General features: G+C 43.1%; 3 protein-coding genes across 4 annotated transcripts; 1 reads left to right on the top strand and 2 right to left on the bottom strand.

The window, feature by feature from the left end:
* Positions 1–27,454: 27,454 nt before the first annotated feature.
* LOC308083679 (protein kish-A-like) lies at positions 27,455–27,673 on the bottom strand (the record flags this gene model as incomplete). Its single annotated transcript, XM_080425994.1, has 1 exon — positions 27,455–27,673. One exon carries the CDS (start codon positions 27,671–27,673, stop codon positions 27,455–27,457), a length of 219 nt encoding a protein of 72 aa, XP_080282120.1.
* A 1,391-nt stretch (positions 27,674–29,064) lies between these two features.
* Positions 29,065–29,943, bottom strand: LOC308083614 (cobalamin trafficking protein CblD-like; the record flags this gene model as incomplete). Its single annotated transcript, XM_080425929.1, has 1 exon — positions 29,065–29,943. The coding sequence occupies one exon, from the start codon at positions 29,941–29,943 to the stop codon at positions 29,065–29,067; it is 879 nt and encodes a 292-aa protein (XP_080282055.1).
* Positions 29,944–46,315: 16,372 nt separating this feature from the next.
* Positions 46,316–46,928, top strand: LOC308082782 (ubiquitin-conjugating enzyme E2 K-like; the record flags this gene model as incomplete). 2 transcript variants are annotated; one of them, XM_080424793.1, is made up of 2 exons in its annotated part: positions 46,316–46,541; positions 46,725–46,928. In XM_080424793.1, the coding sequence occupies 2 exons, from the start codon at positions 46,326–46,328 to the stop codon at positions 46,926–46,928; spliced, it is 420 nt and encodes a 139-aa protein (XP_080280919.1). The 2 variants fall into 2 exon arrangements, with proteins under 2 accessions (XP_080280919.1, XP_080280918.1); XM_080424792.1 differs by having other exon boundaries at positions 46,326–46,388; positions 46,542–46,928.
* Positions 46,929–72,089: the final 25,161 nt, after the last annotated feature.

Raw genomic sequence — 72,089 nt, 5'->3', positions numbered from 1 at the left:
CCTTTGTTCTCTGTTCTCTGTTTTTGTTAAATTACTGAAGGTAAGAGACCCAAAATGTTGGGTGGAGGGATAGTCTCGATACGATGGCAAACGAACGGCTGAATGTGTTGCGTGTTTGCTGACTGATTCAGTAAGTGAAACACCTGCCTGTGTTTTAGTTTAGTGAGTGACCACGCAACACAGGCAGAGCTCCAGCCAAGCACTGAACATACTGGTGAACAAATCATTTGAACAAAACCTTTTAGTGAACTGGTTCTAATGATTCATTATACTGGAAGAAAGTACAGAGGAAGATGAAGAGAACCTGATGTGCTACATTCTAGACACTCTGAGTACAGAGGAAGAGGAATTTCCACATGCCTGTGATTGTCCTCTTTTTGCACAATTCATCCAACACACATCTTCTGTGGCTCCACTAAATTGCTGCACATCACCAGAAATCTCAGGGTAAACTATTGAAGGCTGTGATTGATCCTGAAGGCTGTGATAAATATTATCTCACGAGATGGATCAGTTAAGAATGCACCCCAACAGATCTCAATCTCCAACACACAACAATATAACAACCATTATGTGGTATCTTGATTGTAATGTCTGTATTGTTTCTCGTTTTTGGGGAACTACTGATGGAAAGTAACTTTCACTAAATCCGGCATATTTACACTTGCTCATGTACAGTATTGCACATGTCTTGTGTTCATCAATGTGCACTGTCCTGACTAAATAAATACATTAACTACACCACTCATCATTGTATTGACTGTGTTTACAGGGATGTGGCGTTCTGGATTTGATGTGAGGCCTTATTTTTTAAATATTGTGCAGAGATTAGTTTATATTATCCTGCTCACAGTATATTTCTGTATGCATGAAATAAATGAAATTACTCGGAATATTACCAGTTCAGATTTACGAGCTCACCATAATGAATAAGGTGTATTACATTGTACCGTTGCCATTATAACATAGCACTCATTTTGAGGTGGACGGCTCTCCTGTTGCTAAAAAAATTAAATGTCCATTAATGTTAATTGTCTGGCAAATGCAGTTTTGAGATAGTTGCTGCACATGCACTTTCAATAAAGTTTGCAGGCAGTGTAATTCTTAGAGCAGGGATGTCAATCTAGTAGATCACTTTTAATATTTTTATGAGATTTTTTTGTTGATTTGATGCTGTAAGAAGATATATGCACCAGCCCAGTGTAATATTTGGTTTCAATATATTTTGAAGCCTTTTTTATACCTCGATGTCTGTAAAATCATATTATTGTAAATGTCCTTTCTTTTTACAGTATACAGGGCGCCATTGAAAAAGAAAACCCGGCCTCAATGGATTTCCCTGAAATAAAGGCAGATTTGTCATGAAGTGAAATTAACCCCACTGACCTTGTGTTGCCTTTCATAACTCTTTTATGACTTCCAGTGACAAGTTGAATAATATGTGTCTGATTAAGCTGCTGGTTTCATAGCTATCCAATTATCCAATTCATAGCTCTCTCATATCACTCCCACTGCTTTGCCATCCACTCCTGTGTTTGGACAGGCTTTGGAAAGGGGCGGCCATAGCCAAATGAGCGAGCCTGCCTATAAAGTAGAAGGTCCGAGGTTTGATTTGTCGAGGTGCACCTGAGCAAGACACTTAATCCCTAACTGCCCTTATTATTGCTCTCCCATGGTGCTGTCTGCTAGATAACAATTAATATAGTCACCATGGAGAATGGCTTATCTTTTTGTCCTGTCATTGGAACGTTTCTGAAAAAAAAGGTGGATCTCTCTCTCTCTCTCTCTCTCTCTCTCTCTCTCTCTCTCTCTCTCTCTCTCTCTCTCTCTCTCTCTCTCTCTCTCTCTCTCTCTGTCTCTCAGTTCCTCCTCTCTCAGGTCTTTATTAGACCAAGATTTGCTATGCCAGTCCTCACTTGCATCTCCAGAAGGAGCCTGCAGGCCACCTCCTGCTTCCCTAACCCACCCCAGTATCCCCACCAGAGACCGCCTCCTCTAAACCTCAATTCCACAACAGATACCACAAACACCAGTAACCTGCTGAAGGCCTTAAATTGAAGAGGAATTGGGTTTTCTAACAAGGCCCCCAAGCAGGGGCTGTTGATGGTTGACAAGCACAGGAGAAACTACGGACATTTAACGGCTCTGTGAGTTACACACTCAAAGGGGAGGAGGCTGTGAGAGAGAAAGAAAAACAAATTGTTAAGCTGAACCTGTAAAGCTCTTTGCACTGACATGCCCTTCAACACAGATAAGCCACACAATACCATGCCATCCAAAATACATCCTGTCTTAAAAGAAAAAACGTATACTATGTTGTCAACCAGACTAAAACTCTAAAAGCCCTATAGTATTCTCTAGAGGTCATGCTCAGTACTCAAATCAAATTATACTCAAATGACTCAACAGATTCAACTACTAAGTGAAAATTGAGTACTTGCCTAAAATACGTAAAGTACTTTTTAATGTCAATGCATTGCTGTATTAAAAATTTGAAGTAAGAAACATTCAAGATTTTTCAGAAATTGTAAAAAAAAAAAAAAGTAAAAATGTGTTGAAATAGCAGATCTACAAGCTCACAACACATAGCAATGCAACACATTGTGAGCTTGTAGATCTGCTTTTTCACTTCCTAATGTAGTTGAGTCAAAACTCAGAAGTACAATATTTGTCTTTGAAATGTAGTGGAGTGAAGTCAGTCAGTATTAAAAAATACAAATATTCAAGGAATGTACAGATACTCAAATTTGTGTGTTAAGTAGTCTAGTACATTGTTCTTCGTTAGGCTAATGTCACCACTGGTCACCATGCTACTCATTACACCCCATGTGACACAAGTGGTTTGAACATACCACAAATATTGCATGTTTAGATCCTGCACTCTCTGTGGCAGGACTCCATCCTTCTGGTTATAGCAGTAAACCACCAGTGGTGGAAGGAACTCACATAAATATACTTAAAGTACCAAAAGTAAAAATGTAATCCTTTCTGAGCTAGCAGATCGACTATTTTCAAATAGCCAAAGTATATAATTTTATAGGGCTGAAGTAGTTAATGTATGTTTTGTAATAATAATAAAAATCTAGTAACTAAAGTTGTCGAATAATTGTAGTGGAGCATACTGTAAGTACGTTATTGCCTCTGAGTATCGCAAATAGGAAATACTCATAAAGTACTCATAAAGTACTCGTAAAGTACATTGTTTACTTCAGTACTGTATTTACCTAGTTACTTTCCACCACTGGCTCACGCAAATTAAAAACCTCCCACGTTCCTGGCAGAATGTGAATAGGTTCTGCTTTATATTTTGACAATAAAAGAAGATCATCCATCATCGTTTAATCCATTAAGCCCTATACACTTCATCATACGACAAATCTCAAGCTCACATTGTGTCATGAGTTGATAGGCTATTTTCTCTATTTTTGACGATGTTATAAAACATGACCAAAATATTGCGACACCAGTATAGGCCTATTTGCATGCCATAAAAAATATGTAATACTACTGTAAACCTGTGTTACGTGCATAATAAACAGCAGAGGCTGTCATTTACTCATGGCAGAAATTTCAATCTAGCCTCACGTCTGTGGACTTTTCATTTCCTTTCAAGTTCATCCTCGTGTGATTTGGCTTGGCACACACGCACAAGCACACAGACACGCACACGCACACGCACACGCACACGCACACGCACACGCACACGCACACGCACACGCACACGCACACGCACACACACACTGAAAAGACATGGTTTGGACTTTTTTAGGTTTGTTTTTATATATATATATATATATATATATATATATATATATATATATATATATATATATATATATATGTATATACACACACACACACACACACACACACACGCACACTCAGTATCTACTCCTATAAAGGGGGAATTGCTACTTCCGCGGCTGACGCCCACAGCAATTCCATAGCAATTCCATTCATTTGCACCTCTCGCTCTCGCCTGCTGACGCCATACCCACAGCATTGATTTCGACTAAACACAACAACTACATCGGACCTCTCAACACAAAACCAGCCACAACGTGCACGCTGAATTTACGGGTGGCGTAGGGCACCTCTCATTACTTACTTACTTATGCCTGACACCCTTTCCAGGGTATAGGCCGTCGACAAGGGACCTCCAGAGTTCTCGGTCACTGGCATTCTTTTCTATCTGCGACCAGGTGCCTCCCAGCCTCTTGGTGTCTGCCTGGAGATCCCTCCGCCAGGTGTTTTTGGGCCGACCTCTGTTTCTCTTCCCCTGGGGGTTCCATGTCAGAGCCTGTTTGGTCGTATTTGACACTGGCTTGCGTAGTGTGTGCCCGATCCATCTCCATCTTCTTCGTCCGATTTCATCTGCTGCTGGGAGTTGTTTGGTCTTCGTCCATAGGTCTATATTGCTGATCTTGTCTGGCCAGTGTATTTTCAGGATTCTTCTGAGACATTTATTGATGAAGGTTTGCACTTTATTTGTTGTGGTCTTTGTTGTTCTCCATGTCTCTGCCCCATAAAGCAGGACTGATTTTACGTTAGAGTTAAATATTCTTATTTTTGTTTGTTGTTGTATCTCTCTAGAGCTCCAGATGTTCTTGAGGAGTAGGAATGCTGTTCTTGCCTTACCTATCCTAGCTTTCACATCTGCATCCGTACCACCCTGGTTGCTGATGATACTCCCCAAGTAGGTGAAGGACTCTACTTCTTCCAACGTGTTGTCCCCTAGAAGGATTGGCTCTGTGCTGGTGTTATTTATCTTCATGAGTTGTGTTTTTCCCTTGTGGATGGAGAGTCCTACTTGTGAGGAAGTCTCTGCCAGTATTTTGGTTTTTTCTTGCATTTGGTGGTGACTGTGAGAGAGTAGTGCCAGGTCGTCGGCAAAGTCCAAGTCGTCTAGCTGTGTCCATAACGTCCACTGAATTCCGTTCTCTCATTGCTCACTACATATTTTCCACCTCGCAACATAATTAATTCCACTCACCACATTACGAGCACAACGGAAGGGGAAACAGTTTCGCACCGTTTACCGTGCGCACCACCGAACGCCAACGGCCACAGCCGAAACAACACGAAGCAGCGGCCATTGAAATCAGCCGTCTTCGCTCGCAAAAGTATGTAAGGGATAATGCATGGGGACGTAGTCATTATTCACATTTAAAGCCCTTCAGGGCGATTAACCACCATTATCCCGCTTATTACACGGCTACTTAATAAATACATACATAAATTTACCCAAAAGTAACAACAAAACCAAGTATTTCCTTGCTTACGGCAATCGGAAAACAAATGACACAATGAAAAAAAATACGCCCCAAAACACAGTCGCCCCGGGCCAAATCCGGCGGTATTACAGGCAAATCGCCAGTATATACACTGGGGGGCGACTGTGTTTTGGGGCGACTTTTTTTTTCATTTCCTCATTTGTTTTCCGAGGCGATTGCATCGTCTATTTCTCACTTCAAATGTTTTCCAAAACATTCTTGAGAGCAACGTTTAGTTGTAAATGACATTGGTTGTTTGTTTACATGGCTGTCATGTTGGATAAAGCATAAAACCAAACAGCGCAGGTTCAATCTCTCTGCATCGCCACAACAACAACAACAGAAGCACGTCCTTCGCTTCACCCCCCCCCCCCCCCCTCCTCCCCCCTCTTGCTTACCTTTCTGTTCGAACCACGCCGTTGCTTTCCACACTCACGCTAATGGCTTTAAAATAGGACTGGATGTAAAAGTGCGTGTGTGCGTATATGCGCGTGTGTGCGAAAAAAAAGGCTGGTGTGTTTCCACAGCTTACTGTGTGTGTGTGTGTGTGTGTGTGTGTGTGTGTGTGTAAGCACCGCAGGTTACATCTCCGCACAGACATCCTTCCACTATGATCGTCACCCAGCCAGCAACAACAACAAAACAATCTTATGGCCTACCTTTCCTTGAGGTCAACTGTGAAGAATAACATTGCAAAAATAGTTCCAATCCAGTGCGTAACACACAAACAAAAACACCTAATTTTGAGCCACGAGCGCTGTGAAGAAAAAGTCCAGGCTTTTAATGTGTGTGCGACGTGTGTGTGTGTGTGTGTGTGTGTGTGTGTGTGTGTGTGTGTGTGTGTGTTGTTGTCACGTGACCACTACTAGCCAACCTACATTCAGTGTTGCCAGATTGTGCGCGAGAAACAAGCTACCAACCATGTTTATGCACAAACAACAGACAAAGACGGCGACGCGACCGAACGTGTGCGGTGTGGGTGGGGGGGGGGGGGGAGACGACGTAGGCCTAATAATAGAGCCCCGTGCGCGGCTAGCGGGCCGGCCGCCCGTAGGCCGGACGGACCTACAGTGTCTATCAACCTTTTTTGTGCCAAGGCACACCTGGCATAGCCAAAAAATCCCAGGGCACACCTAGATATACGGTATTTGTAATTATATATATATATATACGGTATATCTATATACACACACTAGGGGTGTGCCGATTTTCACATTTCACGAAACGATACGATATGATATTGGGCACACAACTTCGATACGATTCCGATACGATACGCTCTTTTTCATCATGAAAATATATGGGGGAGAAAAAAAGCAAATGCAAACAAATATTTCTGTTTTTGCATTATTCAGACATGCAAACTTTTAGCTTTTCAGCTTCCACTAGCCGTTTTGAATCCAAATAGGGCAATAGTGTGTTTTTTTTTTTTTTAAATGATTTTTTTTCAAACCTCCTTCAAACGGCGCGACACACCTCAGCAGTAGCCCCGGCCCAAAATTGGGACGTTTGCCAGGGTTGATATACACTGCTCTAGTATAATATAAAATGGAACATAGACGGTGTTTACACTAGATTGGTGGATCAATGTTTCTAATCTCAATGTGTGTCATCAACGGCCACGGCTTGCGCTGTCGCCTGCTCTGCTGTAGTATACATTGGGATTTACAAGCGCCCTGTGCCACTAGATCATCCTGTGGACTTATTGCTTTTGTCAGTCTTTTCAGAGAAAAGGTTCAGACAGCAGATCAATAGGTTTGTCTGGTATCAAAGACTCGGTGGATAAAGAGAATGTCTCTCAGTGCAGAGAGTCACGGATCTGCAGCATAAACCTCTCATTGCTTTTCAGGCAGCTCAACTGTCTGAGAAAAGCTGTGTCAACGTCTTTTTATTTCAATGTCTTTACAGTCTAGAATCCATACAGTACAGAGAGGTCTAGAGGCCCTTCAATGACACTGTCTATCTAAATTCTGTGATTACTTCCACTCAGCAACAATCTCAGTGAGACGGATTTTCACTCAGGTGTACAGGTACAGGTGAATTGGGGAGGGACTGAATACATGTGCCGGCTGTGTTTTGTGACGTAAAGCCTTGCCAGGCTTGTTTGTATACGTACTGTCCTGAGCATGGTGTGATTCACAATCACAACAAGGCAGCAGGCCCCCCGCCAGCCCCAACCACATCCCCTTTTCCTGGCTTGTAGCCATAACACACACCAAGTGCATTGGTTTTGCGCACGATAAATGCAACAGCATTCCTGTCTCTTAAAACGCACGTCCACATTATAAAATATATAATGAACTGCTGTTAATAACAACCACTGTTTTTCTGTCAATACAAACACAACAAAAAATAAACCAGTAGATGTAAAGGCTGACTCTCTATTTCCCTTTTCAATACAGTTATTTGGGGATTTGTAGCAGAACATGAACGGCATTTTCATTGCTATACAATGTCCAAATAATCCTATACAATTTGTCAAGTGTTGAACTCCGATATTAGTGGCTTTAGCAACTTCAACCTGGAATAGGGCCGCAAATGCCAAGTGCCAAACCTTTCTTTAGGTGTATATCATATACGTATATCATATATATGTCGTTAAAGTTAAATTTCTGGGCAACGTTATTGCTCTATGGAGAGCAGTGCCAAATTGTTTAGCCTCTCCTGGCACATGGTATAGATTTTGTACAAGATTACATTTCTTACAGGGCGGGCCCACTTGCCTGCTGCCAGAGACTGGTTATCTTGACATTACTAGCGGGTAAGTTAGCCACACAACCTTGACTTGACCTGACCATGCTATGGCATATCAGTCAGATCAAACCTGTTTTAAAATGGGCTAATACATTATGTGAAAAGATGTTATTGAACATCACCCTGTCATCATGTTTGGAACTAATATATCATCCAGCATTTAAGGTTCATGGTTCAAGCATGTTTATTGTCATATAACAATACATAATACAGCTAGTAGTAACATTACAGGCAATGAAAGATAAGATAACATATTGAAGAAAATTAGTAATTTTAATCAGAGTAACACTGTTGTCTTTATGTATTGTCTTACTTTTATGTATTGATTATTGTGAGTCATTAACATCTTCTTTCCTTGTGTTTTATGAGAGCAACCTATTGTGAAGCAGCTGGGATGAAGCTGACTGTATTTCCATTTTATCCTTGAATGCGTGTAAGGTACAGTGTGCAAGATTCCATTAAATACAAGACAAAACTTTTTTACATGAAGGTATTGATGGACATTATTGTTTTAATCTTGAGCCAATGCTTTGATAATCATGCTCAGTATTGTTTGAATGAACATAAAGACTGTTTCTCATCAACACTGCTCACATTAAGAAGCTGCTTTTCAGCATGGTGTACGTGATGATGAGTTCTGGGCTTTATTATTTGCTCTTATTTCACTCCCAAGAGTGAGAAACATGAATTTTAATATAAAATGTAGTATGAGTAAAAAAGCTGGAGCAAACTGTACCCCACTGAGTTGAAAACAATCCTTTGTTTGTTTTATACACCACAGAATGAGAATCTAATTTCCTACTACTCCTGAAATCGAACTTTTAAATATATCATAATGAATAATATGTTTCGCTTATTATGTGGCAGCCGAAGCAGCAGTGCAACATTAATAACAACATACAGTTGTGACGGTTCCCTGTATAGTATGATAATGTGTCACTCTTAGGTTATATGGTTTGCTTTGTATTCATTTGGTTTCTCACGGTTCCTATAGGACTTGGGGAGCAGTGAGATGTTGGCAATCAGCCAAATTGGTGTGCACCTGGGCCCGGGTGTCCACGCCCTATAAAAGCCTGCCTCCCCAGTAATCTTTCTTTCCTTCAGTTCATTTGCTTTAGCTCCTCACCCAACCTACACCTCCTTGTTTCCACCTGATGTTCACACATTCAACACTCACACACTACACAATCCACTCATGCATACACGCATTACACTACTGACTTTACTGATTTCCACACCTCATCTGTTCATTTATGATCGATTTGTTCCTTTTGGTTATTTAATAAAACACTATATTCTTTGTAAACTGCGTCTCCCCTGTATTTTTGTTGTGTTCCCTGGTCCCCCTAGGCCAGGGTCATAACACAGTATACAATGCAATCCACACACGAGATACAGTATGTTACAAGTTATTAGATGCAGACATTAAAATATGAAACAATAGCTGTCAAAAGTCTCCCTAAGTCCTACTTGACAGAAGATCTGCAAAGATCCCCCACACCTGCACCAAGTTGCTCATACCTGCTGAATCACGGTGGCTGAATAATGTCCTCGCTCAGTTACAGTAAGTAGCCAACCATACTCTCTTCTCCTGCAATCTCCTATGTCCGCGTGACGTGACTTTCATCAGCAGCATGCCTCCCAGATTTTGTGACCATGCATTACCTATGCACGGACAAGTAGCTACACACTGACTGCACATGTGCTAGGAAAGCAAAACAGACATTCTGTTTGAGGAGAGGTTGTATAAATCATCGTTAAAAGATAAGAGGAGAGAAATTCAGTTGGAAGAGATGAAAGTGTGTGCAGGCAGAAGTGGAAGTATCAATGAGAAAGGTTTTTTTTATTTGTAGTTTGCATGTGTGGAAAGCACACAGGTCTGCTGAAACCAAATTTTTTGTTTACAGACTCTATAGAAGCTACACGGACACAAAATATAATCAGGCCTTTAGGGAACTGAATAGCACTTGCTGAGCGTACAGTGATTTGTCTTCCTCTGGCTCTAATTAAATTTATTCTGTAATACAAAAGAGAAAGCCCATCAACAAATAACAACAAAATAAATTAGAGAGGGTTGAACGCGCACAAAACACAACAAACAAACTGGCTTTGGGGCAGATTGTGTTCAGATGAAGTGGATAAGAAGTAGAATAACTTTGCATCTTGAAAATGTGCAAATGAAGAGATTTTGTTGTAGGCCTACTGGGTTTTTCCACGCCGTGCATCAGTGTTTGTCCTTGTCCCAAACAACATAGTAATATTATGAGCTTTTTCACATGTCAGAACTGCATGTGCGTGAGGGAAAACCTAACAATAATAGTAGAAACGTGATGTAAAACATAATTCTCTGCTTTGTTTTCTTTGTTTCATTCATATAATAATATCAAGTAATAAAAGTCAAGTGCAAAAGTTCACTAATGCCACAGTGAAGCAGTTCTTATGAGGGAACTAATCTCCGTTAGAACTACGACTGACCCCACCCAAAGAGCACAAAATGGTCATATATTGGTCCGATAATAATGCCAGCCCTGCATGTAATCAAAATGTGGGAGATGGGACCATTATTGAAGACTTTTTCATCAACATAACAGCGAACAATGAAATCTGTTGTAGAAAATAGTCATCTGTGAAGCTGCACTTGAACTGCAGTCCTTTTAAAACACTGCATCTCTGTTTCTTAAATGTTCAGCCTCTACAGCTCAGCCACTAGTGACAGAAAGCTCATCACAGCGCATGCTGACAATTCAGAATTCAAGAGTCCCTGAGAGAGAGCCACCGCTGAGCAGAGCATGATGGGATTGGTTTGTTCCCACTCTCAGTCTGTCTGGTGGACGTGAGAATTGGACAGTAGACTCTATTAGGCTGAAGCAACCAATGACAGTAAATGAGGAGAGACTCAGAGTATCACCATGCTCTGTCAGCAGTAGGCCAGGTCAGCAGCTATATAGAACTATACCGTATAGGAGGAGAGAGAGAGGGAGGGAAGTCCTTATATCTGCATGCCAGTTAGTGAGTGAGTGTGTGTGTGTGTGTGTGTGTGTGTGTGTGTGTGTGTGTGTGTGTGTGTGTGTGTGTGTGTGTGTGTGTGTGTGTGTGTGTGTGTGTGTCTGTTATTTTAAACTGCACAGTTTATGGAATGATTAAATCATTGTATTGCAAGTCAGAAACAAGCACACCAACAAAAGCAGCTAGGATAATATCCTTTTCAAAGCTCCCAATAGTGTTTTATTTTCCATCATGTCCAATCAGGGGTTTAATGGAATTGTTTATGTTTCACTGCTCAGTTCATATGCTAATCAGTTCTCATTCTGCTTGCCTGCCTGGTGAATCAGGAAGAACAGTTGTTCTCAATCAGGGCTTCCTGTAGTGTGGAGTACAGCGTGTTTACATCCAATCAGCTTGACAAATGAAATAACCTTATTATCTTGAACGCAAGGACATGAATGGAATAGAGCAACAATAGTCAGAGTGAGACCTCTTAGAAGTTTGTTTTGTTTTGTGCAGCTGGAGAGCTAAGAAGTCCCACTTTTTAGTTTCCCTGCCTGAACTAACTGCTGCTGTTGATTAATCTTTTTAACCCTGCAGCGGAGACCTTTGCCCACAGAAAGGTGAAGAATAGAATAAGCAGGTACCCCAATACAAAGAATTAAGGTTATTGGTCAAATCTCTCTTTTAGATGCACTGTAGTCACATGCACACACATTTCTTCGTTCAGAGTGGTAAAGGTCACCCTCAGTACGGCATCTTTGGGGCAGTTTTCTGATCCAATGCCATGCTTAAGGGCACTTTGGCAGAGTTGCTTGGCACTGTACACAGTAATACCAGCCACTCTCCAGCTCTGCATCAGTGTTGATGATCAAATGCCAAGAGGCGGTTCGTAGACCAGATGTTAGGGCCAAACCTCACCAGTAACCAGTATTTTATTTCATTGTGATAACCCACTTGCCACTTGTTACTTGCTACTTGTTGCTATTTATTCTGTTGACCAGATTGAGTTGGAGGCGACTGCAGTCGCACTATGGGGTCTGGAGGGCTCTTGCCCACTTTATGATTCACTTTTAATTCTCTTCCGATTAAACTCTTGCTATCATTTGTTTTAGCATCAGCCCCTGTTTTAAGTGCCTTCAGTGCTAAATTGTGTTTTATTTCCATGTCGTGACAGAGATATGCTGAGTTACAGGCCATGAAAGAATCTCACAGCTGTAATTCATCCATGTGCGAATACTGCATGCATGCGTGTGTGTGTGTGTGTGTGTGTGTGTGTGTGTGTGTGTGTGTGTGTGTGTGTGTGTGTGTGTGTGTGTGTGTGTGTGTGTGTGTGTGTGTGTGTGTGTGTGTGTGTGTGTGTGTGTGTGTGTGTGTGTGTGTGTGTGTGCGTGCGTGCGTGCGTGCGTGCGTGCGTGCGTGCGTGCGTGTGTGCATGTGTGTCGGGATGGAGGTCGAATCAAGTTCAACAGCTTAACTCTGAGAGAGAGAGAGAGAGAGAGAGAGAGAGAGAGAGAGAGAGAGAGAGAGAGAGAGAGAGAGAGAGAGTTGATATCTGGGACCTTTAGCTAGCCTGACTATAGACCCCGCCCACTCTCTGAGTGGACTGCCCGTGAACCTAGGATTTATTTTGTACAAAAAGTACCGTCCAATGAGAGTCGGAGGTGGGGGTGGGTCTAACGACAAGCCAATCAGCGAATATCTGCTAAAGCAAGCTGTGCAATGACGTCAGATGTAGGCGTATCCGTGGATCTCTTGTGATTGGTTTAGGGAAATTCGAATCCCCTCCCCCTTGTAATCGCCGACACTGCAGCCAATTTCAGACTGAAGCTCCACGCAGCTTCAGGCTGATAATCAGGCTAACCCTTAGCCCTATCTTGGCTCAAAGTTGCTAAAACCACTTTGCATTGCGCAAGGGGCGTTTCTGTGCAAAAGTTGCTATCTTCGGACACCAGCCTTATCCCTAAAACACCTGTGCTACCCGTTACATTATGCATAGGTGTGTTTTGGGCATTACAATAATAAAACCAATCACCATGCCAGATGCCATTGCCTTTAAGAGAAGACTGCGCAAGACATTATCCCCAATGCGATCTTACGCTCTCTGCCCATGGAAGAGAGACGTTGCCATGGAATAAACTTATATATTTGATACACAGAATTATCACTCACACATTGCTGGTTATAGAGAACTTTAAATTACAGCAATCTGCTTGTGTTTTGGATTAATTTCACAAAATGGTCTGGTGTGGTTATAGCAAACGCAGATCAAACTACACTGTGTTAGTCTTTGATAAGCTTAACTGGCAACTTCTGATAAAAAAAACACAGACACACTTTTGTGGATTACAGTAAAATTGTAATGACAATCACATTGGCACTGAGGCACTTATAACGTTGGACACTATACACCCGACGTTTTCTTTATACGCTAGCCTCTAGCCTTTGATTGCCTTTCAATAAAACCATATTTGATAGACATAAGTATCACCTACATGTTACTGATTATAGAGAATTATATTATTGTAATCCTTTCTATATTTATTTATTTGCGCAATGGATTAATGAAACTGAACGGAGCGAATGCCTCACGCACGACATGCAGCACCAATCGTCTTCTTTGAATAGACCATCATCAATGTTGTGCTGTTGTGTGCTCGGCCTGACTCTCGACATGTCCAGTGCAGGCACACTCTACCAAATATATTTGGCATAGCGGTGTTTTTAGAATCCGCTATGCGATTTCCCAAACGTGTGTGGGCAAGATAGCAAGTTTAGGGATAATGCAAACAACACGCCCACGGCCACACCTCCAGGCGCAAATACCGGAGTTGGCATGATGTATAGCGGGTAGTGCGGCCGTAAGATACCGTTTAGGGACAGTGCCAGCTGCCTTGTGCGTACTTCGAGTAAGGCTTCGCCCAAGATAGGGCCCCTTGTCTTTAATCTTCCCTCTCTTCTGCCCTCAAGTGTCCCCTCAAGACACTTAAACCATTAACTGTTTTTATTTGCAATCTAAACCGGTACTGACATTATAACCCAGTGTTTTTCTTATCATGTTCTTAAGTTGTTAAATGCTTTACTTGTTCCTTCACCTTTAATCCTTACTCTCTCCTCTTCCTTCACCAGGCTTTGATTGCTCCTTACCGTGCTTCTAGAATTACAAATGGCCTCTGACAAGATACTGGCAGGCATGTCAATGGCTGTTGAACAGGACCAAACTGAGCTTGATCAGTGGCTGTTTCATGCCTTTGTTAGCAGAATGTATGTGATGTTATCAGAGAGTGCAGCTCTCTCCAACAATCCAACAATGTGCTGAGTGACAGGAGAGGTTCAAGCATTATTATAAGCTACTCTTCATACACTGGACGCTGTCAGGTCCTCTGACTACATCCAACCACACACATACAGCAGAAAGAAAGAAAGAAAAGAGTGTGTCTCTCACAATGTAACCTAATTAGATTGACTCGCTAGTGTTGCTCTAGGGCGAGAGAGATAGAACAGAAACAGAGAGAGAGAGGAGAGTAAACGAGAAGAGAGCTAATGGCACAAAGAGTTGAGAGAAGAGGAGAGAGGAGAAGAAAGGGAAAGCGAGAACACAGTAAACCATCCTTTATTCCTTACTCCCCCCCTCTCTCTCTCTCTCTCTCTCTCTGTCTCTCTCTCTCGCTCTCTCTCTCTCTCTCTCTCTCTCCATTCACAGGAAATTGCTCTGAGACTCCTAAAGCTCCTCCAGCAGTGTGTTCTCACCTGGGAGCTGGCCCCAGTCTACCATCTACGCCTCACACACTTACAGCTTTACGTGTGTTGCCATCAGCTCGGCCAATTAAGACCCACCCCACCCACCATACCCCCAACCTCCCCCGCACCCAATCCCCCCTACCTCAGTCTGATGCTTGGTTAGTGGAATGAAAATAAAGTAGTCGAGGAAAGAATTTCCATTCTGCGTCCACGGTTTCTGACATGTGATTAATCCACAGGTTAAACATTTATGCCTCCAAAGCCCCCTTATTCACACACAAACGCACGCACGCACATACACACACAAAAGGGGCAGTCGGGTTTTCGTCGAAATGGAGTTAATGAAGAACCCTGTCAGCCAGTCTGTTCAACACAGGTCTTGAAAACCAATATAACTCCTCTAATTATGAACAAAACGTATAAGCTACTATATCACCCCTCTAATTATGTACAAAGCTGTGTGATAAGATAACACAATGTGTGAATTAACCCTGGGAATACTAAAAGACTGCAGTCAAGCACCGGCATGTTGTTGACAAGAGGCAGTGAGCCTAGCATGTATTTTTTAATGGTACCTCCAGAGACCTGAGAGAGAGCCTCTGCTTTTCACCCAGAGTGGGGCTAACGCTGCCATATAGCTCACCATATATATTGTACTGTATTGTATGTACTGTACACATACATATATAGAGTTGTGTAAGGTTAGACTTATTGACTCCATATGATGCACAGCCTGCCCTCTGAGGAACAGCTGATACAGTGGGGAAAAGGCAAGTTATGAATTAAGGAAGTATATGCCGTAGGAGCAACCTAGTCGACAGAGAAACCCTTTCTGCAAACCACAAGATATGTTGAATATTGACATTTCTTTAATTCCCACCTTATGTAAACCCAATGATATGGAGTCATCAGCGCGGGCATCACGCTGCTCTGTGCCAGAAGAGAGAGAGACAGACAGAGAGAGCTCATTTGTAGCCATAAATGAGAGAGAGAGGTAGACTATCTCCATAATGCTTTGATAAAGCTGTTAATTATTGTACAGTACAGTTAGCCTAGATGATGACATCATCAGCTTCAATACCCCGCTGTCCAGTCTTGTCTTCATGAGAGAGTAACATCACGTGATATCATGTGGAGAGAGGAGAGGAGAGGAGAGGAGAGGAGAGGAGAGGAGAGGAGAGGAGAGGAGAGGAGAGGAGGAGTGAGTCCTTCCACCACCACGCCCCCTCCCACTCCCTTAGGTCTGGTGATCCCAACCTCCTGGTGGTCCCCAAGACAAAGTGCCGAACCTGAGGGTGACAGACAGGGGCCTTCTCAGTTGCTGCCCCCTCCCTGTGGAACTCACTCCCACCTCACATCAAAGCTGCCCCCAGCCCCCACCCTCCTCGTTTAAAACCACCTGCAAACCCCACCTCTTCAGACTTGCATTACCCACCTAATTCCAATCCCCCTTTTACCCTTTAAGTTTAACTATTTTGTTTTGCTTAGTGTTTTACCCTGTTTAAAGGGAAATTTTGCCCCGCGATTTTACCGTTTCGATGATGTGATGATATCCTAGGATGTATGGTACAGTAGAAAATTTGCATAACTCCATCCTGAGTCCGCCACAGCTAAAAACGTGCGCCTATGGCTAAATCACATATTTGAATAGCTTTTTTTTTTGTAAGATCTGACGGGATTCGCACATGGTCATTATAATAATAAATTATAATGCATAAACACCGGACCGCTCATGGTCATTATAATAATAAATGGAGAGAGAGAGAGAGAGCAACAATTACAGTCTATGAAACAAGGCGTGCTCATTTATGGCAAAATAACGTCATTAGACAGTGGTGGAAAAAGTACTCAAATGTTTTACTTAAGTAGAAGTATCAATAGGCTATTGCACTGTATAGCAATTCTGTTACAAGTAAAAGTCAGGTCATCAAAATTTGCTGGAGTAAAAGTACAAAAGTATTGGCATCAACATATACTAGTAGAAAGTATAGGCTAGTCATTATGCAGAATGTCACGTTTTTCAAGGTATCATATTCAATTCATTATGTAAAAATGTATCAAAAATCTTTTGAAAATAGCAGATCTACAAGCTCACCACGCGTTGCGTCGCATCACAAGGTGTTGTGAGCTTGTAGATCGGCTATTTTCAAATAGCCAAAGTTTAAATAGGGTTGAAGTGGTTAATGCATGTTATTTTTGTAATTGCTGCTGTGCCGCTTTTTGACCCGTTTACAAATGTTGTATGGTAAAGTCTACCACAAGTTTCCACATGTGTCTTTAGTAAAGACCTCATGATAAAATTAAAGATCGGTTATTGTAGGCTACATTAGTTTTCTGACGGCTTGTGCCGAATTTAACAGATGAGCGTTGACCTAGCCATGGTTCACATGATGCTGTCATGGTATGACAGTCATGTTTCAGGGCTAGACCTGCTGCTGATCAGAAACATTTAATAATGTAATGATTGCTAAGTATTTGATTTGAACATGCACATATATCAAATAAATGTAAATATAAAATCTGATATAAAATTGAAACTTGCAGCTGATCAATGCGTTTCTGCGTTTACATGTGGACAGGGGTTTCTTTTTAAAAACGGAGGACTAAATAAAATATCTGTTTAGAAAAAGATCCATATACGTGTAGCCTAGGCCTTAATCTAGAGGCACAAAAGAGCTGACTAAGTAAACACACACACACACACACACACACACACACACACACACACACACACACACACACACACACACACACACACACACACACACACACACACACATTAAAATGAATCCCAAATTAAAGATAGAATGTAAACAAACGAAACAAAACAAAAACATTAATTTACACAACACTGATGTTAGTGCTGTCAAACAAGTCTGAAGCTATCTATGAAATCTATGAAAAAGATAAATCAATATTATACAATATGTATAGGGGTCCCTGCTTCATCTCTCTCTCAGCTAAGGGGCCCTTGGCCAAAAAAATAATAAAAAAATAGAAACATTGAATCAGAATCAGAATCAGTTTTATTGTCACATCACAGGTTTACAAGGTAAAAAAGTGGGTGAAATTCTTTTTTGTACATCGTTCCCATCGCAACGTTAGTTTCCATAGAAAGAAGAGGGGGGGGGGAGAAGAAGAGGGTGGGGGGCAAGTGGGAAGGAGATCAAAACAAGAGAGCAACAGAAGGCCAGACAAGTTATCTACATATTTACAAATTACCTGAGATAATAAAAAATAAAAAATAAACTAAACTAAGGTGCCTGAGCATAGCAGCAATGTATTGTATACTGTGCATGTTATACTTATACTGTGCATGATAGACAATGGACGTTAAGGTGCTTAGAGGAAAAGGAGCACAATAATAAAAATAAAATAAAAAGTCAGTGCGTTATACAAGGGATTAAGGTGCAAAAGGTCAGTGCGTGTCCACCTAGAGTGGACTGACCCTAGTATAATCCGCAGGTAGCTCCATGAGGGAGTGCAACAAAAAGTCATTTGTACCTGGTGCAGTCCACAGGTGTGTCCGAGGGGGGGCTAAAGTCCAAGTCATTGTCCCTGGTATAATCCACAGGTGTGTTCAGGAAGAGCCAGAAAAAGTCTGCGCCGCCTGTTGTCAGGCTGCTGAACAAGGCCTATGCCTCATTCAGGCTTATGCCCCATTCAGCATTCTGACAGCAGCCGGATTGAAACTACACCAGTACCTGGTGGTGGAACTCTTGATACTGCGGTAGAGCCCCTTGCCCGGTCGCGGTCGTTGTAGGGGGTTGAACAGTCTGTGACTTGGGTGGTGCTTGTCCTTGATGATGCGCTAGGCTTTGACCACGCACCGCTTTTTGTACAGTTCCTGGAGCGCTGGGAGCTCGAGTCCCATTATCCGCTCTGCCGATCGCACTACTCGTTGTAGGCTGATCTTTTCTCGGGCAGTGCAGTTCCCGTACCAGGCCGTGACACAGCCTGTTAGGATGCCTTCAACAGAACTGTTACGATACGATACGATACGATACGATACAACTTTATTGTCAGTTTTCACTGAAATTTGCTTTGTGTCCAAGACGTCACCGTTTCAAGATACAGACAGGACATACACAATACATTACAGGACACACATCACAGTAGCAGACAAAAACAAGAACAATAGAACATCCTCTTGGCTTACCGATATTGGTTTAAAAGCAGAACAGACTGGTGTACAAAAGAGTTCTTTAGCCTGTTTTTCTTATATTCTGGGACTCCAAACCGCTTCCTGGAGGGCAACAGTCGATATTCATCATTTAAAACATGTAAGGGGTCAGAGGAGATGCTCTTCACCAGTCTAAGCATGCTATTGATCTGGGCTTCTTTAAAGGAACGTAACACAGCCTCAACTGGCCTACCAACAATTTTAGCGCAGATCTTAATTTGGCTATACAGTTTGTTCTTATATACCACTGGTAGGCTGTTGAACCAGGCCGTGCTACAGTACAACATCACAGTTTGAACAACAGACGTGTAGAAAAGAGACAAGATCTGACTGCTAGCACCAAACGATCTAAGTCGGCGTAGGGAGTACATACGCTGCTGTATCCTCTTACAAATATAATCAATATGAGATGACCATGATAAGGTGGCATCTATCATCACCCCCAGATATTTGTAAGATGGGACTTGTTCAATAGCTGAACCATGGATTGTCACCGGTGGTGTCTTATCACCGGGAGCAGGACCAAATATAATTTCCTCCGTTTTCTTAGTGTTGACAATCAGATTATTTTTGTCACACCATTCCACAAGCCGGTCAACGCTACACTGGTACTGTTTCGGGTCATCACTGTCAGTCATCAGAGCTATTAGAGTAGAATCATCTGAATATTTCAGAAGAAACTGATTTGACTCGCAGGTGTTACAGTCTGCCGTGTAAAGAGTAAACAGGACAGGTGAGCTAATGCAACCTTGGGGTGCACCAACTCTGGTCCTGATGGGAGAGGAGAGTATCTTGTTTACCTTTACATACTGGATTCTGTCAGTGAGGAACTTAAAATAAAACTGAATAACAAAAGGATTAATGTGTAACTGAACCATTTTAGTGAGGAGCAAGTCCGGCTGTATTGTGTTGAAAGCAGAGGAAAAATCAAGGAAAAGTCCTCTAGCATAGGATTTTGGTTTGTCAAGATGTTTGGCGATGAAGTGAACCAGTGTGACAACTGCATCCTCTGTACTACGACCCTGCTTGTAAGCAAATTGAAATGGATCCTGTGAGTTAAATATGGCATTATTGAGATGATGAACCATAATTTTTTCCAGAGCTTTCATGATAACAGATGTGAGTGCTATTGGTCTATAATCATTGTGTTCTTTAGGGTTTGGCTTTTTTGGCAGTGGTTTAATGTGAGCAGTCAACCAAGCCTGTGGTATGGTATGTGGATTGTCAACAATGTGCTGAAAAATGGGCTGCCAGACAGGGGCCAATTCTGTGGCAAAATCCTTCAGAATAAGGGGGCTTATTAGGTCGGGACCAGGTTTTTTTTTTGCGTTTAAACGCTGAAATATGCGCCTGATTTCCTCCTCACTGACAATGATTCTATCCCCACTAGAGGGCACCAACGCATCAATTAAATCTACACCTTTATCTAGACCATCGTTTGCAGACTCAAAGCGAGAGAAAAAGCTGTTTAAATCATTTGCAAACACCAGTTCATTGTCCGTCACAATTGGCTTATTGGAAGGAGACATACCGGTCATACTTTTCATAGTGTCCCAGAGTCTTTTAGTGTTATTTGCTTGAAATGAGTCCTCTAGACGCTTCCTATGAGCCTGTTTCGCCTCCCTAATTTTCTTCTTTAGGTTCTTGTCCAAACTCTTAAGTTTGGCCAAGTCCTTGTTCTTAAAGGCAGCTTTCCTATCGTTAATCTCGTTTTTAATGTCTCTGGTCACATACATTTTGTTATTGGGATAGATCTTAATTTTCTTCGTAGGAATAGCCATCTGCACACAGAAGTTGATGTAATCGCTGGTTACAGTGGTAGTTTCATCTACGGAGCTGCTGTGGAATGTGTCCCAGTCTGTACAGTCAAAGCAGGCTCCCAGCCTCTCCCTGCTTTCAAGTGACCATTTCCTTATTTCCCTCTCCTCTGGCTTGCTAGCTTTAAGTTTTGTTTTATAGGTAGGGATCAGGTACACCACGTTGTGGTCAGAGTTGGCTATGGGGGGTCTAATTTTGGATTCATATGCCGTTTTAATGTTCACATAGCATTTGTCAAGGATCTTGTCTTTCCTGGTGGGACTTTTTACAAACTGGTTAAAACCAGGCAGAGTGCTGTCCAAGTAACAGTGATTCAGATCCCCCAGAACAATAGCAGGTGCACCTGGATATCTCTGCTGCTGGTTATGGACACAGTTCGCGATGGTTGCGGCCGCATGTGCAGCATTAGCACTGGGCGGCACATACACCACGCACAACAGGATGCTTCCAAATTCCCTCGGTAAATAAAAGGGTCTCAGACTTACGCAAAGGATCTCCACATTCTTATTGCAGATCGTTTCTCTTACAGTAAACTGTCGACACCAGAGGTCATTTACATACGCGATGATCCCTCCCCCTATGGACTTTCCCGAGTTAGTGTCTCTGTCAGCTCGCACGAGAGTAAATCCATTGATCTCAAACAGGGAGTCGGGCGCATCAGGTTTGAGCCAGCTCTCCGTGAAGCATAATAAAGATGCCTCACGGAATTCGTGACAGTACCTCGCATAGGCTCGGACCTCGTCCACCTTGTTCTTCAGGGAGCGCAGGTTACTGAGGATGATAGCAGGGAGCGGCGGTCTTGTGTGTCTTCGCCGAAGTCGATTGCGAATCCCTCCTCTCTTTCCCCGTTTCCTATGCTTGGCTGGCCGTCTCAGCTCGGGTGGGATGTTGCCCAAAATCACCGGTGGTAAACGGTGTTGGTTTCTGTCCTCTTGGGTTGATAGCTCCAACAGGAATTCCCGGCTATAGGAGAGGCTCATTCCCCTGCCGAAGTCGGCGTTCGGGTTTGTTGTTGTTTGTATGACAGCTGAGAACTGTGCTCCCCAAAGGGCACCGATCCCCACCAAAATCAGTACAAACCACTGACAGTTCATTTTCGTTCCCATTTAGTCATCCTAACATGCGATGACAAAAGTCAGACAAACAATATAAAACACACTTAACAAACAATCTTGAGCGGATTCGACATGGACACGGTTCGCAGCTGAGCAGCGCCCCCGGAAGTCCTGTTGTAGTACAGCCTGAGGATGCGATGTCCTACTCCGAGCTTCTTCAGGCGGCGGAGCCAGTACAGTCGCTGCTGAGCCTTTTTCCTCACGTGTGTGGAGTGCGTCTCCCATTTGAGGTCCTCCTCGATGTGTACTCCGAGGAACTTGAACTCGCTGACCCTTTCCACTGCAGCACCGTCGATGAGGATGGGCGCATGGTCTCTCCGCGGCCTCCTGAAGTCCACGATCAGTTCTTTGGTCTTGTCAAAGGTTAAGAGAGAGGTTGTTCTCCCGGCACCAGCGTGCCAGTGATTTGATCTCCTCTCTGTAGTCAGACTCGTCGTTGTTGACGATTCGGCCTATCACTGTCGTGTCGTCCGCGTACTTTATGATGGTGTTGGAGACATGTGTGGCTATGCAGTCATACGTGTACAGGGAGTAGAGGAGAGGGCTCAGCACGCATCCCTGGGGTGCTCCGGTGTTGAGGGTCAGGGGGTCGGATGTGATGCTGCCCATTCTCACCACCTGATGTCGGTTGGACAAGAAGTCCTGTATCCAGTCGCACATGCTTGGGTGTAGCCCTAGGTCTCTGAGTTGGAGCTGATCTCAAACCGGCCGTAGAAAGTGTTCAGTTCGTTGGGGAGGGAGGCAGGCGGGTTCACCTCGCTTCTGGTTCTTGTTTTGCAGTCTGTCAAGGTGTGTACCGCCTGCCATGTGCTCCTGATGTCGCCATTGCTGAGTTTGTCTTGCATCTTTTTTGTGTAGGCCTTTTTCGCCTTCCTGATGGCGCTGTTTAGGGCCGCGCGCGTCGTGTTGCGCGTTTCCACGTCGCCAGATTTGAAACCAGCATCCCGTTCAGGTAGCAGCTGGATGGCGTCGTGGTCAGAGCTTCCTAGCGGTGGGCGGCGGAGAGCTTTGTTGTATCCATCCTTGAAGGGCGTGTAGCAGTGGTCAAGAATATTGTCACCACGGGTACTGCAGGCGACATGCTGGTGGAATTTGGGAAAGACCTTTTTTAAGTCTGTCCGGTTGAAGTCGCCTAGGCAGATGACTGCGCAGTCCGGGTGGCGATTTTCTTGTGCACTGATCGCCTGGTGTAATTCCCTCATAGCTGTGTCCTTATTAGCTCCAGGATGAATGTAAACAACGGCTACTGAAAGCCCCTGCTAGAGAGTTTATGATTAGCTAGTGGCCCAGCAGAACATAATATAATGACTAAAGCTGTTACCAATGCATTCTATGTGAGACTGTTACACCTTATGTACAAGTACCTAAGAGTACAATTATTTTCTTCTGGTTCCTCACACATCGTAGCAGCAATAAAAAATAAGTAATAACAATGGTAAGGAAGGAAAACATATGAACACGAACACGCACACGAACACGAACACGCACGCACGCACGCACGCACGCACGCACGCACGCACGCACGCACGCACGCACGCACGCACACGCACACGCACACGCACACACACACACACACACACACACACACACAGAACACACAGAACACACTAATAACTAGAAAAAGTGCTCCTCGGAGCACAGGTCTCCGCCAGGTCAGGTAGGTTATTGTGGCCTCCTGGTGGCGCTATAATAGGCCAATGTGAAAAGGGTGGCATTTCTTCTTAGGCCTTTCAATGGGACACTGCATTCATGATTTGAGGCATTTTGTTCCAAAAATGTGTTTTGCTAAATTAGACCTGCTGGTGGCGCTATAACAGGCCAATGTGAATGTGAAAAGGGGGGCATTTCTTCCTCGGCCTAGTGGGAATCTGCATGCAAAATTTCACGGAAATTGCACACTGCGTTCATGTTTTGAGGCATTTTGTTCAAAACTGACCAATCCTGCAAACTTTGGAAGCCACTGTAAGCCAAATAGGATGGAATATGAAATATCGGACAGATCCATCAGAATCACATGACTATGGAGATGCAGTGTACCAATTTGCGTGTTTTTTGGACAGAATCTGAAGGAATAATCTCCACAAATGTATTTTACATAAGTCGGCCTCCTGGTGGCGCTGTAAAAAGCAGATGTGAAAAATGCAGTCCAGATGTTTTTCCTTGGTCTCTAGGGAGTGTGTGTGCAAAGTTTCACGCAGATCGGTGCAGTTATAGTTAAAAATGAAAATCGGCCAGTTATAGCGCCACCATGAGGCTGATTTGAAAATTTTCAAGTGGCATTTCTTCCTCGGCCTAGTGGGAATGTGCGTGTGCAATTTTATGGAAATGGCAAGCTGCGTTCATGATTGGAGGCAGTTTGTTCAAAACGGACCAATCCTGCAAACTTTGGAAGCCAACCTTAGCCAATGAGGATGCAATATGGGAAATCGGACAGATCCGGGTTGATCACATGACTATAGAGATACTGTGTACCGATTTGCATGACGTTTGGTTAAAAGCTGTAGGTATAATGGGAAAAAATGGGTTTTGCACAAATCGGCCTCCTGGTGGCGCTATGTCCTGGCCCATGTGAAAAATGTGGGGCAGAGGTTCTGAATTGGCATCCAAGGAGTGGGTGTGCACAGTTTCGCAGCGACCGGGCCAACGGTGCCGGAGATTAGCTGGTAACACACGGACAGGACACACACACACACACACAGACGGACGGACGGACGGAGGGTAAAACATACTCTCTCGCCATGCCTTTCGGCCTGGCGGAGACAATAACAGGAGACATCTATACAGTCGCACTTCATCTTCTTTATCAGTAGTATTGGGTAGAACAGTATTGGTAGTATTGGGTAGAACAGTCTAACATAATAATATAACTTCTAGAGAAGGAAAAGTTTGTTTGTACTGTAGGTCCTATAGCACTTAAGGTGCTTGAAGATGCTGTATTCTTACTCCTATCTAAACATTTACACGCATGTCTGTGTGGAAACGCTCTCATTCAGTATGAATTGAGGTGCTTGAACTCCAGTATCTATATTCTGGGATGAACATTAGTCACAAATAAAGCAGATTTAGAAGCTCATGAGCGGCTATTTTTGGCGAAGACATTTGGTGTAGACAGAAAAAAGCGGTTTGAGTGCATTGCCAACTCAGGTCCAGTTTACTAAGAGTATGGGTTAAGTGGTTAAACCGCTTAACCCTGGTGCTGTGCGTGTCAGTGAAACTGGAACCGGAATCAGTGCTCAACCTGTGGGGGGGGGAAAAAAATCTTGTGGGGTGTACTGTAGCCTCGCTTCACATTAGTCCACTTCATTTGATCACTGAAGAAAGAAAAACATCATCCAGGAAGTATGGTGTTCCTCTGCAGTGACAGGGGCCTGCTGTAGACTGGTGAATGTGTAAACAAATTGTTCAGGCTACGCTGTAGCTGCACGTTAACTACATTTCTAATGTGGTGATTTTATCTCTGTAAAATGTTATCAAAAGTCATGTGATATTTTCCCCTGCAACCCTCCTCTGATTGTCTCCAAACCTGCCGTGATTCAGTTATACAGTTTTATGCCGTGGTACTCGGGAGTGTTCACAAAACATGCATGCAAGCCGTATATACGTCGAGGGCTGAATTAACCGTGGAGAATAAACACAACTCTCTCTCTGTGTCCCTCTAAGCCATCTTTATACAGTGTTAACATACATAACATAATACATAACATAATACATAACATAAGCAAAGGGACCCCTGGATGTAGACATCGTGCATTTTGTGCTGTACAGTACAAATCAAACATCCCATCACTGAAAACTGAATATTTTCAGGACAAGGAACTTCAGAAAAGAAGTTCCTGTGATGTTTCTGCGGCGATGGCAAAACGGTGAGAAGTTAGAATCAGAGGGAGTGTTTTGCTAGTGTGTTTGTTAAGTGCTTCCCGCAGCTATAGCGAGCTGTGTGCTGGGGAAAGAGGCAACACGATGGAAGGAGGGAGGGGGAACAGAATGAGAGTATGGGAGTGAGAGAGGGAGAGAGGGAGAGGGGGGCCTTTGATGAGGGCCCGGGAGTGTCTCTAATGAGAATCCATGCAAAGGGGAACATATTTTGTCTCCTGGTCATGAAGCAGAGCAAGGCTGCACTGTTATTAATGAGCCTAAGACACAACCCACAGCCTTAATTAAAACTCACCATGCTGCTTCATTCACCTCCTGAAACACCGGCAGTCCAGCAGGACAGCTGAAAAAAAAGAAAGAAAAAAGGAGAGCATAATGGTGAGAGGGAGAGCGTGCTACCAAATGTTTCTTTTGGCACTGCATGGCATTCACAAATTAAATGATTTTGTTAACATTGTATACACCATGTTGTTGTTGAAAATGCTGATAGCAAAAGCATTATGCAGTTGTGGTGTTTTTGAGAGGCTCCTTTAGAATTTGTGATGACTCATTTCAGCAGCTGTTTGTGGAAAGCTAGCAAACGGCTGTTCTGTTTTGTAGGATTATATCATTATTATTCCTTAGAATGAAATTCATCATGAATTACTTTAATGGTTGATTAAAGTACAACTAAATGGACCGTCTGGCATGTGATTATAAGAACAACCCATTGACTTTGACATCGATTCAATCAGAAAGAACACTAATAGGAAACTGCAGCCAAATTTTCCAAAACAAAAACAATGCTGAAAGTTATAATAAAATCTTGAACCTGCACTTTATGAAGTTATAAATCCATGACATTCTGCCAACTGATCTCCGCCAGTCTGCACTTATAAACGATCCGATGTGAACAGCCCCTGGGTCCGTCACAAAGCATTTACAGTAGAAATTTGAATTTAATATTAATTATATTCATTATATTAATTCAATAATTGATTGATTAATTAATTAGAATCATTTATTGACAAAAATGCAAATACTTAAGAACATGTGTTTGTTTCTATCAAAAGGATAAAACACAATTGTGGCCTTTGCGTAAACATTTTTGGGGAAGGGGGGGGGGGGGGTGGATTCATACATTTTATGGCACTTTGATTTAGCCTGCTCTTAGTTTGAAACTTGAGTCATGTTGCAGAGTGCACAGAATAGTCAGGGTTATACTAGGTTTTGGAGGTCAAGACTGAACATACATGGTTCCCTACATTTATTTATTCAAGGCAGAAATTATATACATTTATTTGTATTTATTTCATTATTTTAATAGTTCAATAGGGCTACAAATTGAATCATGCAAGGAGCAGATGCAGAAAGAAAAACAAAAGGCTTCCATGGACAGCAACTCCTTCACAGACCGGACGATGATGACCTGAAGATGTCAAAGATCCACATGGGAAGCATGCTGTTATTGGACCGTGTCTTGTTACACCATCTATAGTGACAGCTGCTGACGTTTCTGATGAAGGAAGGAAGACCTTTATTAATCCTGTGGGGAATTCAGTTTCAGATTCACCCAGCTGGTCGTCCCCGGACCACCAGCTGGGTGGTGTTGAGAAACAGTGGGTTAAGTGTCTTGCTCAGGGAAGACTTTGGCGCGTATCGCTGGGGAATGTCCATCTTCTTGTCTTGCTCTTTGTAGTTCTGGTTCTCTCTCCTCCCTCCTCTGTGGGTGGCTACTGTAGAAACAGTATGGTGAACGCCATGATGAGACAACAGCAGGCCACCCACGGACTCTTCCGCTCACCTATTCTGGCACATTTCCAGAACACCCTTAGAAGCCCAGACGTATTGTTGTCCAGCAGGCTGGGGGCCATTGCTCTGAAGTAGGCACAGGTGCATATGAGCAGAAGAACCACTGTTAGCAGGGACTGGAAGTTGAAAATGGCTGACATCTTGGTTGGTGTTCAAAGCCACGTCACATTCCGCCCTGCCTGGAACCAACCTAATGCAATGTAAATAGCAGAATAAAATGTGTGTTTGGGAGAATAGACGTGGCAGCAATCACTTCGGGGTGTCAGGGTTAGAACTCTGTTTTCGGTTTGAGTTGGTGAGGCAGTGATGCCGTCTAAACCCTTGCTTTTATCTGTGAAGCAAGGAAATGCGGTCCAGACCGCTACTATAGCGGTGAGATGGACAGCTGAGGGTGTACGGTCCGATACAGCTATGAATGATCAGCGGGCCTTAGGCTGATGACTGAATGATGGTGATCCGGGCTGATGAGTAAATCATCGGCAGTCTATATACAGCTGGTGACAAACGCAATTAACTTCTGTTCGGCTGACATTTTTTATCCTTTCATTTAAGCTTAGGCATGACATCACCTGTGATGTAAATATCCATATCTGGGCATTGTGGTGTAAGAGTGACATCACCAGTGATATTGACGTTCATATTTGGGCAGATTAAATTACATTTGCCATTGTTCAATGTAATGATTCTGGAGTAAGGCCTTGTACCCATGCAGCGTGAAGGGAAACAGATCATGTGCACATCTTTCTGTTTTCCATTTCTCTCAATGTCACTCACTCTCTGTCTCCTTTCCTTGTACACACATGCTAAATCAACACCAAACAATTTTCTAGCTGACTGCGTAGTGTTTGATTGTGTGCTTATGTGTGTTTGTGTTTATGAGGTGTAGGTGCGTGTGTATGAGCGACACAGCCTTCTGCTCTGTGTCTAAGCTCCATTGTGATTGGCAGATTAGCATGTTATATTTGACACCGGTAAACAATCCATTAAATACAGGAGACTGTTCAATCAATCAGGACCCAAAGCCATGCTAGTAAAGCTCTGGTGTGGAACACATGGAGGTCAGGTGTGCGTGCGTGCGTGCGTGCGTGCGTGCGTGCGTGCGTGCGTGCGTGCGTGCGTGCGTGCGTGCGTGCGTGCGTGCGTGCGTGCGTGCGTGTGGGGCAATTCAAATTATTCCTAGTTAACACTGGCAATGATGCCATATTTCCCCCCCAGATGTCCATGCAGAATGTAGTAGTAATAGCAGTTTTTCCTAGGACGATCGGGAGAGAGATCACTCTCCGAGTACATCACTGCATATATACCCATAATTCCTCACAGAGTTCAGCATCAGATGGCTAAGATAAATATAAGAATTTACAAAACTACTTCTGTAAAGCCATCCCTACCCATTGCACAGAGACCAACACATTTTGTTCTCATATCCCTACCCATTGCACAGAGACCAACACATTTTGTTCACATAGATTGAAAAGGGGCTAATTACACACATGGTTCTGAGAAACTACTGGCTTTACCTCAGTGTTCATGTTCAGTTCCCCTGCAGCTTCTTCATGACAACGCTGTTGGCAGGTGCGTCTGTGAACATTGTGCCCACAAACACATGTGTTCCCCACAGAGCGTGCCGAATCACTTTGCAGCAGCCCAGGTCCTCTATCTGAAAGCCCAGGTGACGATAACAGTCGTCTGTCTCCAACAGCGGGTTGTTGGTGTAAGAGCCGAAGAACGCTAGGCCTGACGACGGATCAATGAAGTCAGCCCAGAAACCTTCTGTCCGCAGTGCATAGCAGATCTCCTTGGCTCCAGCAATAAACTTGTCCAGCATCTCTTCCCGCTCTTTGTCTACATCTTCAGTCCAAGCGACCATGTCGTTTTGAGCTTTTTGGGTTACCGTGACAACCATCATTCCACTGGATGAGGCCTCAGGAAACCTCGATTCGAATTCTTCCTTTAGCAGCTCAGGACAGGACTGTATAGCACACTCCACGTCAGAGTCACCAAAGTACTGTTCTGCTCTGTTGACGGCCTGCTGCGAGGCAGGAATCTCTTCACCCTGGATCTCTGCAGTGAATTGGGTTAGCACAAGCTCATGCCTCTCGCTGTTGGAGGGGGCAGACAGCACGTCGGGGATCATCCGGTGGGCAGAGTTCTTCTGTTCTGCTATTCCTTCCAGGTGGCAGTCGAAACCCACGTTACCGGGCAGCTGGAACCTCAGGTCCTGAGGCCCAAATGGTCCCATGGCCTTGTCGGGCCACACCGTCCTGGGTCCCACGTCAGGTGGGACGAGGGACACATGGGGCTCATCAGAACCAGAGGAGAAACCCGCTGCAGAGAAGGCTCTGGCGCCGGCAACACGACGCACCAGTACGTAGGTCACCATACGAGCTCTGCTGCAGAGCACACTGGACATCCTGTCTATGTTATGTTATCCTGGCCAATGTATGTTAAATACAGTCTATTGTTTTCTATGTATAGGCTACCTCAGATAAATGTTTAGTTTTAAATTGACCAAGCTAGCACAGATTCTGCAGAGGCAAATATGCGACAGTCCAAACGGGGAAATTATAGCAGCACTGCTGTCCAGATACACTAATAAAAAGGTATCCAATGTTTTCATTTAGTGAGCGACGCATGAGATATAATGAATAGCCTATATGGAAACAGGATGACATCACTGTTAAGTCATAAATAGAGAAGAACAAGGCGAAAGAACCATGACGACATCAATGATAAGACATAAAGAGGGGGTGCCATGACATCTGATAGTATGGTTTTTACCATGTCGCGTCTAAGTTGTCCATTCAGTACAACGCTGTGTCCATGATGAAGATGTCGAGATTAGCCAAAGAATGTTTATGCTTATCGTTCGTACTCTTCTCCTAACACTTACCGGCTGGAGAAGATATGAGCCAGATGTTGAACATACGTGACTTATATAATAAGTAGTATACATCTCTTTGGATTTATGTGTGTAGGTTTGTGAATGCCCTGGGCCCGTTAACTTACAATAGAACTTTCTAGAAGGACGTCTTCGTCTCCAGTTGTCTACTCCAGTTGTCTACGTCTTAAAGTGTTATCTAAACCATAATAAACAATAATAAACACTACTTCTTATCAACGCCACACTGCCTGGCATGCACCGTGGCGGGTGTTTGTTCATCACTGTGATGAGTGGCTGAGATGCACGTGTTGTGTATTAACAAACACTCATTAACTGAGCACAGGGGAGGTGGTGGAGAAGGTAGGCATGCCAATAAATATATGACATTTATTCCCTTTACTAGAAAGTTTACAAAACAAAAAGAACATTTACCCAAACAAGAACCGATAAAAATGTATTTAATCAGGCCCACGATTCAGCCTGTGCCACATCTGGGGATTACAAATTAAAATCATTAGTGCTTTTCCACGTCTTTATCGACAACACTCCGTTTCACAGGCCATGTGCAGGTAGTTTATTTCCACTTTTAATTACATTCTGCATGCTAATGTAGGAAAATAAACCAAACATTTACCGGGAGGGACATCTTTTTCATTTCACGCTGTGATGCACTGCTGTGTTTATGAAGCAAGTGTGTGTGACTGACAGTGCATTAAACAAGGATGATGTGTGTCACTTTACCACCAGGGCTTAATTAACTATCTAAATCTATTCAGAAAACACAACAGGGTCTAATAACAGCATGCTTGTATGCCAAATCTGGAGCCGAATGGAACTCCATATTCAGGACAGCTGAGCCCTCCATAATGGATGGAGATTGTGGTTAGGACATCTTTACAACAGCTTATTGTGTGCTTCAATTAAAGTTAGGGTGTGTTTATCTTTATGATGCGTTTGTAGGCAAGAATAATTATATGTCTCATGAAAATGAGTTATACCTACCCATAACCACATTATTGCAAGGTCCCTTTTCACCATTATGCCACACTTGAGCAGTGGACCAGGCCAGTGTCCAGGGTGGTCTAAGACTGGTGCTCAAGTTCAGTGGTGGACAGTAACTAAGTATATTTACTTGAGAACTGTACTTACAGGTAAGTACATGTTTTGAGTATCTATATATTTAAGACAAATATTTACTTTTGATTCCACTCCATTTCTAGGAAGTACTTTATGAATTAACCACTGAGCCATATTTCAAATAGTGAAAAAGCCTGATCTACAAGCTTACAATGCGTTGTGAGTTTGTAGTTATTTTCCATATCATTGATATTTTTTTGAAAATGTCAAATGCCAAAATTCAGCAATGCATTGTTAAAAACAAAACATACATTGTAATTTGAACTTTTGAATACTTCTATGTTTTTAAAGGCATGTACAGTACATGTCATGTACTTTAACTTATGTACAAATTTGACTGCGCTACTTATACTTGTATTTGAGTCATATTTGACCGGGAGCATAAATACTTTGACTCAAGTACTGGAGTTGAGTACTTTGTCCACCACCGGTGTCCGAGGTGGTCTGAAGCTGCATGGAGGTCACGTTGATGAAATCTCCCAGCAGTGGTAGACGTAGTACTCACATGTTTTACTTAAGTAAAAGTATCAATACCCTAATTGTAGAAATAGTCTGTTACAAGTGCAAGTTCGGTATTAAAAATGTACTTGAGTAAAAGTATAAAAAAGTACTGGCATCAAAATATACTTTAAGTACCAAAAGTAAAAGTACTCATTATGCAAAAGGTCCCATTTCAGCGTTCAAATGTATATATATGTATATAAGAGCACAGTGAATAGTATTGTAAGACACTATTGAGGAAGGTCCAGACGGACCGAAACGTTTGTCATTAAAAAAAGTGAGTTGCCACAGCAAGATACAGTGTGCAGGACTTCTTATTTGATTCAGCATTCAAATGTATAAAATGTATAAAAGTCCTTTGAAAATAGCAGATCTAGAAGCTCGCGTCGCTACGCAACGCGTTGGGAGCTTGTAGATCGGCTATTTTCAAATAGCCAATGTTTAAATAGGGCTGAAGTGGTTAATGTATATTTTGTAGATGTAGTGGAGTAGAAGTAAAAGCATTGAAAATTGGAATTGGAAATACTCCAATAAAGTGTAAGTACCTCAAAATTGTACTTAAGTACAGTACTTGTACTTAAAGTAAAAACATGTAATTCAGAGCTTGAAGTGAGGATTAATTGAAGCAGTTACATTGATTGAAGGCACTACATTTAGCCACTTAACCAACGAGTAAAGTTGTACGTTTGATCACCCATGTAATGTCAAACAAACCACACATCTCTGTGGGTGTTCTGATTTGCCTCATATGGTGTTAATGTGTTGTTAATTAAGAAAATCCTTTGAATGTATATCTGCAGAAGTTGTTTGTGTCATTTTAGGAGGAGCCTTGATTGATTGAAAAAAGAAATCCACTGTTCATATGGTGTATCCCCCCCCCCCCCCATTTTTCCAAGTCCATAACTTCATGCTAAATAATTTAATACTAAACAGAATGGCAACAGAAATGGAATCAATATGTGAGTCATAGCTATTAACTAAATGTGTCTAAAAAGCAACTGTTTCTCTAAAGTGTAGTCTAGACCTTGGATCAGGTTGGTCTGTTGTTGCCAGCAGTCATTTTAAAGTTCACTTTGTTTCTTCATTTAAGTAAATGGGTTATCATTATCAATATGTTCGTCTCCGGCAGGTCATTTATTACCAAGGTATAGGGGCAATTAATTAATCAAGTTTAATGGAGGCCAATGAAATCCCCTGTGGGAGGGGAATACTCTGAGTCGTATCCTGACAGGGAATATGTGTTTTATAAGGGCCTAATGAAGGTGCCTTTGCTGTTTGCCAGAATCGTATTGATTGAGAAATCTCATTCTTTTAACGGTTTTATTGAAGCTGCTTTTAGAGTGTGTTTAGACCAAAGCATAAGGAAAATATTAAGACAACCCGGCACAGCTCAAGATGTATAATAATAACAAGAAGAAGAAGAAGAAGAATAACCATAATGATGTAATGTTGTGCTTCATGGGATTAACTTGAAGCCATGCACATTTATGCACAATATGTGTTTCTGCCATTTTGTTTTAAAATATTAGATTTCTTTATTATTACATTTATTATTACATTTATTAAAATTAAAAACGTGGGGCAAAATTCCCCTTTAATTCTGTGGATATAGCCTACAGTGTCAGGGCTGATGGAGAAGTCCATGTTCCTTGAAGATGGGGATTCAGTAGTTGACTGTACATTGAGATCTACAGGTGAGAGACCTGCAAGGCCTTAGAAAGGATTATAAAGTTAAAGGATTTCTAGCCGCCTCCCCACTGCTCTCTTTCGTATCACTGTGGCTGATTTCTGTGCAGATTTCTGTTCATTCCTGATATACTGTAGCAACCTACTGTATGTAACCACAGGAAATCCATTTCCCAGATCAAGTGTAAAGTGTTATTATGGAGCTGTCCTTTCAGCACCCAGGCCTAATTGGACCTTGGACAGCTACAGAAAAGGAAGATGTATGTCTGATACATCTTCAATATAATAATGGTTCAACTTGTGTTCCAACGTTTAGCTGTCAGGGGGCGTATGGAATGGTTTGACACTCTACAACAATGATTTGTGTGACATTATACTTGTTGTGCCTGCAACAGTGCAAATGTAGGACATTGCATTTGAGGGATTCATATAATAGCTAACGATATGGACAATGGTGCTCCTAGCCTTGAATCTGAATAGTATATACTGTACATCATTGTTTTATTCTTTTTTGTGGACTTGAGCTGTTTAGTGACTTACTGCCATCCATGTTCAAATGGTAGCCAGGAACTCCACCCCCCTGCCCCCCCTAATTGTTTTTCGTACATATACGTTTATTGCTACTAGTGTTGATGATGTCTTGTATGTTATTGTTGATGAATTGAATGCATAGGACCACAATGGAAACGTTTTTTTTGTGTTATCCTTTTAGCCCAAATGTCTAACTGTACCTAGTGCTGTTTACATTTCTGTCTAATAAAGTATTCAATCAATCAATCAATTGTATGTCTTTAAATGTATTGATGAATTGCGTATAATCGTACCACTGTAGTATTTGCAAACTGTTAATAAAGTATTCAATCAATGAAAAAAACAAAACAAAAAAACAGGTGTGCTCTTCTCATGTAAGACTACAGCACTCTAAGTTCTTCAGAGCGCAGAGTATCAGGTAGTATCAGGTAAGTTCTGTACCGTGAGGCTTACTTCTCATTTTTACTTGTGTACTTTGAAGGCCATGATTTCAAACAACAGCATTCTTTCTTCTTCAGATCACATCAGCATTTACTACAAATACCTAACTCAAAATGAACCCGGCAACATGGGGGGAGTACTCTCAGCAGACACAGCTGTGCAAGAATGATAAGCAGGTTGTAGTGTAGCAGGAAACATGAGCCTTAAATCCTCTGATTCCTGTCTAAACTTCACAGAGGAGTGTGGTTTTGGGAAGCAAAAGTGGCAGCAAAGCTGTCTTGAGGCATGGCATACAGCACATGAAGTAGTGTGAGTGTTGCACAGATACATTATGTAAACCAAAATGGTCGTATGGAGACATGTCTGCCATGAGTGTGGCTTTGAAAAGAGGAAACGGTTGGTTTTCTTCACATTTTCAGGTAGAATAAATGTCACAATCATTATCACACCTACAGTACAATGGATATAAGTCTGTCATCTGGCAAGAAAACCTGTGGCATTTTTTTAAAATAAAACAATAAAACAAACACGCATTGTTAAAAAACAAACAAACACGCACGCACGCACGCACACACACGCACAAACAGGGTACCATGCAGTGTATTTGGCAGCAGGGCACAGATGGCAAACACCCAGTGTGTGCTGATAGGCCGGGACCTATGGATAATGAGGATAGGACACACACACACACACACACACACACACACACACACACACACACACACAAACAGATGGTGATCCACTGTGAGTGGACTGGAGATGGACGTGCCAATGATTGATTTACTCAGATCAATGACTCACAACCTGGGCATCAGAGACTGGGAAGGTGGCACCCACTGAACTGGCACATTGGCTTGGCACACTGGCCACAGTTCGGTGAGTCTAACAGGTTGGAGCCAGTGCAATGTCAAAGCAGTCCAATACACGTATAGGTGAAGGATTTACATAAAAACTGATATTTTTTGTTTCCTTCACATTAGAAGGGATACATTTTCGCAGTGGCCCTGGGCAAAGTGCTGTCTTTTGGAGTCTATCCAAATTAATTAACATTTGACAAAACACCATCTAATCTGTGATGTGGCAATAAATACTGATTCTGAGATAGTAATAATACAATAAGAACATGGTGAATTTCTGAAATTCAGAAATTTGTTTTCTTTTGCCTTTTTCTTACTTTTTTAATGTCACCACACAGAACAGTTTTGATGGCTGTTAAACCATGACATTGACCTTAAGGTACTGTAACTCTATAATTCACTTAGCCATTTATGTCAACTTTTTTACCTCAGAGACGTGCAGCATTGACTTAATCGTTTATGATAAAGTGAATATTATCATTATTATTATCATACAACTCTCCATCTTCCTCAAAAACACACAAATGAGCGTGCTGTAATGCTATAAAGTTCCACTTTGTCACTTTTAGTAATTTTTTGTCATTTTTGTCACGTACCGTCTCTCGTTTACCCTGGAGGGAGGGAAGCTCACCTCCGACTATGCGTTGGGCTGTTCGCACCAGTGCCGTGTGTGTGTGTGTGTGTGTGTGTGTGTGTGTGTGTGTGTGTGTGTGTGTGTGTGTGTGTGTGTGTGTGTGTGCGTGCGTGCGTGCGTGCGTGCGTGCGTGCGTGCGTGCGTGCGTGCGTGCGTGCGTGCGTGCGTGCGTGCGTGCGTGCGTGCGTGCGTGCGTGCGTGCGTGCGTGCGTGCGTGCGTGCATTTGGTCAAATAAAATGTCTATGTATTTGCCAGTGTATCATTTTGTTATATAATTTTTGGATAAATAGTTACTGTATTGATTTTAAATCATTGTATCGTATTGCATCGCTATACAGTAAATGAACCAATATTGTCCATATATCGTATTGTCAACCATGTATGGTGATGCGTATCGTATCGCTGTTAAAATTGTTACCCCCCCTTTTACATAACCTTTGAGATGAGACATAATTTAACTGTGTGCAGGCATGCACGCATCACAAGTGTGCGGGACATGTTTTGACATTTATGAATGTATGTTGTGTAAATCAGATGTGGGCTTGAACTGAATGGCATTTCTCTCTCCCTCTCTCTATTTCTTGCCCTGCTGGAAAAGTAGGCCAAGGAGCTCTATTCCAAATATTTTTCACATCATGCAAAATAAATATGATGCTGATTGACATGTGATAGCAGTGTTAAGCAGTGTGGTAGATGTGAATTTGTTGCTCCAATTAATGCCGATTGCCCGCAGCAAGTTCCTTACCTTATTAATTATGCACTTTGTACATACAAACATTTCCTCTTAAAGCCTAACAAAAAAAAAGGACTAATTAGGGCCATGAAAAACACTACATAACCATCTGTAAAAGCACACAGTGGCGTTTTAAGGTTTATTAATAATATGTCTGGCACAATATCTTCTTGCTATCTGTGTCAATCAGCAACTTCCACTCTCCTCCGAGCAACAACAGATTGCACTTCCTTGTTCAGCTCTACCAGCACTTCTATTGGCCGCCTCTGCGGTAGACAGAATGTCATGGTTTCCGTTAGAATGCCTCATTATTCATAATGGACATCCTGTGATGAAGAGCCAGATGGAACAGAAGGAGGAAGAGCAACACTCTGTGGCAACGAAGGTTCAAACCTTTACCTTTTGCATTCATATTTCACTTTATTTGTTACTGTCTGACAGAACTGGTTGTTTAAGTTGCAGGCTCATGCTTTTTTAAACAAAACATTGAAACCCAGAAAAGATTACAAGATAGCTAGGTCGTCTACACAATACTATGTACCCTAGACAGACTGACATAGCCTAGAAACCAGACGAATCTGCCAGTGCAAAAATAAAAAAATGCCCTCGTCAGATTTGGTCTGGCCCCGCTTGGTTGTGATTGGATTTTGCTGCCTCCTAAGTTGTGGGAAACCAATCAGGGCTCAGTACGCAAATATGGGGCGGATTAATCACATATAAATATGGCATGGCATGGCCATATTAGTCTGGCCATGCCAGACTAATATGGCCATTCAAGACTGAAAAGCATATGGCCTCATTCATGAAATGTTATTAGGATCATATTTAAGCCTAAAGCACACATTATACACTAAAGGGATTTGTTTAAATTATGTTTTTTCTCTCCCTTTTTAAGAAAGATAAAAGAAGTTTGAGGGCGGGGAAATGTACCTGCTGGAGTCTGTCCTAACAATGATTTATTCTCTGGACCGGGGGCCTCCTCACCGATGACAATGACAAATACCTGCAGCAAGCTTCTCTGCCCCCGACCCCCCTTGCTTCTGTACTTCTACAGAAGGAAGCCCATTGTTCTAAAGTTATGTGTAGACAGTAGCCACTCTTTAGGAATTGGGTTAGTATTCCATTTGGATTTGTTCCAGGTCCATTTGAAGGCCCCAAATGAATTAACAGCAATCCAGCGCTGCAATTTACCAAAATCCTCCATTGTAAATTGAACAGACTTTGAAACCAAGGTCTCCCACATGGGACACCAAACTTGTAAAAAAGTGGCAGAATAAATATCTGCCACGACCAACAGGAGATGTACAGCAGTTGTTAAGGTCTCAGCTACAGGCTACACCATAAACATATGGCTGCATAGTACTGTAAGTACTCACTTCAAGTAGCCTGTTGTTGGTGCTTCCTTGTCATCTATGGTGCTTACTACAGGGAAGCACCATAGGAAGCACCATAAAAGACATGGAAGACAAGGAAGCGATCACTTAGTCACCCCATGGAGACTTGAATTCATGGATATTATTTTTTTGGTCGCATTCCTACGCCAATAATTTGATGACCAGCGGACCGGTAGGCAGCGGTTCCGGTAGGAGACACAAAGGTGACTCTTCGAGTCTCCTACCGGAACCACTGCCGGTCATCAAATTATTGGCTTAGGAATGCGACAAAAACAAAAAAATATCCCTGAATTCAAGTCTCCATGGGGTGACTAATCATTAGAAAAAAAAGTCATTTTGGGGGTGAACTATCCCTTTAAAAAGCACCATAGAAGACAGGTAAGCACCATAGGAAGCACCATGGATGACAGCGAGGCACCATATGACAGGGAAGCACCATAGATGACAGGGAAGCACCCTAGGAAGCACCATAGAAGAGAAGGAAGCACCATAGAAGACAGGGAAGCACTATAGGAAGCACCATAGAAGACAGGGAAGCACCATAGGAAGCACCATAGAAGACAGGGAAGCGCCATAGGAAGCAGCATAGAAGACAGGGAAGCACCATAGGAAGCACCATAGATGACAGAGAGGCAAGATGACATAGATGACATGCTCATGAGACATGCTGTGACATTAACACATTGCTGTATTGTAATACATATTGTACTGTGTACCGTATTGTGTACTGTGTAGTGTGTACCGTACCGTATTTTCACTATTTTAAAATGTTTTTCAAAATAAGATTAGACAATAAAAATAGGTACCCAAAGTCCGCAAGGGTCTTATCTATGCAAATGCATTTAAAAAGTAGTGCCCAGACGTGGGAATGAAAACTCACTTTTTCATGGTTCACCTTATGGCCTATTCTGAATCACTCCACTGAAGGAAACATGAACTCTCTCCCCACCTGGTGGCGCAGTGGGAGAGTTCCACTCCTCTGCCATCTCCATTGGTCCAGAAGGTTGAGGGGTCACGTTTACTTACGTGTGGATCCATAATGAACACATTGTATGTTTACTTAAGGGACTCTCCAAGACACTCAGTCCTCTCTGCACAGAGTGTCTGGTCAGTGCCTCAGGTACTGTACACACATACGCACTCCCACGCACACACGCACGCACGGATACCCCCCCCCCCACACACACACACACACACACACGTTTTGCTGATGAGAGCAGCTGTAATTTTTTATCCTGTGTGTGTGTGTGTGTGTGTGTGTGTGTGTGTGTGTGTGTGTGTGTGTGTGTGTGTGTGTGTGTGTGTGTGTGTGTGTGTGTGTGTGTGTGTGTGCACGCAACAACACGCACAGTACCATACAAAAGGAAAGATATTGACAGTCTAAGGGAAAGCAGACAGTTGTCTGTCTTGTTTGCTTAAAATATCCATTAATCTAAACAATCTTCCACTCGGATGGTGAATGTCTTATAGCCACAGACGGCTTCAACAGCCTCAATTAGTGTAATATGCTTTTCATTAAGGCCTTTATTGGCTGTGAACTGAACTACTCACTGAACAATTGAACATGTGTTGATACTGTTTTGTATTAGATGTTTGAAAATTGCCTTTAAAGTACTAGTAAACAAGTAAAATGTAGGCTACATAAGCGATGAGTAATACAATACAGTAGTTGTTACAGTACAGTCACATTATCTAATTGCACTCCTACTGTTTATGTCCTTTTATTTCTATATTTATGTGGACACAAATACATTAATCAAGTGTGTGCGCGCAAGTGCATGTGTGCATGCATATGTATGTGTGTGTTGCAGAGTCCCCCTGCAGTCACAAGCTGCCCCTCTACCCCAGGGCAGCTCTCTCACCCGTCTGTGAGATCAGCTGGTGGTCACGATCAAAGCCTGATTAGAAATATGTTTGTGTCTCTCTTTCTGCCTGTTGGGTCTTGGTCCCATAGACAAAGACTATGACAGATTCACATATCATTGCTTATCGTGAGCCTGAAATTATTTTTTTATAATAATGCAGACGGCATTTCACACGAGCACAGTGGTGTTCGCGCTAATCATTTACAACAAATGTTGAGGGATGTTGAGAGGAAGATTAGGGAAGGCTGGTCTGAACCATCACCTCTACACTGTTAAAACCCTGAGAGTCTAATCTCTGAGAATGTAAAAATGGACCCGTGCGGCTTGAACAGACAATGTAGAACAGTGTAGCCCCCTACCCTGCTTAATTACATTGTGCAGCATGATGTGAAAGGGTGTCAGTTGAGCAGAGAAGTGGATCCTGTCCTAATGAATGGAAACAGATGGGTGAGACGGAGAGCAACGGGTTTCTGCCAAGAACGGGAGAGGCTGCACGTTAAAGAGGGATGAAGACAGGGAGAGACAGATAGAGGAGGAGGATCAGGGAAAGGGTGTGGGGCAGAATGAGAGAGAGAAAGAGAGAGAGGGGGGGGGGGGATTGACAACTACTTTGATAGAGTTTCATAATGAAGTTTTGGCTGGCTGAACAGCAGACAAAGAGGAACAAGTCTGCTCCCTGCTTCATCACTGCATTTATTTTGTCTCACACACCTTGCATGCACCTTGCATTACCCATGAGTGCACAACCATGACGTGCACATGCACCCTCTCTCTCTCTCTCTCTCTCTCTCTCTCTCTCTCGTACAGGAAGGGAAAGAGATAATCAGCAAAGCAGAAAGACACATTGTCCCATGTCCCATGTACAGTAGCCATCAACAATATTGATCATATGTGGATGTCATAGAACTACACACTTTCACTACAGACCACGCCTTCAAACCATACATCGGTTAAGGTTTTTTACACACACACGCACACGCATGCACACGCACGCACGCACGCACGCACGCACGCACGCACGCACGCACGCACGCACGCACGCACGCACGCACGCACGCACGCACGCACGCACGCACGCACACACACACACACACACACACACACACACACACACACACACATACGTGAATGCTTTATTTGTGCATGTGCGTGTGTGCGTGCGTGTGTGCATGTGCGTGTGGTGTGTCTGTGTGTCTCAATGGGTTTTGCTAGTAGTGTTGGCTCAGCTGTAACATAAGCTTTCTGCAAGGTGCCCAGCCTGCACGTGTGCACTGTGGGCAGAAAAGACTCGATAGATCGCTTCGTATAGCTAATTTGCGCAGCTCATTAAATATTGAGGTGAATGCAGATTTGTGTGATTGCCAATATACTGTCTCCAGCAGTCTCTGTTATGCCTCAGAGCTGATGGAGTAAGATGAAAAGTGCTCTCACTGAAAATACGCTGATAGACGTAGTACGAAGCACACACACACGCACGCACGCACACAAAGAGACCTCAGTTTGGTGCGGATCGGAGCAACGATGTGCCTCGCAAAGTCCGGATGTTACGTTTGTGATGTCCACCGTCCATTGTCCATGGTTCATGGTCGACCCACCCTTTAGGGTGGGTCGTCCCTGAGAAGGTCCGGTTCATTCTGGTACGCTTCGCCACTGGTATTGTCCTACGCAACCAGCACAGTGGCTTGTGGTTAGAGTGTCCGCCCCGAGACTGGGAGGTCGGGGTTCGATCCCTGGCCGGATCATACCAAAGACTCTAATGATGGCACTCAATGCCTCCCTGCTTGGCACTCAGCATCAAGGGTTGGATTTGGGGTAAGATCCCTGCGACATAGCGTCATGTACAGGGGATGTATTTGTACATCAAGCTGCCTCACGCTAAGGAAACAGGAGATAGGCTCCTGCCCTATGGGCCTCATGGCCCGGGAAGGCTTACTTGTCCCACGCCCCATTTAATACCATAAAAGGCAACAGGAAATATCCAACTTCAAACTGACTCACCCAACGTGAAACCAAATTCACCGAGTTGAAGAAGTTCAACTTTGTCTCTTGTTAAAAAGAACAGATCTCATCGGCGTCGCACCACCTTGACAACGTGTACATCTGTTCTGTCTGGAAGAGAGTCCCTCGATTGCATAAAGGATCAGCTGAAAGTTAATAAAGTAATGCTCTCATGTGTAATGATAATAAGAAGTGCTATATTGTGTCAATTTAAAAGTCAATTTGAACTGGGGTGCAAAAGAGAAACCAAATGCTACAACCTTTTACAAGAGAAATGCTGAGCCAGCAAGCCTACGTTTAAGAGTTCAGCTGTGTTTCCCTGACACACTTCACAGCTTCCTCCTGTGTCTCAGGAAGTAAACAGGAGATCGTGCCTACTTTCTCTCTCTCCTCTAAATTAATTCTGCTTTGTACTGTTTAGAATCACACTTTTTCTGCCTCCAGTGATATTGCAACACATTTCCACATTTCAACAACATATTCAAATATGTTAGCATGTATGAGCACATGCATTGGGCTAGCTACAAGTCCCTCAGGTAGGATGTTTGGACTCCAGACTTTACCAGTGAAGTGACAGCAGGTCTGTATATTTCCCTGCAGGTCTCTCAATTCAGCAACACCTATTCCCAGCTCTACCTCCACAAATGGCCACTTTACCTCAATGAATTGGCCTCCGCTGCAATCTTCGGTATTGTCAGATGTAGTTTAGAGGCTATTTCTTAATGGTGCAGCCCTGCTTACTCTCTGACCTGTTTCCTCTCCTTGAAGTGCTCTCCCTCTGATTGGATAGTATTGCAACCTCCCTCCGGCAAGAGAAATGTTTTCTTCTGGTATTTGAGGGTGGATACTGGGGAATGGAGTATCATCAAAGCCAGTTCAGTCAGGTACAGTACCATACAGGTGCAAAATTGCAGATCTTGTACTGTACTGTAGCTCATTAACTAAAGATTGAAAAGACTCTCACTACCCTGCTAGTATAAACACACGACACTGGTTATCTCTGTGTTACTGAGATTAACATGAACTACTGTAAAACAAACCATGGCATCAAATATCTAATCATTGTGACATAGTATTAGAAATTGTTAAAATAATTGCAGTCTCAGTTACATAACTATGATTATTACACCAGAAAGACATCTGATTATACTGTATATGGACGTGATTGAAGCGATCATGCTGTATGGTAGGCTATTTCCTTGTAGAGATGGCCTTTACGTATACAGCGACCGATGTAGCGACCTCACAGAATATTGTACTATGAGCTACTATGTTATTTCACTCATGCGCTCCCTATCTCCCTGAACAGCTCCGCTTCCGAAAGCTCATGATACAAATCTTGTCGCTGGAGGGGAAAATATGTGAGAAATGTATTATGTTCTATCTTCCTAAATACCAACCGACCACAGTGATACAGAATCTGATAAAAAACCATTGTGGCCTTTTCTTCAAATCCCTGAGGATCTACTGGAAGGTACAGAGTACCACAACTGCTTTATTACTGACAGCTGTCACTCACTGGAGGTGGGAAGTGAAGTGGTTTCAAATGTTTTCTTATCCCCTCTTATTTCCATGATCTTTTTCTCCCGTGTTTGCATAGTGAACATTGCTCATTTGCAATACACTACATGTGATAAAAAATTATACCCTATTCAACCGCTTAGCCTACCCCAGGGGTCTATTGGTCCGGTCCTTTTTACCTCTTCACCGAAACTATCTACAAGCTCACAACAGTTGCAATGCGATGTTCTAAGCTTTTATCTCGGCCATGTTCTGATAATGTTTGCCTATTTTCACCTTTTATGACATGCCCAGAATAGGGACACTGTGGTAGGTTCATGTGGTAAACAGAAGAAGGTAGGTGTTTATTAATCAGCTTCTTCCAGCTGATGGCTGCTCAGTGGTGCTCAGGGAGGAGCTGCTAGGGGTTAGGCGTCTTGCTCAGGGTTCTATCTTTTCTGGGCCCACTTGAAAATCTCGAAATCCGCTTGGATCAATGGAACTAACATACAGTAGTATACTTTTAAGTTCCTAATTACATGTATCACAATGAAAACACATTTTTCAAGGTTTTAAAGTAAATATACCATGACATACATTTGACATTAAATGTTTATATTAACGTTATAACATCAATACAATCTTAGTGTTTTGCCAATGAATAGGGGGCCCACTTGCAATATCCCAATGGCCCACCAGTGGGCCCGGGCCACATGGTTTAGAATCCCTACTTTATACAACAGAGGGACACCTTTATTCACTGTAAATGAACTGTTGGACTAAATGTACTGTTCACAAAATGAACGGGTGCTTTTTGAAGGATAGTAGTTAATCTGTGGTTGCCAAAAGTATATTCCTTGTACAGAGTGATCTTCTAGTCAATTGGATTTAAAAAGCACATTTTAGAACAGCCAAAGTGCTGTTCTGGGGTGTATTGTAGAGATATTCAATGATTCATCGCAGGTTGGCTGGATGGATGTCATTTTGAAGCATAAGTCTTTGTTTCATTTATGAATCATGAAAACGCCTCCGTCCTCGTATTTCTTACACTTTCAGATGAGGCCATCACTTATCAACCCTCATCGTTTCACTGAACTCTTTGTCGTCTTTCTCTCTGTCTCATTCCATTTTTCGTCCTGTCTGTTCCCACCTCTGAGTCTGTATCTATTTTTTTCTCTATTCCTCCCCTTCTCATTTCCTGCTCTTATTCATATTCACTTGAACAATCACTGATAACAAGGACCACAAGAAGGTCCACCTAATAAGACACCATGAATAATTAATATGTTCTTGTTTCATCTGGTGGATTTGTTGTCTGCTGCTTGATTTGTGGTCTTGTAGCGTGTCTGTGATGTTTGTTTACTGTCTGTGATGTGGGAGATGATGGAGACTTTCAGATCAGTATAAAAAAAAACAATCAGACCCCATCTCCTCTGCCACTCTCAGCTCTTTGATGTTCTGTTGTTGCTGAAATTGTCATTAGCTCCAAAGCCAGAGAGATTCCTCTGTAAGTGTTGTTGTAGGGAGATACAAGAGAGAGAGAGAGAGAGAGAGAGAGAGAGAGAGAGAGAGAGAGAGAGAGAGAGAGAGAGAGAGAGAGTGAGAGAGATATGAAGGATACAGGGACACAGACAGACAGATAGAGATCTCCATAGGGGCATAAAAGGGACACAGACAGACGGACAGATATGGAGATTTGCAGTTTATAAATATGATTCTGGACAACCATCCAACCATCCAACCATCCAACCGACTTCACACTCGGTCCCTTGGGTCCTCAGCGATACACATGGCAAGTTTGAGGACTGTCGGTGGGACGGTTCTCGAGATATGTGGGGGACACAGGGACGCGAGGGAAACATGGACACACACACAGAGATTTTGCGCATTGAGACTAGGTCGATGCCCGTTGGGAACGATGTCCCCCAGTTCGCAGACTGTCTGTCTGTCTGCCTGCCTGCCTGCCTGCCTGCCTGCCTGCCTGTCTGCCTGCCTGTCTGTCTGTCTGTCTGTCTGTCTGTCTGTCTGGCTGTCTGTCTGGGGCCCTTTTATGCCCATATATGGAGATTTATGTATGTCTGTCTTGTGTCTCTTTTATGCCCATATGGAATTATGTCAGGCTTTCCCAAATACGGAGTCGAGGCCAGACTATGAAGTCAGCACTATGACATCACATGCAAGGCAAGTTCGAAGTCAATCGGTCGGACGGTTCTCGTGATACGCTGGGACACACTCACACACACGCAGGTATTTGCGTAATAAATAACTTTTGATTCTCTTGATTAGCTTGAGTATTTAATGACATCATCATACGTATATTGCATGATGTCAAATACTTGAGTATTTGACATCATGTAGTATTTCATGGTGTCATCATTCATTAGTGCGTGCATTTCATAGCGCAATTGAAACTGTCTCAATATATAACTGTACTACCATTCCACTATTTATAGAGACTGACGCGGTGCATACAACCAATAAAACTTAATTTGCTTTTTCAAGGTTGAGCGGTTTTGAGGTGTAAACAGGTAGAAAGAAGGAAGATACGTTGAGATCCCAGAGAAAGGCAGCAGTGAAGATCCACCACAAACAACGGGGGAGAATTAACCCTATTCTGGGACAGGAGAGAAGCCATGGCTAATATTGTGGTCCAGAGGATCAAACGGGAGATTAAAGATGTTCTTAAAAGTGAAGAGACAAGTAAAAACCAGATAAAGGTAAATTTAGTGGATGAGAACTTCACCGATCTGAGAGGGGAGTTTGCGGGTCCACCAGACACACCATATGAAGGTGGAAGGTACCAGCTCGAAATACAAATCCCCAAAACCTATCCATTTAACCCACCAAAGGTGCGGTTCATAACTAAGATATGGCACCCAAACATCAGCTCTGTGACTGGAGCCATATGTCTGGACATTTTAAAGAACCAGTGGACGGCTGCCATGTCTCTGAGGACAGTGCTGTTATCTCTACAAGCTCTCCTTGCTGCAGCTGAACCAGATGACCCACAGGATGCAGTCGTAGCAAGCCAGTACAAGCAGAACCCAGAGATGTTCTGTCAGACGGCAAGGCTGTGGTCTCACGTGTACGCAGATTCTCCTGTTTCCATTCCCGACTACACGCAGAAAATAGACAAACTCTGTGCTATGGGCTTTGAAAAGAATACAGTGATAGCGGCTTTGTCTACAAAATCTTGGGATGTGAAAACAGCGACAGAGATGCTCCTCAGCAACTAAGACCCCATGCCAGGTTGACGATGCCCGAAACCCTCATCAACAGCATCAGCTCCTCCCAGTTGTCATTTCACCATTTCTTTATATTGAAATGCCCACCAACCACATCGTCAAGCACATTCTCACTCCCAACTCGTCACTTACTGACGCTTGGCCAGGACCCCATTAGTGTCACTGGGTCAACGCACTGGATACCCTGTAGCATCGCTTTTCACTGTTCAGTGTGGTCCGAGTTACGTGACACATAATGGGGACCATGTAAACTCAACATAAAAGGGGGAAAAAAACACGTCCAAGGCAGGTGTGCCGTCAGGGCACGAGCAGGTTATGATCTGTTTTTGTCAATATGGTATGCCCGGGTGTGAGAGTATACAGACATACATCGTGGAAATAATCATTTGGGTGGATGGCAGCTGAATGATTTCAGCTGTTGTGAAAGATTAGTGTGTTTGAGTCTGGGGCTAATCTCGCAAACCACTGGAATGCTCTTTTTTTTTTTGTTGTGTTTTTTTCTTTTTCATACTGGATGTCAAATCTTCCCATGTCTGATCTTCCCCAAAATGTTATCATACATTGAGGGGCCTCGAAACAACTACTGCTTCTACTTTACTGGCACCCGTTCTATAGAGAGAACTATAAACATGCTAAAAAGGCTCATCCAGTTCTATAGCAGTCACATGACTGATTCTGGATGTTGCATTAGAAGAGTATTTATTAACTTATTTTTATTTTATTGTACAGAACAATCACCTCTAACCATAACCATACTGTAGGTTAGAGGCCCTCAAAAGGGCTAATATAAGTGGAAGATGATGTAGAATTTATCATTGAAAATCTGAGTCTGAAGATACTCTGACTCATTCACACAATACAGCTGGAGGCGATCAGAACCTGGACCATGTCACCTCTCTTTTTTTTTCAACACTCTGCAAATGACACTTCATTATTGGACGGTGCTTTATTTTTATGCCACCAACCCCATTTTGCATTTAGCCATTCGGCCAACATTTATTGTCAAGTACTATGTGCCATTAGGAAACACATTATAACTGATTTCAACCCTATCAGTATGCAACTCAATTGGCACTGAGTCAACAGATCGCTTGGTGTGGGCACTCACTCAGCTATCGCCAAGCCCACTTCTGTCGGTGTGCATGCCAAATGTCAAAAATGAATAAAATGTCATTAGAATACCTTTGCTGTTGTTGCTCCATTGTGTGAAAGAGATGCATAGACTTGGTTACCAGGAGGTGTGGTTATGAGTAGACCCATTGCAGAAGTGTGTTGGAAAGAAAACAAGACCAGGAGACCTGGTTCTGCCAGACCCCTAGTGGTTGAAATCTGAATGGCTGGGTAGGAAAAGAGGGACAGACCGACCGACAAAGCCTCCTGTAGGCCGACCCCCTGGGTCTGGCAATAATCAAGCTGACCATGTCCATGCAATATACAGAACACAATGTCTTGTATGAACTGACATTTACAGTGTTGAGGCTGGAATTCCTCTGTTACCAGATAACAGGCCTATTCAATATTCGATGCTGTTGGGGCCAAACCAACCTGCTATAACACAGAAGCTCAGTGGACAACAGTACTACGGTACTGTAGTGTTGTAGTATCCTACTGTAGTACTGTTTGACTGAGCAACTTTCACTTGTAGTTGAGTAATATTTGACCTGGAGTATCTATGCTTTGACTCAAGTACTGGGGTCCAGTTTGTCTATCACTGGGAGCAAGAACGAGACGAGGATTAGATGGACAGAATGACAGATGTGCTGAGACATCAGAGGTGCTTGAACATCACGCTTCAAAGGACCAAAGACATGCAGTTTGTTCAAACAGCGGAGTTTCTCACATTTCTTTTAAGTGGTGTGATTGAAATGGGGCCAGACCAGAGCGAGTGAGAAGAAATGAGGACAGCATGATATAAAATGATATAACGTACTCAGAGATGGTAAGAAAGAGGCATGAAGTTCTATAATAGGAAATAAATAGAGAATTTTAGACAGAAGTGTCACAATTGGTCACACTCGAACACAGATAACGAGAGCAAAGTGGTCAAGTGTTAACAATCACAAAGCCATGACAGTGCACAAATGTACCAAGGCACAGTATCAAACAAACACAAGACAACATAAAAAATAAGAAGACATTGTGTGCATGCGTGCGTGCGTATGTGCATGCGTGGGGGTTCTTACATTGTGAAATCCTCAGCATTAACTTAACTCACATACATGCCATGTGGACCTACTGTACCGATGTACATGTTAACACTTTCGCACCTTATGCTTAAGGGATATTACACTTTCAAACATGTTTGAGGTCATTTTAACATCTACTCTGGCTTGTGTGAACACCCCAGACAGTATTTAAGTTGCTTGATTCAGTATCTAGATATTTTCTATGTTAATATTTTTAATATTTTCTATATTAATTTTATCAGACACACCCCCTTCCTATACAAACCCATCGTAACTTCAAACTCCATTTTAACCATGTTAGATTCATTACAAACACCCGCTCTTGGTTCTGGCTACTGATATTATACTTCTAATACGTGAGGGTGCCGTGTGTTTTTTATGAAAGTATTTATTATGAAAACAATTGAAAATAAATAATAAATGAAAAAAGTTATTGAAAAGATACGACCCCCTCACGTATTAGAAGGACAAACAAGAGTTACAAAATTGTTTGTAGGCTATAGGAAGGGGTGTGCCTGAAAAAATGAATATCAAATATCTAAATACTGAATCAAGCAACTTAAAAAACTGTCTGAGGTGCTCACAAAAGCCAGAGCAGATGTGTTTGAAACATGTTTGAAAGTGAAATATCCCTTTAACCTCATATACATACTATATTTGCTGGTCTTATGCCATGTGTATGTATACAGTATGTAGATAACTTGATTTCTTCATGTTCTCTTTGACATGCATATTTAATGTGGTGTTTTTTTTCTCCCTGCTCTCCCTTTCCCTGACCCACTCTTATCTCTTTCAAAAACAACAACAAATGTCAAAGTTTGCACAAAAAAACACAGACATTTCACCCACTTTACAACAGTAAACCAGTAAAGTTGATTCTGATTCTGAACTCTGAAAGTATAATGAATGAACTCATAACTGTGTTACAGAATAGAGAAATGTGTTGTCTCCACGGTACCAAAACTAGTGAAAGTAGCCGATCTACAAGCTCACAAAGCGTTGCTATCCAAAAAGTTGTGAGATCGTAGATCGGCTATTTTAACAATGAAGAACGTCATACATTGAAAATAACCAGTCTCAAAAAAGCATTTCATGTTATCTTTAAAGGTATCATGACATTCACTTTTACACCACATTCAAAGTCTTTGTCCTGGTCCTTCAAAAGTGTACAAAAAGTTTTAAGTGAAAATTCCATTCCAGTGATCAATGGCAGGTGTTTTTTCTCTCACATTTCTAAAGCCTTTTCAACTGCAATGAAAAAAGAAATCTTTGCCTGCGGGTGTCGCTGGTGAGGGATTTTTCCTGTCAATCATCGCCTCTGCTCCGCCCCCCCCAAAGGAAAGGATAGGGGAGGGGAGGGGCGAGGAGGAGAGTGGGCGGGATTAATCGACTGTGACCTCACTGTCGAAGGGCCAAGCTCAGATTACTTTTCAGCCTAATTATTCAGAAAACCCCAGACCACAGAAAATCCACTGAATGTTCTAAGTTCAGGTTTTTTGGGTGTAATTGAGGTCATAAAACCCCAAATAAAACATTGAAAATAAAAAAAGTGAAAATGAATGTCATGATACCTTTAACAATTGAACAAGTATTATTTGATACAGTCATGTTGTGTGCAATGCCATTGAAATGAAGTCCGGTGAAAAAGGAGCTCACACAGATGACACAGTTTCACGCAAATTGCTCAGATATCCTTGGTGTAAAGGTTTTTCAAACTGCTCAATATGGCGGAAAAAAGGGCGGAGCTTACTGGTCAAAGTGATAGTTGTTTTCCTCATGAGTCAAGGCACATGTGTAAGCAAGTTTCATGGCTGTAGGCCAAACGAGGCATGACTTTTACCTGTTTAAAGTTTGCGTTTTCTAAAAATTGCTATAGCGCCCCCCTTTGGCCAATTGGATTAAGATTGGGTTCAGTGATATTTGGAATGACCCTCTACATTACTGCAAAGTTTCAAACAAATGTGAGTCTGCATGTGTTAGGGAGAGACGAATAATTTTCATAAAACTGCAATATTCATTGGCTCATTAAAGCTTAATGTTTTCATTTATGGAAAATCCGCCACTAACGTTTTGTCGGCATAGGTCCAAAGTACATGTGTAGAACGTTTCACGCAAATTGCTCAAAAATCACTGCAGAAACACAGGTTTAAGTGTTTTTCAAACTGCTCAAAATGGCGGAAATCTAAGGGCGGAGCTTACTGGTCAAAGTGATAGATGTGTTCCTCATGAGTCAAGGCACATGTGTAGGCAAGTTGCATGGCTGTCGGCCAAACGAGGCATTACTTTTACCTGTTTAAAGTTTGCATTTAAAAAAAATTGCTATAGCGCCCCCCTTTGGCCAATTGGAGTAAGATTTGTTTCAGTGATATTTGGAATGACCCTCTACATTACTGTAAAGTTTCAAACAAATGTGAGTCTGCATGTATGTGTTAGGGGCAGATGAATAATTGTCATAAAACTGCAATATTCATTGGCTCATAAAAACGTTTTCATTTATGGAAAATCCGCCACTAAAGTTTTGTCGGCATAGGTCCAAAGTACATGTGTAGAAAGTTTCGTGCAGATTGCTCAAAAATCCCTGGAGTATAGTTTTTTCGCTGCTTTTCATATAATTCAAAATGGTGGGAGATCTAAAGGTCAGAGGTCAAAAGTCAGAGTGTGAATTTCTGTGAAAGTTGTTAGGCATGTGTGTATCGAAGTCTGATTGGCTGTAGGTCAAACAGGGCATGAGTTGTACCTGTTCAAAGTCAATTGAGTGCTATAGCGCCACCCTTTGGCCAATAGTTGTGAGTTTCATGTCTTAGCCGTTTGGCATAGCCCTCTACCATATTGCTGTAAAGGTTTCGTAAAAAGTGACCACACGGTTAGACCAGAACTGCAAAAACGGCGGAAGAAAAAAGCCAAGAGTTTCAAAGAGGTTTCGAGCCTAGGCCTCGAACCCTCAACAATAAAATGGAATGCAGCCCAAAACATAGCAGAGGACAATAAGAACTATTAGGCCCACTAGGCCAAAGAGAACATGTAGTTGTAAGTGACAAAATGCATGAAGTTTGCAATCACTGACCTAACATTACAAAAAACCTTTATATACATGTAATGCTCCTCTATTTTGAATTTGAACACACACACACACACACACACACACACACACACACACACACACACACGCACACACACGCACAAGCAAGCAAGAAGAACAGATGTCAGCTTAAAAACCTGCAATGTGAAATATCCACAATGCATGCATGCATTGTGTGTTTGTTCTTCAGTTCCTTCCTTTAGATATATGCAGGGCCGGACTGGGACCAAAATTCAGCCCTGGCATTTTTGTCCGGACCGGCCCACCACCTCCCGGCCATTTTTGGTGGCCCAGCGGCCCACTGGCCTCGAAAAGACATCACCAAAGAAATAGAGAGGACAGGGGGGACTCTGAAGTCAAGCAAAAGACTAAGAACCTGACACTCCCTGCAGAATGTGACACAATGATTAATGGAGAGAACGGAGGCCTTAAATGTCACACTCCTGTTTCTCTCCATGCAGTTCATTTGAAGTGAGCTCTGTGACACGCAGTATGAACACAGAACCATACTGACTCTAAACTCTGAATCTGATGATGATATACAGTATGAATGGGTGACAAAATAGCAAAACCTGAATAAATGAGTGGAGAAATGCTTCCGTACGGGTGTACTGCAGGATTGTGATACATGGCAAGTAAAAAAGTGACTGAAAGAGGGTTTGTTATTTTGCTTGGATGGTAGGAACTTCAGTCACAAACACTGCTCAATAGAGGGAGAGGGAAAAGTCCTGACATCACTCGTGAATCCCCTGGAGAATAACATTGGGTCATCTTAAAATCGTCTCATATCAGAATTGTGGTCCAAAAATAAACAAATTGTCCCGGCGCTATTGTCAGGGAGGTGGCTCTTTATCGTTTACGATAGTCAAGTCACTCATATTTGATACAGTCTGTTTCTGGTGAAAATTTAATTAATTTGGCGGCGGTAACATTAGCGTTTTCTCGCCGTCAGTTCATGCTTCATGCCCATATGAGTCAAGCCAAGTTCTCATTTGTTTATTTTTGGAACACAGTTCTTATATGACGCAACATTACAGTACACATCTATGGGAATTCAGAATGGGGGGGAGGGGGGGGGACGTGACCCAGGTAGGATGCGTAAATTACGTCAGGCTTCGGTGCTCTATAGGCTATGTTTCAATAGGAACAGTGAAGAAAGAGACATCTAGGGGAAAGACATAAGCAAAAAGGGGCCGAAATGCATTCGTTTCAACATTTTTGTCTCCGCCAGGCCGAAAGGCATGGCGAGAGAGTATGTTTTGCCCCCTGTCCGTCCGTACGTGCGTCCGTGTGTGTGTGTGTGTGTGTGTGTCCTCTCTGTCCGTTAGCAGCTAATCTCCGGCACCGTTGGCCCGGTCGCTGCGAAACTGTGCACACCCACTCCCTGGATGCCAATTCAGAACCTCTGCCTCACGTTTTTCACATGGGCCTGTCATAGCTCCACCAGGAGGCCCATTTGTGCAAAACCCATTTTTTTCCATTACTCCTACAGCTTTTATCCAAACGTCATGCAAATCGGTACACAGTATCTCTATAGTCATGTGATCAACCCGGATCTGTCCCATTTTTCATATTCCATCCTCATTGGCTAAGGTTGGCTTCCAAAGTTTGCAGGATTGGTCCGTTTTGAACAAACTGCCTCAAATCATGAACGCAGCTTGCCATTTCCATAAAATTGCACACGCACATTCCCACTAGACCGAGGAAGAAATGCCTCTTGAAAATGTTTAAATCAGCCTCATGGTGGCGCTATAACAGGCCAATTTGCTTTTTTATCTATAACTGCACCGATCTGCGAGAAACATTGCACGCACACTCCCTAGAGGCCAAGGAAAAACATCTGCACTGCATTTTTCACATCTGCTTTTTACAGCATCCTGTGGGAATGTGTGCTGATTTAGAATGCTGGTATATTTCATACCGTCAGTATCACATCACCCTACATAGTCAGAATATCTGCAATGTTATCCTGGCACGTGAGTGTGAACACAAATCGTTACTATACCGGTAGCGCCATGACAGTGCATCATGACGGTGGTTATAAGAGTCATGGTTAGTCTATGATGGTTCTATAAACTGTTCAATCAACAAAATATTTCAGAAAAAGTATGAGATTTGCTGTAAAAAGCTATTGTATTACGCTGCATCTACACCAGACTTTTCAAAGCGAGCGTATGCGTGGCACGTACAGCACATTTGTTTAGATCCAATTGATATCAATGATACCGGCTACGCCAGGCGAGCGGATACGCGAGTCCCGCATACGCAGGCTTTAAAATAGGACTGGATCTAAAAGTGTGCGTGTGCGTATATGCGCGTGTGTGCGCAAATTCTCTGATGTAGATCGGCCGTTATGCGTAATGGGTGAGAGAATGAGAAACCATGTGTGTGTGTGTGTGTGTGTGTGTGTGTGTGTGTGTGTGTGTGTGTGTGTGTGTGTGTGTGTGTGTGTGTGTGTGTGTGTGTGTGTGTGTGTGTGTGTGTGTGTGTGTGTGTGTGTGTGTGACAGCAAGGCTGCCCCCAACCATGGCAAATCTGAACAAAATGCTTCCTAAGAGTGGAAACATAGCTTTATTGTAGGTGAATAAACCCCACATTACAAAGACAATTTTGTGGGCAGGTGCATGTGTGGCAAACACCAAGAGAGCAGTATAGGCCTGAATGCTTGACCTCTCAGTCAGTGGGTCCGGTGGCTCTGTCATGCTGTGGGACGCATTTTCCTGGCACGGTTGAGTCCACCTGTCCCCTTAAAGGGAAGGATCATTGCAAATCAATACAAAACGTAATGCTATTTTGAGTGATCACCTTTATCCTACGATGAAACATTTCTATTCGGATAGGAGTGTTGGTTTCTCCTTTCATTACAAGGTTGTTTGAACCCATTTAACAATTTCTTCCATTCCAGTATGAACTTCAGACATCTGTAGCATATCGGGCTGTAGCAAATCCCCAGCCGGGTTCGGGAATCAAACCCGGGACACGCTGTCAGGCATTAAAGCCTTTGTGGCACGTGCCTTAACTACTTGGCTACCAGTGCCCCGGCTAATATTTAATGTTATTTTTATTTCAATGATATCTTTCATAAAATACAATACCAAAAGTTATTTATATAGTTTAATTAAATTTCAATTATTTTTCTATTTTCAAAATAATTCTAAATGATTGAAAATAGCTTACCTACAAGCTCACAACGCCTCGCACTGTGAGTGTGTACAGTAGATTGGCTGTTTTTGCTGTGTGAAGTATTAAGGCTCATGTGGTGAACAACAAAGGCTTTACATTGAACAAAGGGCATGAATAGTTGATAAACTAAATTATTACTGAAAACACCTCTACAAACAAACAGAACAGGCTTTGCAAAGGGTTCTAAGTGGTATGTGTGTTTGTGTGCGTGTGTGTGTGTGTGTGTGTGTGTGTGTGTGTGTGTGTGTGTGTGTTTACACAATACGTACACAATACTTGTGTACTTTTACTCAAGTACATTTTTAATTCCAGACTTGTACTTGTAAAAAAGTATTTCTACATTGCAGTATTGATACTTTTACTTAAGAAAAAAAGTGTTAGTACTTTCCCACCACTGATTATTTCTCTCTCTCTCGCTCTCTCTCTCTCTCTCTCTCTCTCTCTCACTCACACACACGCACGCACACACGCGCGAGCACACACACACACACACACACACACACACACACACACACACACACACACACACACACACACACACACACACACACACACACACACACTGTATAATCAAAGGTGTTCTTTTAAGCTGGGGGGCTGGGGGCTTGTCAAAGTATGACACTGTAGTGTTAACATCAAAAGCCAGGTGCAGAAGTCCACTTTTAATGCTGAGATAAAGTCGGTTCGGCTCTGTCCAGACAACAATATGACGTTCATTCAGAGGTTCAGGGGTGCCGTCCTAAAGTTGGCTGTATGGTGCCACGGAGATGTTGTTTTGACATTCCAAACTCATTTCGCCGTTCCGCTGTGTTTCCTTATTCATTCAGCCCAGCTTCAAGTTCATTTTGTCGGCAGTGAAGCCAAGGAAACACCGGTACTTTGGAAGAGACACAAGCAGGGCCGGCGCGCCCCATTAGGCAGAGTAGGCAGTTGCCTAGGGTGCCACTAGGGGGGGGGGGGCCCACCAAGCATGCCCCCCAAAAAAAGAGTCCTACTCATATATACATATTTTGATAGAATTCATTGAAACATCTCCCTCAAATTCGCAAGTTTTGACAAATCTAAGTTTGGGGCATCACAACACACCCCTCTGCACTGTTTTTTGGTTTAGCCCAGACTGTCTCCCATTCGCGTGCCGGGTGCCCTGCTATGCAGGCTGGGGAGGAGGGGACTCCCTCTTTCTTTGGTGTTTCGACCAGTTTCCTTGGTGTTTCGACCAGCTGCTGCTGAAGCAGGGGCGGGGTTTGGGCAAAATGCCCTGTGACTGCAGGTTGTAGATACTTACTGACATGAAGCCATATGATATTTTTTGTGTATTATTACTAGGCCCGATCCGAGGTTGGTCCAGAGAGCACTGGCCTAGTCACTCTGCACACACGTCATGCGAAGTCCGGCCCCTCTGGCCTCTCCTCTCCTCTCCTCCCTCCCCGCTTTTCTTTGCGGCCCTAACCTCTAGTCCCAACCTCCCAACCTCCCAACCAACCTATGTCATGTGATAAAGAGGTCAGACTTCCTGTATCTGGTTACTATGGCAACCTGCCAGATCAGGCTGAGGGTCTGAAAGGCAAATCAGAGAATCAATTAAGCCGAGAGTCTGATCACTGATCGAGGTGGGGTAAGATGCCTAAAACATAGCCATAGCTCTGATCAACAGTCTGTGGCGGGTCTTGGAGGCATGTGGAGTGATCCTGTGCTTGCGAATCCCGGACGAACTTTCGGAGCTTTTGTCAATTATATAGTAGTAAGATAGTAAGATAAGATAGTAAGATAAGATAAGATAAGATAGTAAGATTAGATAAGATAAGATAAGATTATGAAATAGGAATGATTTAAATGTGTGTGTGTGTGTGTGTGTGTGTGTGTGTGTGTATGTGGGGGGGGGGGGGGTCCAGGAAAAATCTTGCCTAGGGCACATGAATAAATAAATAAATATAAATTAATTAATTGATAGAAAGAAAGACCGGATTGGTGTCACGCCCATTCACTGTGCGTACGATGCGACACCCTCACTCTCACAGACTGTCTGGCTGTTTTTCTTTTTTCCCCCGTTCCATAACATAAAGCTGCCGATTTCATCCCAATAGTGTGTAAAGTAGTTTCAACTAGGCTACCTGGCTACTTCTATTTCCAGTAGTATTTCAAAATAAAACGTGTGTTGAATTATAACACATTCCAAGTATAGATTTAATAAACCTCTTATTTTGAAAGGAATCGTTTTGAAAGGAAACAGACTTCTGGGGGCCGCTTGACTAACGTCAAGCCTACGTTCTTCTCCCACTCCATGTTGGCTTGAGTAAAAAGTAAACAACACACGGACGTGGGACAAGGGACATTATGGAATATAAAGACTTTGGGGCAAAAGTTCATATTTACCACCATGCTCTCTGAAACCAAGACAATGTGGGCCTATGGAACAAAAGTGTGTTCTCTTTCTTCATCTTTGCAGAAAGTGAGTAAGTAATGAATCTAATGCTGACAGTGGTGGAAAGTATTTTAAGGTATTTTTACTTGACTGGAGTAAGCATCACGGGTGAACTGGTTTTAGAGTATTTGCTGTGTGAAGTGGGGTCTGCAGCGACTCTGCTGTGTGAAGTGGGGTCTGCAGCGACTCTATCCGCTCTGCTTCGGATAGAGTGTCAACTGTCTCTCGCTAACTCTGGCTTCTGTGCAGTCGGGCTGGGGAGTGGTAACAGAGAGCCAGCGAGGGGCTGTGACGCGTTATTGACGCGTTAACGCATGACCGAATTAACGGCGTTAATACGTCAATAACGCGTTAACTTTGACAGCACTACTTCTGTGTCTTTCCTCCAGGATCCATCTCAGATCATGAACGCAGAAGCCACGTCCTAGCTCACCGGTCACAATGACATCTATGTCATTCGTCCTTGTTTTTTTTGGTCAATTATTTTTATAGCATCACTAGTAGGCTATACAGTGCAGAGCGCTGGTGTGTCATGTACTTCTAATTTAGTCCATCTACTTCCTGTAAGTAGACTTAAAAATAAAACCAGTTGATTAATCATATTACGGGAGGCTCTTATTTTGAAATCCGCCGTTTTGAGAGGACATTTTCTTCTGTTGCTAATAAGCTACTATGACGCTTTTTCAATAGTAAACAAGAAATCACGTGGATTACACAAGATTTTGGCTTAAGTTCAAATTTATAATATGAAAACCATGCTCCTGTGACTTAAACAATGTACACTGTTTGGAAGTGTGTTAAACTCTTTGAACCTCTGAAGCATTAGGTGAGTGGTGTTAATTATCTCATGCTGGCTAAAGTAGCGCCACGGTTTTTGATTGATTGAATACTTTATTTAACAGTTTACAAAAAAAGCACAGAAAGTACAGTTCTATACAAGGGATGTTAAAAAGGATTAAACCCAAGAAAGCGCTATGGCTTGTTTCCAATGGGGTCCTGTCGGTAAAGAGACGTCCACACATTTTGTCTTGCACCAGCGACTACTGGATCTGCAACATAGCTCTTTGATACAGTAGTGTTGTGCTCCGAACTTTATGTAGTCCTACACAGGATTCTTGTCAATTAAAATAAGCAGTCGGCCGTCATGTAGTTAAGGGATTCATTGCTTTTAAATATACAAAAATTCATATGGCTCTGTTGCACTTCACTATGTAATGTGCTCTAACTCAGCGCTGAAAGTTTCTAAAACACTTGCAATTGTAGCCTCCAATAAGGTCAAAAAGACCTATTTTCTATATAAAAACTAATTGTCGACTAGTCTCATTAAACTCCCGATTCTGATTCGACTAGATAAATCCTGAATCTAGTGTGTGTGCATGTCAAGTGCATTTACTATGAAGGAAACATCACATGGATGCACCTGGGACTTATCATCAGTGTTGTAGCCTGGAGTCATCGGGTGTTTCGGGTCTCGCAACAACATACACCCTCGCCCAGGTGACCCAGCCGGGGTTGATCAAGGCCCGACTTACGTCCCAGTAGCTACCCACGATCAGTCCTCTAGGGAAAGACAGGGCCACTCAGTCCACTTCTCCGGAACTAATCTGTACTCTGCCGGGACTCGGGGAGGCTCTGGCACGTGGAGGGACTAGGGCTCTGTGGGTTGCCTCCTGGTCGGGCTCCTCCTTTGTCTCACCAGGTCCAGGACCTGAGCGCTGCACCTGACTCCCCCCGATCCAAACATTTCCTTCTGGCGTGACGGTGTCTTGGGCCGTGGTGGTACTGCAGGCTCCACTTGCGGCTTGCTTGAATGGCCCTCCTAAAGGGTTCCCGTGGATTTGTTGGGCTTCTTCCTCACGGAAGACACAGGCTGGGGTGCCAAGCCATACTGCTCCCGGCATGGGGGACAGCGAGTGCATTTTCCGGCAGCGGCTGCTGCCGCGGAGCTGCCGGCGGCACCAGCTTTGGGAGTGTGCTGCGTTTGTGTAACGCAGTCCCCACCAATATTATTTACGATTCTGTGCCTATCGGTACATAACTCGGACGGCGCTTAGTCGACTAGCAGACCATTGGCCGGTCGTCGCGGGCACTCGCGCCTGGAGGCGCTCGGGCGCGACTCCTTGGCCTCAAGGACTGCTGAGTCGGCGCGCCTCCGTCATGGTCCAAAACTATACTTTATCGGCGGAAAAAAGAAGTTGACTGCCGCTCCTCCACCGGCAGTTCCGCGGCAGTTCCGCTGCTGCCGCTCCTCCACCGACAGTTCCGCGGCAGTTCCGCTGCTCCGCCGGCTGCTGCCGCTCCACCGCCGGCAGTCACTGCCGGCAGCTGCTGCTCCTCCACCGGCAGTTCCGCGGCAGCAGCCGCTGCCGGAAAATGCACTCGCTCCTTCTGCCCGGCATACCGTCTACATTCCGGCTTTCACCCGTCTCTCCGGTGGTCACAAACAGTAATGAGCTCTCATTGTGCTCTAAATCAATGGTTCTCAAACGCTGCAGACCCCATCTGAAAATATTTTGGGGTTCCAGCCAGGGAACCCATTCCAGGGAACCCCAAGATCGTTGAAATGTTTCTAAATTATTCCAAAATGTTAAAGATTTTTCAAAATGTTTCGATAATAGCCGATCTATAAACAACTGTGAGCTTGTAGATTGAAATAGCCAAACTATTGAGCAGGTTTAGAGTGTTTAAAGTGTTTCTCACTTTACTGTGGACCCCCTGGAACCCCCCTCCAAGGACCCCTGGGGGTCTCCGGACCCCACTTTGAGATCCACTGCTCTAAATGTTAATGTGGCAGAGTCCATCCACACACATGCACGGGGAGTTTCTCTTTACAGGCCTGCCAACTCCTCTCAGCCAGCCCTTGTGGGTTATCAAAGCAGACACTTGGCAACCTACTTTCTAAAGCAAAGCATCTGCCCATTCGGAGGCAAAGGGGGCTAACGTCAGACTATATCATTCTTATGTTCCAAATGACCTTGGCATCAGCATACAGCAATATCTGATGCATGGCTTTTAATCATAAGCGGGTGGGTTTGGGTGGGGCGGGGGTGAGGATAGGGGTATTACTGCAAATCAAGTTTCACCACAGAGCCACAGAGCCTTGCAGCAGCCATTACTAAAACAAAGTCACCTTCAGATGTGAGCTTGGCTGGCCATTACTTCTTAAAGGGGGAGGGTTATTGATATTCTGTTTGGTTAGGAGTTGCTTGCTGACATTGCAGGTTTTGGAGTTGGGTTTACAATTGGAAGAGGAAGCAATGCAAAGATCTTAAATGTTCCATCTGTAGCCTACTGTAGTATACAGAATGCTCTATCTGTCTGTCTGTCTGTCTGTCTGTCTGTCTGTCTGTCTGTCTGTCTGTCTGTCTACTTGCACATGTATCTGCCTTCACATTTACTGTCCCTATCTTATTGCTTATTTGTGTGTGCGTTTGTGTGTTAGGCTGGGTGCTGGATCAAAACTATAACATGAAACAACAATAAAATCTGCACACCACAACACAAAGGAGATGATTTTTTTAAATTATTAACGACACCAGCATTGTTTTTTTGTATATTTTGTATGTAATGTAATATTGTAATGTCTGTGAGGACAGGGTATTCAATTTGTTATTGTCTGGACTGATTGATTGGCTGAAAGGCCACAGGTGTGGGGCTCATCACACACTGAATATATGCTGTCTGCGTCTGCACGGCTTGAAACATCACCAATAAAAATACCCACGAGGGGAGCAGTATTCTGGTGTGTGGATTTTATTGTTGTTTTATGTTGTCTTAAACTTGTCTGTCGAAAACTTCAAATAAAGATTTGAAAAAAATAATAACTTTAATCTATAGACGTCATAGACTTGACCACATGTTCCATCTGGCTTGGAGGAGATATGCATTCAACTGAATGCACCTTTTGAGACCTGCCATTAGGCTGCGCAGAAGTCCAAATATTGACATATTTGTTTGTGCTACATATGTGTTACGTCACGTCCCACAACATATCAGTGGTTCACAGCAGTTATTGTCACATTTGGAGAATATGAAGTGTATTGATAAGTGAGTGATAGACACTCCCACAAGTATTATTATTATTATTCTAATATATAATAATAGTCGACTAGCTGTTCTATATTCTATGTAACTGTTTCAGGCAATGGGAGAGCAACTACAGTAGTAAAGATGTCTAAGTCAAATGGCATCTGGATGAAACGCTATTCAGAGAGCCAAAAAGAGACGGAAATGTTTACAAAGTACCACAACTGGGCTGAGGAGAGAGATGAACTGCTTCAAAAGTTATTCGCTGCAGAGCAAAAGATTAAAATGATAGAGAATTCTCTTTTGAGCACAATAACAGAGAACACAAAATACAAGTTACAGGAAATGGACAAGTTGCAGACAATGGACAGGACGCTCAGAGAGTTCGAGATCCAGGAAATGGGAAAGACGCTCTTACAAAACCAAAAGCTGCTGGATGAGAAGGATAAAGAAATCACTGCCCTTAAAGAGAGTCTGTCTGAGAAAGACAACACCTGGAAAAAGGAGATTGAGCTGTTGGAAGGCCAGTGGAAAACTAAAGATTTCATGTGTCAGAAAGAGCTCGGGAAAATGATCAGTCAGAAATGGCAGAAAGAGGGACAGGGACTAGCTGGAGAAAAGGAAGATTTGGCTAAGAAGAATGGGCAACTCCAGAACCAACTGGAACTCATCCAAGAAGAACTGAGAACCAAAGAGACTGATTATTTAATGGAGAAGGAGAAATGGGGGACTGATTATTTAATGGAGAAGGAGAAATGGGGGAGGGAGAGACAGGAACTAGCTGGAGAAAAGGAGGCTTTTGCTAAAAAGAATGGAAAACTCCAGAACCAACTGGATCTCAACCGGGAAGAACTGAGTACAAAAGAGACTCTTTGGTTAATGAAAGAGGAGAAATTGGGTAAGGAAAGACGGGGCCTAGCTGGAGAAAAGGAGGCTCTGGGTGATGAGAATGGGCAACTCCAGAATGAACTGGAACTCACCCAGGAAGAACTGAAAACCAAAGAAAGTCATTGGTTAATGGAGGAGATGAAATGGGGGAAGGAGAGACAAGGGCTAGCTGGAGAACAAGAGGCTTTGGCTAAGAAGACTGGACAACTCCAGAACCTACTGGAACTCACCAAGGAAGAATTGAGAACCAAAGATGCTCTTTGGTTAAAGGAGGAGGAGAAATGGCAGAGGGGGACACAGGGACTAGCTGAAGAAAAAGAAGCTTTGGATAAGAGGAATGTGCAACTACAGACCCAGCTGGACCTCACCCAGGTGGAAATGAGAACCAAAGATGATTGCTGGTTAAAAGAGGAGGAGAAATGGGGGAAGGAGAGGTATGGAGTAGTTGGAGAAATGGAGGCTTTGGTTAAGAGGAATGGGCAACTTCAGAACCAAATGGACCTCACCCAGGAAAACCTAAGGACCAAAGGTACTCATTGGTTAATGGAGGAGGAGAAATGGGGGAAGGAGAGACAGGTACTAGCTCGTGAAAATGAGGCTTTGGTTGAGAAGAATAGGCAACTCTGGAACCAACTGGACCACACCCAGGAAGAAATGAAAACAAATTATGCTCATTGGTCAATGGCAGATGAGAAATGGGGGAAGGAGAGACAGGGACTAGCTGTGGAAAAGGAGACCTTTGTTAAGACAAATGAGCAACTCCAGAAGAAGTTGGACCTTATCCAGGAAGAAATGAGAACCCAAGATGCTCATTTGTCAACGGAGAGGGAGGAATGGGTTAAAGAGAGACAGGGACTATTTGGAGAAAATGAGGCTTTGGTTGAGATGAATGGGCAACTTCAGAAGCAGCTGGACCTCATCCAGGAAGAACTGAGAACCAAAGATTGTCATTTGTCAATAGTGAACAAGGACTTGGTTTATGAGAGACAGGGACTAGTTATAGAAAAGGAGGCTTTGGTTAAGAATAGCCAACTCCAGAAGCAACTGGACCTCACCCAGGGAAAACTGAGAGAGAGAGCCATAGATGCTGATTATTGGTCAATGCAGGAGGAGAAATGGGGGAAGGAGAGACAGGGACTAGCTGAAGAAAAGGAGGCTTTGATTGAGAAGAATGAGCAACTCCAGAAGCAGCTAGACCTTATCCAGGAAGAAATGAGAACCGAATATGTTAATTGGTCAGTGGAGGAGGCCAAATGGTGGAAAGATAGACAGGGACTAGCTGGAGAAAATGAGGCTTTGGTCAAGAAGAATGAGCAACTCCAGAAGCAGTTGGGCCTCACACAGGAAGAACTGGGAGAACTGAGAACCATAGACGGTAATTTGTCCGTTGAGGAGGAGAAATGGGAGAAGGAGAGACAGGGACTAGCGGATGAAAAAGAAGCTTTGTTTGAGATGAATGGGCAACTCCAGAAGCATCTGGACCTCACACTGGAAGAACTGAATACCAAAGATGCTCATGTGTCAATGGAGAAGGAGGAATGGGTTAAGGAGAGACAAGGACTAGTTGCAGAAAAGGAGGCTTTGGTTAAGAAGAATGACCAACTTAGGAAGCAACTGGACCTTACCCAGGAAAAACTGAGAGAATTGAGAACCATAGATGCTGATTCGTCAATTAAGGATGAGGAATGGAAGGAGAGACAGAGGCTAGCTGGAGAACAGGAGGCTTTCGTTAAGAATAGGCAACTCCAGAACAAACTTGACCTCACCCAGAAGCAATTGTATCATACCCAGGAGGAAGTGAGAACCATGTTTATAACAGTGCCAAGAAAACTGTACCACTACAGAACCAAGTGGAACCTCACCAAGGAAGGCCGGAAAACCAAAGACACTCCTTGGTTAATGGAGGAGAAATTGGAGGAGAGACAGGGACGAGGGGGAGGAAATGAGTTTTTGGCTGATAAGCATAGGCAACTCCAGAACCAAGCAGACCTCACCCAGGAAGAACTGAAAACCAGCAACACTCAGTGGTTAATGGGTAAGGAGAAATGGAGGGAAGAAAGACAGGGACTAGCTGGGGAAAAGGAGGCTTTGGCTAATAAGATATGGAAAACTCCAGAAACAAGTGGATCTCACCCAGGATAAACTGAGAAAAGATGCTCATTGGTTAATGGTAGAAGATAAATGGATGAAGGAGAGACATGGACTAGAGACTTTGGTTAACAAGAATAGGAATCTCAAGAGGAAACTGGACTTCACCTAAGAAGAATATGCAACTACAGAACCAAGTGGATCTCACCCATGAAGAACTGAGAATCAAAGATGCTCCCTCCCATTAGTGGATATGCAGCTGCAGTGCCCTCTGCATTCTACACAGTTGTTTGGTGGTGGTGATGGCTGGAGGCACCGCGAAGGAATTGAAACCTAGACTCCACAGTGGTTGGTGGGCAGGAAGTCTAGCCCTGCACCACCCTGATGCTCACTGCCTTTTTAGGAGGCCAATTCCGTAGGTACATAGGCACCCAATTGTACCCTCTGTTAATTTTATTATTCCACCAATTTTCGCATAACCACCCAGTCGCTTATTCGCAAATCTTTGCAGAATTATGGTCATGCTATAACAGCAAGGATACTGCCTTTGTCCAAAGGGAGGTCCTATAACAATTAATTGAACAAAGACAACATTTTAACAGGCAAATTGTGCCTTTTAAAATGTCACATTATCGGATGCCGTGTTTTCAGTTTCACCAACACTATTTCAAGAAATTCTTTAGACATATTTTTTCAGCACAAAATCTTTCTACGTACAATATATGGATCTAAAATCTCAGTTTAAAAAAAAATTGGTTCCATGAGCCAATAAATATTGTAGAGTGTGTAGCCTTTTGCAAATGACAAATGGTTTGATGAAACACCACAGAAGTTTGCATGCTCATCGGCAGACATAGGCAGAGGCTGGCCTATGAAAAAAGAATGGGGATGGTAGAGAGTTCATTTCTGTTTAAGGCTAACCTGCCACACCCATTTTTCGTACAGTGGGTAGAAGCCCTCCTCTAATCCACTGGAGGAATATGAAGTCAATTGGCTTCATGGTGGCACAATGATCAATTTTTTGCAGTTCAGGGTTAACTGCCCAGTCACATTTTTATGAAACATTGCAGAATAATAGCTGATCATGCCAAAAAAATCTGATTAGCCAAAGGGAAGCGCTATAGCAATCAACTGAAAAGGCATGTCTCATGCCCCATTGACCTTAGTTAGGTATGACATGTTGTACACCTGTACTCATGCGGAACGAAAGGAACAGACATAAGTAGAGGCTGGTATTCCATTATTAATATATTAATATATTGGCTTGTGGGTAGACGGTGGTCGGTCATCGTGATCGTGATGTTACTTGGTGCAAAGAAGACAGTGCTTACGTCACAAACGTAACATGCTCATACTGTATGTTATAGTTATGATGCTTGCAAGCAGTTCAAGCTCACCATAACCTGAAGAAGACAACGCCAGTGCAAGATGCCAGTATCGTCCCCTCCATTACAGTCCTCAATGTCAAACTGGATGTTATGGATGAGTTCAACTATCTGGCAACAACCTCTTGCTTGACATTGAACTTGATAAGCAGCTCGGGAAGTCAAACACCATCATGGTGTGTGGGAGAACAAAGAGCTGACAGAACACACCAATGCACCTTACTGAAGCTCAACACCTTCCCCTTTCCCTCAATTGGCAGGACCATACAGCAGGGGTGGGCAACCTTTTTCATGCATGGGATCTACTTTGCCTTTTCTAAGGCTGGAGTGATCTACCATTGCCAGCTAAGCTGACCATGAACATACCCACTGCTTAGCTGCTTATCAGAATAATGCAAACACAGAATAAGCCCAGTCATTTAATATTAATACGTCAAAATAAATTTGGACAATCTGAAAGTTTCATGAAAATCAAGAAATTAATGGATGTCTGTGTGTTTAAAACCGTCTACTTGACCTACTACTAGTACAAAAAAAAACATGCATCAAAAGGGGTTCCGTGGCCTAATGCATATTAAAATGTTTTTTTTTACATGAAAAAGGTTGAGAAACACTGGTCTAAAGACTCTCTAAACAGCTTACTACTGGAACCAGACAAATTGGTCTGCCCTTACTTTGTTTCAAGGACGATACAAAAACTACAATGATCAGGAGAAGCCGCCTCACAGCAGAGAAGAGGGTACGGAATAAGCACACTGCAGCAACCCCCTTGAAATCTAGTCTCCCTCATGCACATTGGACTGCACAGCTTTAGCAAACGATGCAAAGACTTTTAGACAGCACTCCAGAGGCGCAACAAGCATGGTCTCCTGAGACTCAGCTGCCAATGATGATCATGGTTCCACAGCTGTATCACCTGTGGCTGGTCTGTTTTGCTCAGATAATGTCATGTTCTGATGTATTGGATGCTGCAATTTTGTCTTTTTTCTCCTTTTTTATACCGTTTTTCGATTTCCTTCCACAGAACATGATAGATGTGAAAATAATATGTGTTAGTGTAGGGCCCTAAAGCCCTACTGTATGTGAACCACAAACTGCTATAAGGACTGAAAATAAATCAAAATGTAATCAAATTTGTATGTGTATTTCACACACTGAAATTGTTATAATGCCAGTGCAATTTGTGAAAAAAGAACAGCTCATCAGATAGTATCTTTTTGATTTTATACTGTAACTGTACGTGACAAAATCTCTACTAATCTAATCAAGTGGGACGCTTTCACTCTATTCTATCATACCACTGACAGAGAAATAATTTTTAATAGCTGCTGCATATGATGCTATCATGAAGTATGAAGCATGGACGGGTGGATTGGGGGATTACATTGCATCATACCTAGTTCTTTTGAAATAAACATGGTTTATTAGCACATCAAAAGTTTTGCCCACTCTCCTATACATCGAAGTGGGTAGAGTTTAGATCCCATAGACAAAAGACAGACAACGAATGCATTCTCACTCCTTGCATTAAATGAAATGTCCTTCAAGATGGCATAACTTGGGCCATAGGCAGGAGGACAGAGGAATGATGCTAGAAGTCATGACATTGAGTATTGAGAAAGGACCAGGCATCTTTGAATGTGGGGGGCACCTTTTTTAAACCTGAGTTGGCCTGGTCTGCCCCGACCAAAAAGGATAGTAATTTTGTATTTTAAAACAAAATGCCAGTCGCCTTAATGTAGTGTAGACTTTATATTAGAGGACAGGAAACAAGGCCAGAAACCGGTGAGGAGGCAATTATCCTGTATGGTTGAAGCAGTCTTTTTTTTAATATCTTATGTTTAAGCATACAATTGTAATATACTCTTGGCAGGAAGACAGGATCAATGAGAGCTCAGTGAATCAATGCACACTGGTACAACGTATAGTAGGTCACGTGTATTTATTTAGCATTCAGAACATTCTGTTGCATATGAATCCATACAACACATTTAGCGACCCAGAAAGGTTCCTTGATGATTGCAGTGTAACCAGGGTTTCTTTTTTTCAGGAATCGGAGCAGGATACAGAATAGAACTTTCAGGGGGAAATGTGACCTTTCTGTCCTGCCTTTGTAGAAACAAGGCCAAGTCCTGACAGAGATCCAGCTGTCTCAAATGATATAAAGCTTTTTCTGAATTCATACCAGAAGTGATGTGCTGCTTCCACGTTTTGAGAAAGTGATCGCAAAGTCTATGGTGAGGACAGTCGCTATTCCCAAGGCGGCAGAAGGCAGGGCCAGAAAAAAGTGGAGTGTGCGAGGTGCACAGTGCTGCGAGACATAGCAGCAGCCAACCAGAAGCACGCTGTGCTCTTAAGTAGGTGTGGACTAGGTGTACAAACTCAACACCTCTGAACCAGAGTCCTGCACGGGTCCAATTTTGAGAACCCGCGCCCGCCCCGCCCGTCAATACTCAGATCCGTAGACCGACCCGTCACCCGTGATTATTTCAAAATACGAACCAGACCCGCCCCGCCCGTCAAATAAACGACCCGTTGTCTGCCCGTTTACCCGTGTAAAATGTAAATCCTATTCAAAAGTGTGTTGAAACAACAGCGCTACATTCAGTGGTCAGGTTTATACAGAAATCAAGTGAAGACGGAGGAGCGAGCTTAAGCCACGCGCGAACGCACATCTACGCAGCACACATGTGTCGTTGTTTACGTCAGCAGATAGTTTTAATTTGAAGGTTTAACAGGATGTTCAATGTGTTTTTGTGAGTTAAGAAGAGTTAAACTGACCAGCATGCTCCATGCAGTTGTGCTGTGTTAAGTTACACAAGTGACGTTGTTTGGGCGGAAACAGTGCTCTCTGATTTTCACAATAAAATGATACCCGCCCGCGATTAGTTCAGTACCGCCCGTGCCTGTACCCGTGATCTTATCAAAGTAACATTTTCACCCGTTTTCACCCTTCAAACGCGGGTACCCGTCGGGTATCCGCGGGTACCCGGCCTGTTGCAGGACTCTGCTCTGAACAGACTAAAGTAGTGAGTAGGCCTATTGATAACAAGAGTTTTAAACTAACAGTTGTAGAAAGATTACACATCTAAATGGCCAATATTTCCTAACTAAAAAAAATAAGATGCCAGAGACAAGCATCGAGTGTCTGTACTTCTCTCTGCTTGTGAGCTCACCTGTTTTGCTGGCTTGATCCACTCGGAGCAGCGGAGCTCTGTCTGGACCACAACTCACTTATTCACACAGGGTGTGAGTGAAATCAGTAGATAGTGAAATGTGGTTGAAATTGTTGCTGGTGTGAATAAAGTGTCAACTATGATGTCACTAGCCTGATCTCCATACTAATCAAAGTGTCCATCACTGTCAACGTGTCTTTGAGCAATACGTTTGACTCCTACCTGCTTTAAAGGCTTCAGGTGAAATGTTAACAAGTCAGTTCTTATAGAAGGTTCCTCTGTGATGTTTCCCATAGTAGAAACCCTTTGAAAATCATACAGCAAAGCTGTATTGTGAAAGTTTGGTGGCTGGACGTCTTTGACGGACGGATAGATTATTTCTCTTTTACTCTAACAGACAATAAAGGTTAATATGTTGGATAATTACCAAGGTCTGGCCGTGTGACCTCATTTGGTTAAAGTTTAGTCATGTTCATATGCCACGACAAGCCATGGTCCAATGCATAATAAATAAATAAATGAATAAATAAATACATTAGTACATTAATACATTAATACATTAATACATTATACATTATACATTAATACATTAATGCATTATACGTTATACATTAATACATTAATACTTTAATAATAACAACTAGAAAAGTGCACTCCTCAGAGCGCAGATCTCCCACAGGCCTACCAAGGGCTGTGTCATTCATGGGGTGCAGCTGTCAGGTATAAGGAAGCTACGGGGGAGTTTTCAAGATAGATGGTGCAACTATTCACTTTTGTGATGCCCCTTATGGGAAGAAGTGAAAGTGCTTTTGGAGGTGTGCTCTATGCAAGCCCTCAACATGTGATTCCAATGTTGGGATGCGTTCATGATATACCGGTATGCCGTTTTTATATTAAGAAATAGGCTCCGCCCACAATTATATTCTTATCTTATTAAAATCTCTCTTATTACAGTCAAATGGTATGGAGTTTGAAAACCCTGTTTGACGGTCATTGTCACATAAGTCACAACAGCATTTGTGCCTAATTTGGTGGGGTGGGGGGGTCATGTTTATGCAAAAGTGACATTTGTGGTATTTGTGGCTCCCTATGGGTGGATGTGAAGTAGCTTTTAGCTGAGCGTTGTTTATAGGCCCGTTAATGTGATCTGAGCAAGATCCAATGCTGCATTTTTGCAAAATGGACCCCTCCCGCAAACTTTGGAAGGCAATTTAGCCAATCAGAATGGAATATGAAAATTCTGGCTGGTACATCTTGATCACATGACTCCAGAGAGAATGTGTACCGATGGAGTCATGCCTAGTTGCCTACGTTCCCTTGGGGTTAGGGGTTAGGGTTAATGTTGGGATAGTGTACATTTTGAGGGAGCATATAGCTCTGAGGGAATATACTGTAGGTACAGTCCCATACATAATTTTGTGAGTTTTGAACTTGTACCCATAAGCCGCTTGGAGAAGTTCGAGACACTCGGTTCGCCCTTCCCAAACTTGACCAGGAATTTCAAATTGATTCTTTATTCCATGTTTGTGCCACTTCCAGTTGCGTGACAGAGCGTAACAGTAGTGTGCTACAGAACAGCCTCGAACAGTAGCATAGAGTGAGAGAATTGAACAACAGTAAAGCAGAATAGTGATGATATGTTGCGCAACACAGTGACGTAAGTGGTTACTCAATTAGCATTGAGTAATGAGCGTGGCTGCCACAGTCCTGTTTCTTTATTGTCACACCTCGTACATTTAATTGTATTTATTCCCTCCATGTCACACATTTACATCTATAGGACCACATTCTTTTTTTGTGTTATCCTTGACTACTGCGTGCAGTTTTGATTGATTGATTGAACTAGAAGTTCGGGCTGCTGCGCGGCCCTCACATCTAGCGTGAGGCGTCGTACACTTCGCATCGCAGATCCACCTCACAGTGTGAGCGAGAGTATTGTGTGAAAGTAGGGCGAAGTCGCTTATAATTTGCGGACATGGCAACACTGTGGTGAAAAGTAAGGCAAATTTGCTTATAATCAGAAGACATGGCAACACTGAGTGTCCTGTGCTCCCCTCTTTCTCTGTCCCTGCGTGTCTGTCCCCCTGTCTGTCGAATAAGGTTCGGTCCCACATAGAATTGCCTAGTTGGGTTCCACCTAGGGCCCAGGTAGAAGCCACCTAAAGCCCACATGGGCATCCCAGTTGGGACCCACCTCAGTCCCACATAGAATTGCCTAGGTGGGGCCCACCTAAGGGCCAGGTAGAACCCACGTATAGCCCACACGGGCAAGCCCAAGTGGGCCCATATAGTTCAGCCCACCTTGAAAACCACATGGGCAACCCAGTTGGGACCCACCTCGGCCCCACATAAATTGCCAAATTGGGGCCCACCTAGGGCCCAGGTAGAACCCACTTAAAGCCCACATGGGCAAACCCAGTTAGGACCCACCTCAGTCCCACATAGACTTGCCTAGTTGGGGCCCACCTTGGGCCCAGGTAGGACCCACGTATAGCCCACATGGGCAACCCAGTTGGGACCCAAGTGGATCCCGCTGACATTGCCGACATGGGGCCCATATGGTTTAGCCCACCTTGAAACCATATGGGACGCAGTGGGCGTGCTGGCTGGGTAGGCTGGCGTGAAAGTGTATAATATTTAGATAAATTGAAAGTTTCAAATTGTAGTAGTAGTAGTTGTGAATTAGCAAACTGGACATTTAGTGATTTAGACTGAATGT

The sequence above is a fragment of the Gymnoscopelus braueri genome, assembly GCF_963280865.1.
Source record: "Gymnoscopelus braueri genome assembly, chromosome: 1".
NCBI classification, from domain to species: Eukaryota; Metazoa; Chordata; class Actinopteri; order Myctophiformes; family Myctophidae; genus Gymnoscopelus; species Gymnoscopelus braueri.
The sequence above is the reverse complement of the archived record's forward strand: the minus strand, read 5'-3'. Positions and strand labels throughout refer to the sequence as shown.